Source organism: Capricornis sumatraensis, chromosome 10 (genome assembly GCF_032405125.1).
Source record: "Capricornis sumatraensis isolate serow.1 chromosome 10, serow.2, whole genome shotgun sequence".
NCBI classification, from domain to species: Eukaryota; Metazoa; Chordata; class Mammalia; order Artiodactyla; family Bovidae; genus Capricornis; species Capricornis sumatraensis.
In genome coordinates this window covers 89149399-89221487 of record NC_091078.1, presented here as the reverse complement: position 1 = coordinate 89221487, position 72089 = coordinate 89149399, and the positions used below count along the sequence as shown (strand labels likewise).

The window sequence follows — 72089 nt, the reverse complement described above, 5'->3', positions numbered from 1 at the left end:
TAAGATGACTCTGAATGGGGTCTTTCTTTGATTGGTTTGGGTCTTAGAGACCATAGCTTCAAAGTGCATTCCAAACGCTGGAAATTGTCCTACTTACCATAATGATAATAATCCCCACTGGTGCTCTGTATCCTCTCAATAGTTTTAATGTATATTTGCAGCTACTAACCTCCATGTGAAATATCTCCCTGAGACGATAACAGAAAAGAAGCAAAGACAGTAACCAATTTAAGGATTATGAAAAGTGAAAGTGAAGTCGCTCAGTTGTGCCTGACTCTTTGCGACCCCATGGACAGTAGCCTGCACCAAGCTCCTCCATCCATGGGATTTTCCAGGCAAGAGTACTGGAGTGGGTTGCCATTTCCTTCTCCAGGGAATCTTCCCGACCCAGGGATTGAACCCTGGTCTCTCACATTGTAGACAGATGCTTTATTGTCTTAGCCACCAGGGAAGTCCAAGGATTATGAACCATGACCTGTGAAATGTCACAGGGCTTAAGCAAAAATGTCATGACCCATGGATGCAGAGCAGTGGCTGAGAGATGCTGCACTAATGCCTTAATTTTTTTTTAATCACATCTCAGTTATTCTGAGAGTATGATCAAAAGGAGGTAGTTGTTAAAGAAGAAGCAAACGCAAAATGGAGTCATCTGCTTCCCCTTACCCACTACAGCAAACCAGGACTTAATTTTTGTTCCAACTTCTCCCAGGAATGACGTTTTGTTTAACAATAGTTAAACACATGAAGGGGCTTCCCACATGGCTGAGTGGGTAAAGAATCTGCCTGCAATGCGAGAGACACAGGAGATGCGAGTTTGATCCCTGATTCGGGAAGATCCCCTGGAGGAGGGCATGGCAACCCACTCCAGTATTCTTACCTGCAGAATCCCATGGACAGAGGAGCCTGGTGAGCTACAGTCCATAGGGTTGCAAAGAGCTGGAAACAACTGAAGCGACCAAGCACAGCACAGCACAAAGACATGAAAGCTTAATGTCTAAGACTGCTATGTACCATAATATCATGAAGATCATTTTTTATTTCACAAAACCTTCAGCTCCATCTATCCTGATTGTATAAATATTCCAAATGTCTTGCAATTACATGCTACAAAACAGAAATTAGTTTACTCAAAAAGATTTTTCTTCCAAATATTAGATTTACTGACTCGTGTAATTCTGTCTTCATGGTAAATGATGGTTGATAGTGAATTAATTATCTAACATTAAATTCAAATATATGCATGGTTCTTAAACGTTAACATGCATCAGGATTCACTGGAAGGACGGTTAAAACCAGACTCTTGGAACTCTCACTTGTAATCAAGATCAAGTAACAAGACAAGATTTACTCTCTCACCTAAAAAAAAAAAGACAACATTTATGAAACAAGGATTTTCAAGGTACAATGAAAGGAAAACAATTCCTGAAAGACAGAAAACAAAGTCTGAATCTGAGACTGCCCCAGTTTACTGCCTTGTTGAGTGTGTTTCCAGGCCACACATAGCAAGAAAGGGGAACAGAGGAGTAGGCTGGTAAACACCTGAAGCTAAAAGTCTGAGGAAAACAAACTTTAAGGCAGAGAGGAAAGAGCACAGAAAAAACCTTGTACACAAACAGATCTGCAGAGGGCTCCCCAAGAACTCATATGCATATGAGCCAAATACCCAAAGCCAAAGGGTGACTCATCAAATGATTAAAGAAAACACTGCCTATTCCCATCAGCCAGATTAAAAAAAACACACACAATTCATGGGATGATGAGTAGAGTACTCAAGGTCTCGCAGTAGTGAAGAAGAATTAGTTCTACACTAAACACTACTTCCGGAGAAGGCAATGGCACCCCACTCCAGTACTCTTGCCTGGAAAATCCCATGGACAGAGGAGCCTGATGGGCTGCAGTCCATGGGGTCGCTGAGAGTCGGGCACGACTAAGCGACTTCACTTTCACTTTTCACTTTCATTCATTGGAGAAGGAAATGGCAACCCACTCCAGTGTTCTTGCCTGGAGAATCTCAGGGACGGAGGAGCCTGGTGGGCTGCCATCTATGGGGTCGCACAGAGTCAGACATGACTGAAGCGACTTAGTAGCAGCAGTAGCAAATACTATTCAAACCTACCTAACAAGTCATAAAAGACCTGAAAGGACCAACTGTTTCCAAATAGCTTAACTGCATGTGTGCTCAGTTGAGTCTGACTCTGTGAGCCCATGGACCATAGCCCACCAGGCTCTGTCCCTGCGGTTTTCCAGGCAAGAATGCTGGGATGAATTGGTATTTCCTACTCGAGGATTTTCCCGACTTGGGGATCGAATCTGCGTCTCCTGCATCTCCTGCACTGACAGACGGATTTTTCACTACTGAGCCACCTGGGAAGCTTAACTGCATCATAGAGCAAAGCTCAAAAAATTCGTAAGAACACAAAAATATCCACATCCAGCAAAGTAAAATTCTGGCATCTAACCTAAGATTATTCAGCATACAAAAAAAGCAGAGACACATGACCCGTAATAATGAGGCAGTTCATCAGAATGAACTCAACTAACAGAGATGTTATCTTAAGTAAGTACAGAAACAGAAGACAAAAGAAAGATATAAATCAAGCTTCCAGAAATCAAAACTACAACGTCTGAGATGAAAAATATACTGATAGAGTTAACAGCAGGTTCAGTTCAGTCGCTCAGTCGTGTCCGACTCTTTGCAACCCCTTGAACTGCAGCACACCAGGCCTCCCTGTCCATCACCAACTCCCAGAGTCCACCGAAACCCATGTCCATTGAGTCGGTGATGCCATCCAACCATCTCATCCTCTGTTGTCCCATTCTCCTCCTGCCCTCAATCTTTCCCAGCATCAGGGCCTTTTCAAATGAGTCAGCTCTTTGCATCAGGTGGCCAAAGTATTGGAGTTTCAGCTTCAGCATCAGTCCTTCCAATGAACACCCAGGACTGATCTCCTTCAGAATGGACTGGTTGGATCTCCTTGCAGTCCAAGGGACTCTCAAGAGTCTTCTCCAATACCACAGTTCAAAAGCATCAATTCTTCAGCATTCAGCTTTCTTTATAGTCCAACTCCCACATCCATACATGACCACTGGAAAAACCGTAGCCTTGACTAGATGGACCTTTGTTGACAAAGTAATGTCTTTGCTTTTTAATATGCTGTCTAGGTTGGTCATAACTTTCGTTCCAAGGAGTAAGCGTCTTTTAATTTCATGGCTGCAGCCATCATCTGCAGTGATTTTGGACCCCAGAAAAATAAAGTCAGCCACTGTTTCCCCATCTATTTACCATGAAGTGATGGGCCCGGATGCCACACAATATAAAAGAGAAAACTAACTTAAAGGCATAGAAATACGAAAGTATCCAAAATGAAACACAGAGAAAGAAGAGTAAAACAAAAACATAAGTATCAGTGAACTATGATAACCTCAAAAAGACTAATATATGAATAACTTAAGTTCCAGAAAGATGGGAAGGGACAGAAAAAATACTTGAAAGAAATAGTGGCCACAAGTTTTCCACACTTGATTACAACTATAAAACCACATAAGCCATGCTATGTAGGGCCACCCAAGATGGACAGATCTTGGTGGAGAGTTCTGACAATATGTGGTCCACCGGAGAAGGAAATGGCAAACCACTTCAGTATTCTTGCCTTGAGAATCCCATGAACAATATGAAAAGGCAAAAAGATATGACACCATAAGATGAGCCTCCAGGGTTGGTAGGTGTCCAGTATACTACTAGGGAAGAGTGGAGAAATAGCTCCAGAAAGAAAGAAGAGGCTGGTCCAAAGTAGAAATGACTCTTGGTTGTGGATATGTCTACTGGTGAAAGTAAAGTCTGATGCTGTAAAGAATAATACTGCATATCATAGGAACCTGGAATGTTAGGTCCATGAATCAAGGTAAATTGGATGTGGTCAATCCGTCTAGTCAAGGCTATGGTTTTTCCAGTAGTCATGTATGGATGTGAGAGTTGGACTGTGAAGAAGGCTGAGCGCCGAAGAATTGATGCTTTTGAACTGTGGTGTTGGAGAAGACTCTTGAGAGTCCCTTGGACTGCAAGGAGATCCAACCAGTCCATTCTGAAGGAGATCAGCCCTGGGATTTCTTTGGAAGGAATGATGCTAAAGCTGAAACTCCAGTACTTTGGCCACCTCATGTGAAGAGTTGACTCACTGGAAAAGACTTTGATGCTGGGAGGGATTAGGGGCAGGAGGAGATGGGGATGACAGAGGATGAGATGGCTGGATGGCATCACCGACTCGATGGACGTGAGTCTGAGTGAACTCTGGGAGTTGGTGATGGATAGGGAGGCCTGGCGTGCTGCGATTCATAGGGTCACAAAGAGTCAGACATGACTGAGCGACTAAACTGAACTGAACGGAAGCAGGAGATGGCAAGAGTGAACATCAACATCTTAGTTCATAGCAATCAATGAACTAAAATGGACAGAAATGGGCAAATTTAATTCAGATGACCATTATATCTAGTACTGTGGGCAAGAGTCCCTTAGAAGAAATGGAGTAGCCCTCAGAGTCAACAAGAGTCCGAAATGCAGTACTTGGGTGCAATCTCAAAACAACAGAATGATCTCGGTTTGCTTCCAAGGCAAACCATTCAGCAAACAGATGGGGAAAAAATGGAAACAGTATAACAGTAACAGATTTTATTTTCTTGTGCTCCAAAATCACTGTGGATAGTGACTGCAGCCAAGAAATTAAAAGACACTTGCTCCTTGGAGGAAAAGCTATGACAAACCTAGACAGCATATTAAAAAGCAGAGACATCACTCTGCTGACAAAGGTCTATCTAGTCAAAGCTATGCTTTCTCCAGCAGTCATACACAGATATAACAGCTGGACAGCAGAGAAGACTGAGCACCAAGTAACTGATGTTTTTGAATTGTTGTGCTGGAGAAGACTTGAGAGTCCCTTGGACAGCAAGGAGATCCAACCAGTCAATGCTAAAGGAAATCAACCCTGAATATTCACTGGCAGGACTGATGCTGAAGCTGAAGCTCCAATGGTTTGGACACCTGATGTGAAGACCCAACTCTCTGGAAAAGACTCTGATGCTGGGAACGATTGAGGGCAAGAAAAGGGGACGACAGAGGATGAGATAGTTGAATGGCATCGCTGCTCAATGGACATGAATTTGAGCAAACTCTAGCAGACAGTGAAGGAAAAAGAAGCCTGACGTGCTACAGTTCATGGGATTGAAAATAGTCAGACACAGCTTAGTGACTGAACAACAACAAATAAAACTACATATTCACATATCCATTGACCCCGCACAAGAAATCTGAATAAAACTACATCAAAGCAAAAGCGGCCAAGGAAAAAAACTTATTAACTACATAGAAACAAAGATAAAGATGATATATTTCTCAGGACATCCTTGGCAGTCCACTGTTTAAGACTCTGAGCTTCCAGGACTTCTCTAGTGGTACAGTAGATAAGAAGCCGCCTGCCAATGCAGGGACATGGGTTCAATACCTGGTCTGGGAAGACTATATATGCTATGGAATAATTATGCTACTGAGCCTATGAGCTGCAACTACTGAAGCCTGAGTGCCTAGAGCCTGGGCTCCACAAGAAAAGCCAACACAATGGGAAGCCTGTGCACCGCAATAAAGAGTAGCCCACACTTATCACAACTAGAAAAAGCTCACACAAAGCAACGAAGACCCAATGCAGCCAAATAAATAAATAAATGAAAAAGACTCTGGGCTTCCAATGTGGAGAGTGGGGATTTGATTTCTGGTCAGGGAACTAAGATCCCACATTCTACATGGTGCAGCCAAAATTTTTAAATTAATTTTTAAAAAGATGACATATTTCTCACTGGAGATAAAGCAAGCAGGAAGACAGTAGAGAAACACTTTAAAATAATGGAAGGGAAAAAAGGACAACCTAGAAATCTGTATCAAGAAAAAAAAATCATTACAAAAGATGGTAAAATAAATATATTTTCAGATATAAATCTGCACTACAAGGAATGTTAAAGAAAGTTCTTCAAGCAAAAGGAAAATGATACCATAAATATCTACACAAAAAGGCCTACACAAATATATACCATAAATATCTACACAAGGCATAAAGAGCACCAGAAAAGGTTAAGTGTAACAGCATATACATAAGAATGTTTTGTCTTACTATTAACACTTAAAAAAAAAAGAACTACTTAAAAAAAATAACAATAAGGTATTGGGGTATTTGTAACATGTACAAAAATAAAATTCATGAAGAGTAATATCACAAAGGCTGGAAAGAGCCAAACAGAAGTATACTATTACAATATTCTTATCCTATATGTGACGTAGCGTAATATCACTTGAGGGGAGACTCATAAGTTACAAATGCATACTGTAAATTATTTTTTTGGCTTTGCAGGATCTTTGTTGCTGCACTCAGGGCTTCTCTAGTTGCTGCGAGTAGAGACTCCTCTTTGTTGTGTTGTGGGAGCGTTATTGTGGCGGCTTCTCTTGTCGCAGAGCATGGACTGTAGACTCACGGGCTTCAGTAGTTACAGCTTGCAGGCTCAGGAGTTGGGACTCGTGGACTCTAGAACACAGGCTCATTAGTCATGGCACATGGGGTTAGTTGCTTCAAGACAGGTGGGATCTTCCCTGACCACGGATTAAACCCATTGGCAGGTACATTCTTGACCACTGGACCACCAGGGAAGCCCCAATACCGTAAATCTTAAAGCAACTACACTGAAATAAAAATAAAAAGAGTTATATCTACTAATCCCATGAAAAAGATAAAATGAGGTAATAAGTAGTCCATTAATTCAAAAGAAGAAAAAAAGGAGAACAAGAACAGATAAGACAAACAGAAAACAAATAGCAAGATAATAGATTCAAATGTAACCATAGCAATAATTAATAATTGTAAATGCTATAATTATACCAACTAAAAAAATAACATTTGTGAAATTGGATGAAAGAGCAAGAACTGGGGAATTCTCTGGCAGTCCAGTGTTTAGGACCTGGTGCTTTCACTACAGTTGCCCCAGGTTTAATCCCTGGTCAGGTAACTAAGATTCCACAAGGTGTGCAACAGGGCCAGGAAAAAAAAAACCAGAGCTATATTTACCTACAAAAGTATTTTAAATATAAAAACACAGGTAGGTTAAAAGTATGGAAAAGATATATCATGCTAACATTAGTCATAAGAAACCTGGAATTCTATTAATATCAGCCTAGACATGTGAGCAGAGTATACACACATCTAACAATTATGATCAGGATCTTTCTATGGCCTTCTCTTACTGATTGACAGAACAAGAAGGCAGCACATCAACAATATGAACTACACTATCAACAAACTTGACCGAACTGACATTTGTATAACACTCCACCCAACAACAGCAACGTACACATTGTTCTCAAGTGTACCCGGAACATTTACAAAGATAAACTGTATTCCGGGCCATAAAACAACCCTTAAATTTTCAGATCATACGAAGTATATTCTCAGACCACACTGAATGACATTTGAAACCAAAAAGAAGGAGATTTTCAAAAGATCTATAAATATTTAAATAAAGGAAATAACACACATAGGACTTCCCTGATGGTCCAGTTGCTAAGACTCCATGCTCCGAATGCAGGGAGCCCAGGCTCCATCATCCCTGGTAATGGAACTAAATCCCACATGATGCATCTAAGAATTTACACATCACAACTAAAAAAGATTCTGTGTGCCAGAACTAAGACCTGGCACAGCCAAACAAATAGTTCTTTAAAAAAGGAAATATAATAATGCTTCTAAATAACCCATGGATCAAAGAAGTCCTAAAGGAAATTATAAGGTATTTTGAATGGAATGAACATAAATACCGAACATAACCAGAATTTATGGGATGCCCCTAAAGCAGTACTTAGGGGAAAATGTATAGCACTAAAAACCTATGTTAGAGAAAAGGTGTCAGATCAATGTCCTCAGCCTCTACTTTGAGAAACTGAAAAAAAGAAAAGCAAATTAAAACCAAAGAAAGAAGAAGAAAGACAAAAGTAAGAATCAATGAAATGGAAAACAGAAAAAGAGAGAAAATCAATATAACCAAAATCAACTTTTACAAAAGATGAATAAAATTAATAAGCCTCCAATATCAGGAATGAGAAAGTTTATATCATTACAGTTTTTACAGATATTAAAAGACTAATAAGGAAATACTATGAATAATTTTACACCCATAAACACCACCACTTAGATGAAAAGGACACAGCTCTTGAAAGACACAGAAAACCAGTGCATACTCAAAAAATAGATAACATTAATAGCTTTGTATCTATTTTTTAAAAATTGAAACTGTAAACATCTTCTCACAAACCATCCTTTAATGAAGAAATGATACCATCTTGACACAAACTCTTTCAACTCATTCTAAGGCATGATACCAAAATCAGACAGACATTACAAGAAGACTATAATCCAATACCCATCATGAACACAGATGCAAAAACTCTAAAGAAAAATTTAGCAAATCAAATCCAAAACTGTATTAAAAGGATAACATATCAAGGCCAACTGGGGCTGAATCCCAGAAATACAGTTGGTTTAACATTCAAAAGTCATTCTGTGTTAACGTATTCAAACTGAAGACAAAACCAAACAAAATGATATGATCACCTTGACAGTTCAGAAAAAGCATTTAACAAAATCCAAAGTCCATTCCCGATAAAAATTCAGCAAACTAGGAACAGAAGACTTCATCAACTTCATAAAGGACATCTACAAAAAACCTACAGCTAATATCACACCTAATAATAAAAGTCTGAATGCTTTCTTTTGAGATTAGGAATAAGAAAGATGTCTAGTCTCATATATATTACTCAACATTCTACTGGAGGTTCCAGTCAGTGCTGTCAGGCAAGAATACTAAACAGAAGCCATCCAGATGGGAAAGGTGAAGTAAAACATTCTTTATTCACAGACAGCATAATCTCATATGTTAAGAATATGATGGAGGGCTTCCATGGTGGTTCAATGGTAAAGAATCCACCTGCTAATGCTGGAGATACAGGTTTGATCCCTCATCTGGGAAGATACCACATGCCCCAGAGCAGCTAAGCCCATGTGCCACAACTATTGAGCCAGTGCTCTAAAGCCTGGCAGCCACAACTACTGAAGCCCGCATGCTGCAACTACCGAAGCCCGCATGCCCCAGAACCCATGCTCTGCAACAAGAAAAACCACTGCAGCAAGCCCACATACCACACCTAGAGAGCAGCTCCCACTCACAGCAAACCAGACAAAAGCCTGTGCAGCCAGCACAGCCAAAAATAATAAAAATTTGAAAAACGAATATGATGGACTATGCCAAAATAAAGCTACTAGAATTAATGAGTTCAGTAATGTTGTGAGATATAACATCAATATACAAGTGTATGCTAGAATTTTGAGCTGGACTTTTTAGGGAAAGGTTAAAAACTGAATTTTATAAAATGACATCATTTACAACAATATCAAAAATACAACAGGCTTATGGTTAAGTCTGACAGGAGATGTGAAAGATTTGTACCTCGAAAACAACAAAACATTGCTAAGAAATTAGAGTCGACACAAATAAATGAAGACATGTATTTTGTCCATAGATCAGAGGATATAAAGAATTTACCCAGAGATTTAATATAATCCCCACCAAAATTCCAGCAGGAATTTGTGTAGAAATTCATAAATTTCTGCTTCAAGACACTGTTGTGAATATGAAAAAAAAGTCAAAACCTGTAGAAAAATTTTGTAGGCCACATATATGAAAAGTAACTTCTATCAAGAATTTTGAGAGAACTCTCAAAATCCAATCACTAGAAATTAAACAGCTCAGTCTTCAAAAAGAGCAAAGACTCTTAACAGATACTTTATCAAAGAACAGATATAGATGACTAATGGAAAGCACATGGAAAGATGTTCAACAGCACAGGTCTTTAGGGAAATGAAACTTATAATCCCAATAAAACAACAGTATAAGTCATCAAAATTGCTAAATCTAAAAATGCTGGGCATACTAGGTGTTGAGTAGGATGTGCGAAAACTGGAACTCTCATATACAGTTGGTGGAAACAAATTAGTACAAGCACTCTGGAAAACAGTTTGGCAATTTCTTGAAAAGTTAAACATTCACCCACGATTGATTCAGCTTCCAAGGTATTTACCCAAGAGAAAAGGATATATATGTCCATACAAAGACTTGCCTATGAGTGTTCACAGGAGTTTAACTTGTCACAGACAAAAACTAGAAAGGACCCAAATGTCCATCAATAGCTGAGTGGATAAGAATTTTGTATTACAGTCATAAAATGGACTACTACTTAACAATAAAAACAAAACAATCACCTATTGAAACATGCAATATGAGCAAATCTCAATTATGATGAGGGCGGGCAGTGAGATCACTCTCCGCACTGGGAGCCACTTTTCCTGCCACAGCCCCTCACTCCCCTCCCTTGTCAGGAATGCCTGTGAGTGGATCACTGTCTGCAGTAGTGATGAAACAGCTGAAGATGCTGACAGGTCAGAGCCTAAGCAGCTTGGCAGCCTCGGGGCCCTTGACCTTACTTATCCCTAGGCATAACTTCCAAAGAAGTGCCATTTCAGGGACATTGACACAGCAGGCAAACTTCCTGGGGCTGGGGCTGCCACAGTTGGGGTGGCTGGGATTAGGACTTTGGGAGCCTCATCATTGGTTATGCCAGGAACTCTTCCCTGATGCAACAGCTCTTCTTCTATGCCGTTCTGGGAGGCCATGGGACTTCTTTCTCCTGGTGACAGTCTTTTCCATTTTCTTTGTTATGCTAAGGAGTCCTCTCTTTCTCCCGCGTCTAATCTGACCTGTATAATCCTTTTCCTACACATCCCCAGTGAGCCTGGGGAAAGGGGCTTGGTTCAGGGTTTAACAAAGGGGAGACAAATAAATACTATCTTAAGATACAGGGAAAAAAAAAAGCCAGATCAAAAAAAGAGGTATATACCATGTGTAAAACACTAGAAAACACAAACTAATCTACAGTGACAGAACACAGATCAGTGATTGTTTGGGAAGGGAGGCAGGATGGAGTGCAAAGAAGCATAAGGGAATTTGAGGTGGGGATGAACAGATATGTTCCCATCACGACTGTGCTGATGGTTCTATGGGTGTATTCAAATGTCAAAACATCAAATTGTACAGTGTTTAGTTTATTGTACATCAATTATATCTCAATAAAGCTGTTTAGAAAAAAATTTTTCTGGGTTCTATCACCAGAGCCTTTGGCTGTAAAATATTTACCCATTTCGTTCAATCAAAATCAATCATTTCATAGATAACTAATGAGAACCTACCATATAGCTCAGGAAACTCTACTTAATACTATGCCGTGACCTAAATGGGAAGGAAACCCAAAAAAGAGGATGTTTGTATATGTACAGCTGATTCACTATGCTGTACAGTAGAAACTAACGCAACATTGTAAAGCACCATACTCCAATAAAAACTAATACCAAAAAAATCAATTTCAATAGGTTCCTTCACTCACTTAATAGAAAGTATGGTAACTCCAGAATATAAATTTACTATTTTTCAAAAGCATCTCAATATAGAAGCAATTTATACTACAAAGTATTCATCCTGGTGGATATGGAAAAATATGAGAAACAATAAAAAAGATAAGGGACTCATGAAGTTTAGCTTTCTAATGGCTAAGCAGAAATGGTATGATGACTAAGACAAGAACATACAATGCAGAAAAGACAGTATTCTTCAGTAAGTGGTGCTGGGAAAACCAGACAGTTACATGCGAAAGAATGAAATTAGAACATTCTCTAACACCATACACAAAAATAAACTCATAATGGATTAAAGATATAAATATAAGACCAGATACTTTAAACTCTTAGAGGAAAATATCTGATGTAAAACACAGCAAGATTTTTTTTAATCCACCTCCTAGAGTAATGAAGATTAAAAAAATAAATGAGACTTGATTAAATTTAAGAGCTTTTGTACAGCAAAGGAAATCATAAACAAAATGAAAAGACAACCCACAGAATGGGAGAAAATATTTGCAAAGAAGCAACTGACAAGGGCTTAATCTCCAAAATACACAAACAGCTCACGCAGCTCACTATCAAAAAAGCAAAAAACCAAATCAAAAAATTGATAGACGACCTCCAAAGACATATAAAGCACATGAAAAGATGTTCAACATCACTAATTATTAGAGAAATGCAAATCAAAATTACAACGAGCTATCACTTCACACTGGTCAGAATGGCCATCATCAAAAATTCTACAAACAATAAATTCTGAAGAGGTGTGGAGAAAAGGGAACCCTCCTACACGGTTGGTAGAATGTAAATTTGTACAACCACTATGGAGAACAGTATGGAGTTTTCTTACACTAGAAATACAGCTACCATATGATCCTGCAATATAATCCCTGGGCATATACCCAGAGAAAACTATAATTCTGAAAGATACATGGACCCCAATAGTCACTACAGCACTATTTAAAATAGCCGGGATACGGAAGCAACTTAAATGTCCACTGATGGATGAATGCATAAAGAAGATGGGGTACACACCTTCTTTGAAAGATTACTGGAATAGTACTCAGCCATAAAAACGAATGATATAATGCCATTTGCAGCAACATGGATGGACCTAGCAATTGTCATACTGAGTGAAGTTAGACAGAGAAAGACAAATATCACATGATACCACTTACATGTGGAATCTAAAGAAAAAAAATGGTACAAATGAACTTATTTACAAAACAGAAATAGAGTCACAGATATAAGAAACAAACTTGTGGTTACTAAAGGAGAAAGGGGAGGGGAGGGATGAACTGGGAGACTGGGGTTGACATATACACAATACTATATGTAAAACAGATAACCAATAAGAACCTACTGTATAGGACAGGGAACGCTACTCAATATTCTGTAATGCCCTATATAGGAAAGCAATCTATAAGAGAGTGGATATGTATATATGTATAACTAACACACTTTGCTGTACAGTAGAAACTAACACAGTATTGTAAATCAACTACACTTCAATAAAAATTAATTAAAAAAAATAAACAAAAGAACCCAAGCCTAGTGATGACACTAGCAAAATGGAATGAGACCTAAGATAATTAGACAACATTAATCTTAATTTGAAGAAAGGCATAGCATGGTATTCAACTAATGGGTAAGAGAAAGGCTGGTGTTCAAAAGTCCAGAAATAATGCTAAAGACTAGGATATAGCAGAATTCTACTGCCATCTTTTTTTTTTTTTTCCCTCAACATTTGTGCCTCATGAGACAGGCAGTATTATAACTGCAAAATAAAAGTCATAAACTTATTTCATTTAATCAACCATTAACCTTAAGCTCATCTTACTAAAAACTAGTTAGATGCAGGATAAATTTTAGAAATCGTGATTCTGTATCTTGTGTCAAACTCTATCTATTTCAAACAAACAAAAAGAATAATTGGAAAAAAAAATTCTTGGAGCTCTATTAACAAATGCTAATTTCCATTGATACTATAATAAATACCATAATTTAACCAAGTTGTAGGTGGCATATGTGAAGAGAGAAATTATTTGTGATAATTTAGTCGTTACTATGAGTTAACATGGTTTTTCTTCTTGAACTGTTTTTAAATGACTAATATTACCATGTAAAATACAAAAAAAAATGACTAATATTAGAAAGTTAGTTAAATTTTTCCCCTAAAGTTATGCTTGAAGAAAGTAAAATTAAGGTGTATAAAAACAAGTGAGGTAAGTTATGAGCAAGTGAGAAAAAAAGGACACATTTCAGTGGGCATTTCTTTTAAATATACAAACATATTCTATAGTCTACTTTGAAGGATGTTACCTAGTAACTTCAAGAAGGAGGAACATCTAATATATTTTATTAAAAATAAAATCCAAAGAATAGTATTATATACTAGCTACTTGCAAAAAAGAGGGAGAAATGAAATTTGAGATTTAAGGTTAAAAAAGAAAAGGCAGGCAGCAAATGGAGAATCTAACAATACCTAGATTATTAAGCTAAAATTTTTTTCATCAGAACACTTCACAAAAATCAATACACTACTAGGAAAGATATGAAATCACTTAATTCTGTGATGTTAATAAAATGGAGCATTCACCTGTTCATAACAAAGTAAGCAGAAAAAGGTTTTCATTTGAATTCAGAAAAATAAGTTAGAAACTAAAAGGAATCCCATAATGCAAAAGTTCCATTGACCCTGCATTTTTTTCAAGCATTCCAATCTTACTCAGAAATAATACAAAATATCCAACGGCTTTAAAATCCAAGGCCTTTAATTAGGTTTTCAGTAATGACCATAAATGCCTTCTCAAAACCCCTTTCACTGAAAGCAGAAGGCAATAGGCGTTACACAACATCCTGAAAGCAGTGATTCCTTCTGATGCTGGTGAGGTGAAGATAAACATTAAATGGCAGGTTTTAGATCTTAACAAGGTCTCCTCAGGAAAAAAAAAAAAAAAAAAGACAACTTTAAAAATCACACAAAAATTAAGTTATCACTCAGTCTTTGTCAGATTCCCAATGCAGTTTTAAGTTATTTTTACAAGTACATAATTTGAAATTAATAGATAAACCAGGTAAGTAAGATATGGTTTCCAATATGTGTTAGGTTTTCTGTTAAGTATAGTAAGTATGTAGATACAATTATTATGCTAACTGGCATCCTTTGCTACTCTTTAGCTGTGCAAAATAAACTTGAAATGGATACATCCTGTAGTGGTATAATTTAAAAGATCCTTGATATGACACTAACAACTTTCAAACTCTGGTCACAAACTGCATATAAATTTTAAGATTATTAAAATACGCCTTTTTGAAAAATAATAAGATGACCATTTATATCTAAATAAGGTTTCCCAGGAAGATATTAAATACTTTAGCATATAAAAGTCGCTGCCCCTTTTCCATGAGGACAACTGTTGCTTCACAAAATAACTCATGTGATCCAAGGCAAATGACTTCTTTCAAATGCAGTATTCTTTCCATGACTTTTTGAGGTATGCTTTGAGAGACTTACATCCATGATAAAAGGGCACATTTGGATAGAAGACCACAGTTACATACACCAAGGACCCATTCTTAGGCTGGGAGTGCCCTTAAGAGTTATATTAATAAAGACTAAGAGATAGCTCCTGAAGCCATTTCTTCTACAACCTACAACCAAATTTGGATATGTAAAGGGTAATTCACATATGTGCTATGTCATGGATGCCTATTTTCAATAGTGGCTTCTTCAGGACACTCCTATTTAAACACCAATGGAAAGAACCTTATTCTACCAAACCACAATCTTCTATTTTTGGCAAGGTAGTATACTGTAAACAAAACAGAAGCAAACAAAAACAACAACAAAACTAGCTTAGATACAACAGTGATTCAGGCAAAAGTTCCCATGTCAACAGCAGGGAAAGTAATCTGAGAAATATTAATTTGGGGGGCGGGGAAACCCTACCAAACAAATAATGCTAAAAATCAATCTTAGAATCACTCAAATGACTATCACACAAAAGGTATAAAAATGCCTTTAAAAAAGGAACAGTTCAGTTTATAAAAATAGCTGATTATGAGGTTTATAATTAGAATGTCTTTGAAAGACATCCAAGCCAATTAACTCAGGCTCAATTAGTAAAGGGTAAGAGGAAATAAACTCTTCCATAATTACTACTAATTAATACCTTCTTCTCTTCGGTGAAACTAAGATTAAATTTGAAAATGGTATAGAAAATAATGAAATGAAACCTACATGACAGTTTAAAAAAACACCAATGGCACTAATAATAAACACAATAGGAGGCAAAAAATATATTTTTAAGCAATGATTACTCAAAAAATGCCTTATAAAAAACTACATATTATAATAAAGTTAAGAAAAAGCTTCAAGACTAGCAGCTGGGCTTCTGTGAAACATGTAGGACCACGGAAGGCACTACAAAAGCATTAATCACTTCTAACTACAGTCTGACAGTTCAGTCTTTTCCTTCTTCTTAAGAAGACAGCCAGTGTGAATGTTATTTTTATATCCCCCTGAGTTTTAACATGATTGGGCAAAGAAGCACCAATTTAAAAAAATACCTGCAATGCCAGCACTGCAGTTTGGAATCACTTAAACTAATGGCCCCACAGGTCTCTCATAAGAGCACTTTAGAACATGATTAAAAATATAGAAATGCCTTTCGGTGTTTCAGTATTAAAGTGGAACCACCACAGATATCTGTTTTTAAAAATAATGCACTAAAAATGTCTGTTTATACAGTATAGTCTTTCAACCCTGTAGCGAGCATTCACTGCTATTTTCCACTCCGAGACAGCTTGTGCATCTGGTTGAAATGTCAGTATGCTTCATGGAGTACAATCCTTTTGGCTGGAAAATCTTGGCAAATATCATGTCATGCTTGTTTTGAGCAATATGCCTTGCAGGTCCTCTGGTAATGCTAAGATAATTGCATCTATGTGTGTCCGTAACTTTTCCATAGTGTCAGGTTTCACAGGTAAATGCTCTCGATCAGCCTGTAACTATATAAGGAACATTTGGGAAGCATTTAAGTTACCTTTTGGGTCTGGATTAACACAATATATTCTCTAAATAAACAGTTTTAATGGTCAAAGATTTGAAAACTTCAGACTGAGACCAGAATTAACAGAATCTATTCTTAAAAAAAGCAAAGAACATGACACTTTTTAACAGTACAATTGTTGAGTTAAAAAAAAAAAAAAACTATGTAATACTAACATAGATAATACCAGCACAGACCATGTGGTATTAAGTATGTCAGAATGTTTTCTGTAAAGCTCATTAGACTCCATGTAAATAACTAAAGATATATATATATATGGCTTCATTATGATCTGCTTGAGTGACAAGTATTTTCAGTCCAGTGACCATCAACCAACCAATCATAGGTCCTCTCACTTAAAAATTTACTTCTGTGATACATCACAGATTACCACCTCAAATGAGAGCAAAATAACCTCACGGATCTTCGGCCGTTTTGGCTACATACCAGCTTATTTTTTAGCTTCAATACAAGGTCCACTGTTTCTACTTCTGTGTGTTTCTGGGTCCAGAGAAGTAAGTCCTAGAAGAATAAACAAATCCCAAATGAATAAATACTCAAAATAATATTGAAATCATGCTCTTTTAATAGGCAAAGCTACTGGGAAGGAAGGACAAGAACAGGGTTTTAACCCAGACACAGCGTTACAGTCTAAGAATAATTCTGTACATGAGACAGTGAGAATCAGATACTTTTTGATGTTAGCCAGAATGACTGTCTAATATTTGGAAGTAAAATATTATGTAAGAAATGTAAGAAATTCCTTTCTGAAGTGATCCTTTTAGATCAATCAAGAAAAACAAATTTGGAACTTAAGATACAATACTAACCCCTACCCGTAAGTAGTGAGTAATTGATAAGGAACATGAACTAACATCAAGATAATTGTGAATATGAATATATTCCTGGATATAAACTTTGTATCTTCGAATAATCTCTTCCTGAGCTTATCTGTGGTTATCTTCATGGTATTCTTTTTCTGAAAGTCACTGGAAGTTTATGATTAGAAAGTTAAAACTGAGGCTAGCCCACCTCAAGCTAAACACACTTTGAGACTATCCTTTTTATATTTAACAAAAATTTATTTGTCTGTAGGATCTTTTATTGCAGGGCACTTGTGGAGCACAGGGTCAGTTACTCTGCAGCACGTGGGATCTTAGTTCCATGACCAGGAATCAAACCCACGTCCCCTGCACTGCAAGGTGAATTTTTACCTACCAGACCATCTGGGAAGTCTCTATCCTTTATATTTTTAAAAGTAGCTTAACTTAAAATAGTCTGCTGACAATTTATTGAATGTGGAAAAGTCCAAATACAGGAAAAATGTATTAATAATAACTGGGAAAGGTGAATAAGGCATGGTGGAAAAGATATCAAGCTGGACTGCTTGGATTTGAACCCTAACTTCATCCAGTGGTATGCTCTTAACAATCGGTTCTCCAGCAAAAGTCTCTTAGGTTGTACTTTGCCAGTTTCTGTGGTGTAAGTGTTCCTCTGTAGCTGATTTCAAGCTACCATTCTGAGATCCCTGAATACAGAACTAGGAAGAGATCCACACAAGTAGCTCTTGTGAGCCGGTGCAAGTGGGCTTGAGCACACTGCTGGTTTCACTACTTAGCAGTGATGTGATCTGAAGCAAATCACTTAATTTGTAATCCTCAAATTAATGTAGATCATAACATACCAACTTCAGTGACCTGTGAAGAGTAAAAGACTTTATCCACTTAGAGCACCTGCACAGTCCTGGCACATCACACATGATCTAGAACAGTTAGCTATTATTATTTATAAAGTAGTGGATATAGATAGAACATTCCAGTCCCTATGGAGTTATCCTCAATAGCTGCTAATCATCATACAAACATGCTGTTTTCTAACCTCTTCACAAAGAGCTTCTAGATGGAGTGCCTCCAGTTTCTGGGTCATTTCCTTCCTTCGGGTCTTGAACCAACCATCAAAATTTGGAGATTTTAGAAAATGTCTATAAAAATAAATTAAAAAAACACAAAGTTTGAATGACTTAACTTCCTTTCCTCAATACCTTTTTGACCTATAGCTAGGAAAACCATATGAAACAATGAATTCTTTTTTAAAGAATATATTTAAGTCCAGTTTTTTGTTTCATTTTTAAATAAAGCTCTAGAGATGGATGAAATAGAAAAGAAAAAAAAAGGGACTAACCGGTAAAGTCCAATCCAGTCGCCTTTTATTCTAGAGGTCAGCTGAGGTCCTGTTTTCTCAAGTGTTTTCATAAATTCTTCTGGAAGAAACTGTCTTAATTGGGGTGGACTCTAGAAAACAGGACATACTGAATTTAAAAATTAAAAATGGATATAGTCACATAAGTTAATTGTAGTTAGAGAACTGATATAGGAATTTAATGGAATATAAGAATTTAATGGTATATAATATACTTATACCTTCCACGGAGAAATGCTTTTCTGCAAAGGCATCAAGCTTGCCACATATCTTTCCTAAGTCCAAGAAAAAAAAGTTAGTCAAGGTTAGCTTTTCTTGCCCAGAGATGTCTTCAAAACCGTTTAAACTGACTTACTTAAAAAAAGTGGGCATGGGACTTCCATGGTGGTCCAGGGGCTAAGCCTCCACACTCCCAAAGCAGGGGACCCAGGTTCAATCCCTAATCAGGGAACTAGATTCCACATGCTGCAACTAAAGATCCTGAATGCAACTAAGACCCTGCCAAATAAACAAATGGGTATTTTTAACATTTTATTTAATTTTGGCTTCGTTGCTTTCTCCAGCTGTAATGTGCAGGCTTTTCATTGCAGTGGTTTCTTCTGTTGGAGAGCACAAGCTCTAGAGCGCATGCGCTTCAGCAGTTGTGGTTCTCAGGCTTCAGAGCAGCCCTGCAGCATGTAGGATCTTCCCAGACCAGAAATCGAACCAGTGTCCTCTGCACTGCAAGGTAGATTTTAAACCACTGGGCCACCAGGGAAGACCCAAGAATAAATATTTTTTTAAAAAAGTGGACACTTCCTCATTTTTTATCATATGCTCTTTCAATGGAGATCAACAACACCGTCACTCCTCTCAACAGATACACTAACTTTAGACTCAATTGAGAAGTCAGACTTTTAATAAAAATTTAACTAAATCTAAGATAATCCAAGGAACTACTTATTATCTTTTTATTTTTTTTAAGTCTTAATTGAATTTGTTACAATATTGCTTCTATTTTATGTTTTAGCTTTTTGGCCAAGAGGCATGTGGGATATTAGCTACCTGATCAGGGATTGAACCTGTACTCCCTGCACTGGAAGGTGAAGTCCTATACTACAGTGGACCCCCAGGGAAGTCCCAGAAATATCTATTTTTAATGATAATAATTAACCTTATCAAGTAACTGTGTGCCAGAAAGTTTACTCAGCATTTTACATGCATGATCTCTTTTAATATTTGCAACCATCCCTTGTGGTAGGTATTACTGGGAAACTGAGGCATTGAAAGGCTAAATAACCTGCCCAAGTTCATACAACTTGAACTTGAATTCAGGTCTACTTGATTTTAGCCCATGCTCTTAATTAAGCATTACAGTCAAGTTCACTTGCCTAAATAAGCAGATTGAAATAGAACAATATAACCTGACATCTGTAGACCAAGAGAGAACATTTCTTCCCAAAGTATAATAGCAAAGATTTCCAGGTTTCCCGTCTACAATATCCTTAGATAGATTACATTAGCAACTAAATGAGTCTCTCTCTGATGCAGCCTCCAGACCAGGACCACATCATGTTATTACTTCATACTGTGAGGCATCTTTTAGTAATTTAACATGATGCTCCAGTGAATTTCACTGAATAACCATATCACCTAGTCATTTATTTCATAAATACTTATTTAATGAGTGCTACTATACGACACACTGAGGAAAAGACAATGAACAGGACACATAAGGAGCTACATCATAGAACTACATGCTAACAGATATATCAAATTATGCTCAAGAAAGCAATATCAGAGAAAGAAGTTCCAGTAGAACATTTTACGCTGCAAAATGCAATCTTTTAAGATTCACAACCCTGAAAGTATTTAGCAAAAGTGTAATTAGCCACATTTTACACATAAAGAAATTGAGAGTCACGGAGAGGAAGTGACTTACCAAAATTACACAATTAATTACCAGAACCAAGAGTCTGGGTGTCTTGCAAAGAACTCTATTTTAACCACTACACACATAAACAACCAAAACAACTTAAGATAAGGTTTTGGTGGATGGAAAAAACATCATGTGCTCTTCAACAAGTCATTAAATTAAGCAAATACATATGCTAACTTACTAATGGAATGATGAAGCTTTGTGTCAGTTCCAAAAAATAGCGTCGGAGGATAACACTTTGAGCTTCAGAAGGACGCTTCTGTTGTATACCCTTAAAAGAGGAAAAAATGAGAACCTAGACTCTAGTGTCAGAGAACAGAAAATAATGAATGATTATAGAAGCTTAGCTGATATAAAAATTTATGGATTTTTATTTGATATGAAAAAAATCTAGAGCTTCATCTTGAAGTAATTTAATGTGAAACTCACTATGCAATATCCTATTAAAAAATCCTTAGAACAAAATATAAGATATTCATCCCATCCTTTAAAATATTAGCTCACAATGACTATCTTTATTTCATACTTGCTGTATTAATACTATGTATTTTCCAAAAAAATACTAACTATCCCAATTGTCAGGTACTAAGCTACCTCAGTACAGTCCATAACTTTTTCACTATAATTCCTAAGTTTTCAGGAAGACTGGCAATAGTTGGTAGCTGAAGCCCCCATATTTCTGGCTCATAACTGCTGCTACATTAGTCTCCTGATTTTTATGAGGCATTCATTCAGAAGAGAGACCTCTTTTCACGTGATTGCACATAAAGCACATATTGCCTTACTGGATACTGCATACCTGAGTAAGAACATTTAAATTAATACATGAGCAAGTAATCACCTTCTGTAATTGTTTTATGATATCTTCGTCTCTATTTAGATATGGCTTATAAGAAGTATAAACTCCTAAGAAGTAAAGAAAAGAAAAGAAGGTAAGCAGTAGGACCCATTTACCCATATAGTATATATTTAAAAATTAGTAAAAGTCAATACCAGGTTTAGAATCCAGAGTCTTTAGGTTCTTCAGTTTTTTCACTTTAACCTGTTTAGGTATTTCACCTGAAGGAAACATCATAAAGATTCTTGTAGTTATTTGAATTTCACATATCACAAAACTGGAATGTTCTAAGACTGATAATCCACTGGCTGTTATTTAATACTTATTAATCACAGATGTTGCAGCTAAGGTATTCTTGTTAACATCGATTGATATTTAAGAGTTTATCCCTAGTACTTTAAAACTGGATAAAAGGAACACTGGGTTATAACAGCATTACAGAAACAATCTGTGTAAATTATATAAAATGGAGATTTGATTTCATTAATACTGATCATTACTTTAAAATTTCCCTTTTCATCACTCAACTTAAGCTTTAAAATCTTCTGTGCTAAGTATATGGGACATGACTAAAATAACATTTTGAATATGGTGTCAGATATAATACCATTTAAGAGTAGACAGAATTGAAAGCAACTCCTAAATTAATATGCAGCTGTAGTATTCAAAGTTTTTTTTTTCCCCTGGTACGGCCCCAGATTCCGCTTTTGCAGTGTAGAAACACTGCCACCAGGTGGCGACAGTGGAAGGCGCAACCACAAATCTGAGCCACAAGTGGACTCGACTCTGGATTACTGACCGGAATGCACAAAGGAGTATGACATAGACCCGAGTAAAGACAGAGGATAAAATGTGCATTGTTGAATATTTCTCCTGGGTAGAAACACAATCTGAAGATATGTGCAGCAAGGAAAGAGAAGAAAGTCAGCTATTGAAGCTGTCTGGAGGAGATAAAGACAGGAGACTTTGGGGACAGATTGAGAAAGAATACAAGAGTCCAGAAACATTCAGATTTCTGGAATGGTTTTGATTCTTTAGCTCAGTTTTTACTTTATCAACTTATTCTACACATTCCCACATACTAATTCTTACGAGAATGTCTCTCATCTTGAGTCTTATCTTGTGGTTTTGCTTTTGGGGATCAGAGGAGCTTTACAGAAATAAATATTTATATGCCTATCTTCTGTTTCCTTCTGCTCCAAATCACAAAGGACTTTGCGATTCTTGTATCCACTAATGCCATTTATTATATATCATTTCCTGAAACTACCCGTGCACAAGGAGCCAAATATCAGGGAGGAGAATAATCCGGCAGTAGGTTTTACATATTCTTTGCATTCAGTAAGTTCTAGGTAGTAATGAAAATAGAGTAATCCATATCAGCGTTGCTTTTATATTTAAGGGCAAAGACAAGAATATCACCTGTGCAGAATGTTCCACTAGCCACAATTCCCCTCTGATTCAAGGAACCTCATCAGATGCAAGATGTATACTGAACTCTAACCCTAGATACCATAATCCTTACACTGTAGTACACAACAGACATACAGAAAACTAGTCGTAAATATACACTGTCTATCGCCAAAAAAGGTTAAATGATATTTGTCAAATACGTCCGGAAAATAAAACAAGAATGCCAGAAAATGAACTAAAGTCTTACAATTATAGATGTTTATTTTAATTAAAAAATACTTATTCAATGTCTGTTATGTACAAGCACATAAAAGAGGGGCTTCACATTGTTAATAATACATTGCACCTCTGCACATCTGCCTAAGAATCTTCTACATTTAGGTGAAATGTTTTACCTTTCATGAGATCATCAAACCCAATTTCTAGTTAGAAGTTCAGTTTATAATTTGATCCAATATTCAGTAGTAGAATTACTTTCTCTTTGAGGAATACTTGTTAAGTGCCATTATCCTGGCATTACGTTTCTTCATTTAATAGGATTTGGGTGAAATTAAAACTAGGTACAATCCATAAGGAGTAATCCCTTTATAACAGGAGGAATGATTCTTCTGCAGGATTAAAACTAGACACACATACATACACACATACACACACACACATATATATACATGTTTCTGATAAAGCTACAAGCTTCTGGGCCCAGGAGAGCAAAATCTCAGTTTCGCTATGCCTTCCCAGCTAATTGGACAGAACATACTTTTTCTGCAGTTTTACTGATCCACTTAGATAGTCTTGAATTTTCAAAGTTGGGATTCCAAGCAGACCTGTTAAGTTTTACAACCTCTGGAGAAATTTACAGTGGTCCTGGTCTCAAGATCAATGGGCAGAAAGGAAAAATATCCTAAGAAATATACCCAATACTCATAAGTTAAAAGATAAATGGATTTTCATGAATGTGATATCAAAACCAAAGACAATGAAGGAAAATACTGAGAAGCTGAACTTCATCACAGTTTAAAAGGTTTTGTGCATCAAAGGATACTATCAAGAGAGTGAAAAGACAACCCACAGAACAAGAAAACGTATTTACTTTTCTTTGTATCAATAATAATAATAAAGGACTATATACCAAATGGGATTTATTTAAGGAATATAAGGTTAGTTTCACATTTAAAAAATCAATTCAATATACTTTATTATAAAGGACAAAAACCACATGATGATCTCCACAGATACAGAAAAAGCATTTAACATTTAACACCAATTCATTATACTCATTCTCAACAGAGTACGAACAGAAAGGCACTTCCTCAACCTGATGAAGGACATCTATGAAAAACCTACATCTAACATCATAATTACACCTGTATATTGAAAACGACAAAATGCTGCTGAGAAAAATTAGAGAATATCTAAACAACAGAGAGACATTCTAAGTTCCTGGACTGAAAAACTCAGTATCTTTAAGATGGCACTTCTCCCCCAAGTTGATTACATATTCCCTGTGTAACCAAATATATTCCTATCAAAACTCCAATTACCTTTTTGTTTTCTGCCCAGTGGACAGAAACTGACAAGGTTATCCTAAAATGTATATGGAAATGCAAATAGCCAAAATAGACCCAGAAGAGACAAAACTATTTTGAGAAAGAATAGTAAAGGTAGAAGATTTATATCTCCTGATGTCAAACCTTACTATAAAATTTCAGTAATCAAGACATACTAGTATAAAAATAAGATCAATGAAACAGAAACAAGAGCCCAGAAATAAACCTTATGTTTATGGCCAATCAATTTTCAAAAAAAGGTATCAATGCAATTCAATGGATAACGAACAGTCTTTCCAACAAATGATGCTAAGACAACTTGATATCAATGTGCAAAAAAAAGATGATGTTATACCCTGAACCCCACATCATACACAAAAATTAACTTGGAGTGGTTCCTAAATATAAGCGCTAACACAATAACATTTTTAGAAGAAACACAGAAGAAAATCTTTATGACTTTAGGCTAGGCACAAGTTCTGAGATAAACATCAAAGGTAAATTCATAAAAGAAATAAAGAAAACTGATAAACTAGACTTCATCAAGATTAAGTACTTTTGCACTTCCAAAGACATCACTGACAAAACAAAACAAGTCAAATTCTGTGAGAAAACATCTGCAAATCACGTATCTGAGAAAAACCTGTGTCCAAAATACATAAAGACCTCTTACAACTAAAGAAGACAAAGAATCTAATTTTAAAATGGACAGATTTAAACCAACATTTCACAAATAAGATACACAGATGACTAATAAGTAGATGGAAAGATACTCAACATCAGTAGTCACTAGGAAAAAGCAAATTAAAGCCAGCATTTCAAACCCACTAGAAAAAAAAACAGGAAGAAATAATATCAAATGCTGGCAGGGATGTGACATGAAGAGACAGGAACCCTCATACATTTAAGAATGTAAATTGGTGGGCCACCATGGAAAACAATTTGGCATTTTCTTAAAAAGTTAAGCAGGCTCATCAGTTCATGCCACTTTACCAATGATCTTTGCAAAAGCTTCTTACATATAATACTAATATATATATAATATACTAATATATATATAATATACTAATATATATAATAATACTTACATCCCCAACAGATAGCCTTTTCTCATTGAAAAAGGACAATAAACAGTAGTCTACTATGCTACAATTAATCAAATGGTCTAGATTAATAGGACTCAAATAAGAAAGTAAATATCAAGATTAAATTATGATAAAAACCAACTTTCCATATCTTCTCACAGATAAGACTCTGGCCACTGCTGTGCTCTGAACCATCAGGCAGAACACTAATGAAATGTCAAAAGATCAAGACACTGACATTTCCAGAGTGCCTTGAGTCAAGTACTGTGTTTAACTCTCCCAGCAGACAAAGAATCCAAGGCTTAAAGGGCTGTTCTGCCTAAGGTCACACAAATCTGACTGTCAAGGGAAAGTCCTTTGCCCTTTCCCCTATTTCTTAAGGCTTCTAAGGATTTCAGTCTAAGATAGAGTCTAATATTTGTAAAGAACAGGATTTAAAATGTTATTTCCTGACTCTAATACATTTATGAGATTTATTTATACTCCAGGAAGGATATTTTATAAAATAATCTAAATAATGTATTAAATATAATACCCACGAATACCAAAAGAAAAGTCTTTATAAGTAACATATCATAAAATCATTAAAAAGAACATTTTGGATAGCTCACATCTTAACTATTTGCATAGAAAATTCAAGAATGTCCAGTGAGAAAATGTCAGAGGTACCACTAAACTGTCATTTAGGTTAACAAAATTGCCAGTGGTTAGAATTTGTTTACTCATTTAATAAACATTCATTAAACATGAATGGAAAGGTACCATGGAAAGGTGGTGGTGGTTTAGCCGCTCAGTCGTGTCTGACCCTTGCTACCCCGTGGACTGTAATCTGCCAGGCTCCGCTGTCCATGGGATTCTCCAGGCAAGAATGCTAGAGTGGGTTGCCATTGCCTTCACCAGGGGATCTTCCCAACCCAGGAATCGAATCCCGGTCTCCTGCATTGCAGGCAGATTCTTTACTGACGCAGCTACAAGCGAAGCCCAGAGAGGTACTACGTCTTTTTTTTTTCAATGAAAGCACAACCTGTGGCCACTTCTTTAATCAGTATCAGTACCACAGAAATGTATAATTCTTGTTTTCAATTCCTAGTTGAGAATTTTGTGTTAAACTGAGTAACTTGAACTTTCTTTAAGGTTTTATTCAAGCAGTGTTGGGAAAATCTTATTTAATTGGGCCTATATTTTTATATATATATATAGATAGATAGATATAGAAGCTCAAATTTTTGAGGTTTCATTTTGTTATAATTAATTCATGTAACACTGTAGGTGCATTTTTGGTAGGAGGATATGATGGCTTACACATTTAAGAACCTGTATATTTTAATTGGAAGTCATGCTCTCCTCCAAAGGCTTTTATTCCAGTTGCCTCAAAGAAGTTTGCCATCAACATAACTAAAAAGTAACCAAGCAATGAAAACAAACAGGAAGAAATAAACCTGCTCATCCACGTTACACACTGAAACAAGAACACCAAGAACTTTACCTGCAGGTTTAAGGTCTCCTATTCGAATAATGTGTGGCCAGTGCTGGAGTGTTTTTGCAAAAAAAGGGTTGGTTACTCCTAATATGACTGAGGGCCTACATAAAAACAGAACAAAACCAGAGTCACCAAAAAACACATGTTCCATCAGTTTACAATTTATTTTGAGTGAACAATAGATTATCCTTTCCTTCACTGGTACTATGTATCAACTACATGCCAGGCACTATTTTTGGCATGAGGTATATAAAGATGAAAAGACACGGTCTTTCTTAAACCACACAGGAAAAAGGGTATACATACCCAATTGTAATACCAGAAATTAGAATACAGTGAAGGTGATATAAAATGTACAAGAATTACAAAGGAGAAACTATGTCTGCCAGGGGATTAAAGGACAGATTCACTAAAACAATGACATGTGTACAGAGATATGAAAGATGAATAGGAGTTTTGTTTTGAAGTATAGTTGACATATAATAGTATATAAGTTATGACAGGAATTTTTTGTCAAGGGTATAAAAGAAAAAAAAGTGATACATGAGAATGAATAGTATGTGCAAAGACATGAAGTGAGATCATGGTCTACCTGTAAAACTACATACAGTTCAGCATTCTTAAAGCAAAAAGCTGGAAGCATGAACAGTAGGAAATGAAAGCAGATGGGCAGATGCTAGCCAGATCACCAAGTACCAACTTTATATGCTAGGAAATTTAGATGTTATCTTGTAGGCAAACAGAAGCTACTAGAGAACCAAGTAGAGGAATGTTACATAAATAAAAATGTACTTACTAGAAAGATCACTTGGGTGGGGGATTTGGAAGATGCTCTACAAAAAGGGGAAGAAGTTTGGGGAAAAGAAACAGCAGATATGAAAAAGGCTAGAAATAGTAAGAGTAGGAAAAGAGCTTTGGAAAAAGATAACAAATTTATGAGAGATATTTTAGGATGTTGAACTGGCAGAATCTGGGTAAACTTTATGTGGAGCATATTAAAAAGGAGAAATTTACGACAATTCAGGTTTTTGATAACTAAGTAAAAAGAAGTACCATTCCTGAAAATAGGAAGAGGCATGGAACTACGGGAGAAAATGAGGAGACAAAAAAGAACTCAGTTTGAACATGTTTAGTTTTGGGTACATTAAGATATCCAGGTGGCAACACAGTAAAAAACAACAAAAACAAAAACTTGGATAGAGGTCGAGACCTTGCAAAGATTTGAACTAAGAAGATAAATTTCAGTCATCATTATGTAGGTGTTAACAGAGACTGTGGGTCCAGATAAGATGGTTCAGAAAGCATTATCGGTCTGAAATCAGAACCCAGAACACAGTACTGGAGAACACCAACATTTAAGGGGTTGGCAGAGGAAGAGAAGTCTGCAGAGAAGACTGAGCGCATCACAGACAGTCAGGTGAGATGGCATCAAAGATTAAAGGGTTTTCAAGGTCAATGGATTGAATGTCATGAGAAAAGGGAAGGCAGGAAAAAACAGGGCAATAATGTGTCCACAGGTTCGAGGCAGTGAGAAGGGTCTTCTTCAGCAAAACCAACTTCAGCAGAGACGAAGAAATCAACTTGCAATGAACTGAGAAGCAGCTAGGAAACCAAGAAGTGGAGACAGTAAATGGAAATTTTTATTGTTATTCTAGAAACTAGGCTATGAAAAAAAGGTGAGCAATAGAGCAAGAGCTAAGAGGGAAAGGCAAGATATTTTTTTTCCCCTTTTATAGACTGAGAAGAATTTTTATATGTTTGTATGGTGATTCAATGTGGACGGGGAAGGAAAAGGAAGTTACAGAGCAAGAAAAGATAACTGATACTGTAAGAGGTCATGAAGTAAACAACAAAGATAGAACTAAAAGTACAGTTGGGTAGCTAGCTATTAATAACAATTATGGCTTCCACCAGGAAAGCAGATCATTTACAGAAAATAAGACACTGACTCTTGAAATGTGATATTATCACCAGCTGCTCCTCAAAAGTACCTTTACAAAATCAATCTCACAATAAGTTCAAATTTTAAACTTTTAAATTATTACCAAAAATAATTCTAAATGCTTTGGGTATAAAGGTTAATATTTGGTCAATAAAAGTTATTTTGTTTACTCACGGGGCTTGAGTACGGGTAGTATATTCTTTGAATTCACTATCATGAATAGTGAAATAAGGTCGAAAATCACTGAAGTACTTTAATGGAGAAATACAGCTGTGGAGCAAGAAACACATGTAAACCAAAGGACAGAAATTAAAGGTGCTACACAATAACTATAAAACCTCTGTACAGAGTTTATCCGACTGCAATCACTTATCTGTTTCAATAAATGGTAAGCTTGTTTCAGGACAATGGCGATATGTAATTACCGAGTGGCTAAAATACAGAAAACACAATGGATTTAAGAGAACTTGGGGTGAAATTCCGACTCTGTCATTCACTAACTAGATGCCTTTTACTAGACACTGACTGTTCGCACTACTGATATCTATCAGGTGCCAACTTTATGAGAGAGTATGAGCATGCCTATTATTCAGAAACAAAACAAAACAAAACATGGTTCCAGTCCTAATGGAGCCTGAATTAATTTTCTCATCAATAAACAGCGCTATAATGAGTACTACCTTCTCACAGGGTTATTGTGTAGATCGATGCAATGAGTGTGCAAACAATTACAGACGGTGAAGTGTTGTAATTATCACCACCAGGAACCAAATATACTCACTTAACAAGTGCCAATACAGTCTCTGAAGACTCTGATGGTGACGGTGCCATGACCACGAGGGGCTCACCCAGCAGCACCAGCTCCCAAAGCATCTGACTATGAAGGAAAACTGGGCAGAAACACCTGGAAGATGTTTACACAGAAGAGACAGTCTTACTTCTCCATCCAGGGTTTAAGTTCCTATATAGTGATTCTAAAAACTTCATATTGATACAATTCTTATAGCTATGTATACCTTGAACTGATATACAAATCCATTTACACAGAATATGGTGATGCATAGAGATATAAGTTCCTTTTATCCACATAAAATATATAGTGATTTTATTCCAATTTTTACAAAATTAAATGTAATATACTGACACACAGAATGGCTAACAATAAAAGCATACAAGATAATTATTAAATTACTATACCATACGGTACATCTAGTTTATCAATATTGCTTTGTTACATTTGAATTTAAGTATGTTGAAGGAAACAAGAAAAAATTAATTTTCTAAAGGATGTTTACTAGATGTACTTAATTTCAATGTCAATGCTTTCATCATTAAAGGATGGATGAAAAGAAATCACAATGGAGTGGGGTTCTAATGCCAAACAACAGAATGATTTCCTAGGAAGATCCTCTCCCTACAGAATGCTGCACATTTTTACAGTAGCCCTGGAATTAGACAGAAGCATATAGGAACAGAACTCTGGTACATTACCTAGCCTAACTTACATCTAGTAACTTTTACTAATATAGCAGTTTCCTCCTAGCCGGGTTAAAATTTTTCCTAGTAGATTAGAGGAAAATTACTTATCTATTTATAAAAATCACAACTGATCTACCTAGTTGAAAACATATACACACAAGAAAGAAAAAAAAAAAAACACAAGTAACTTTTAAGTATAAAAATACAAAACAAATTTGTGGACTGGAAGTTAGGGAAAGTTAATTTTAACTACTCAAAGGCAAGAAAAGATATGTGAAGGAAGAGCAAAAAAAAAAAAAAAAAACCCACAAAAATAAAAACAATACAAAAGGGAAAAGAATAACTTATCGATGGAGAAGGCTGGGGAATGCCAAACTAATGAAATGATCAAAGTGAGCATTATCAGTAAGAAGGCAAGCGTTGGTTATCTCCTGACCAAAGACAGAGAGCCTGCATCTAATCACAGGTAAACCCCAGACAAGCCTAAGCGGAGGGATTTCCTGTAAAATAACTGTCCTGTAATCCACAGGAATGTCAGGGCATGAAAGGAAGACTGAGGAAATGCTCCAGACTAAGAGAGACTGAAAACACACAACTAAATGCAACAGACAACTCTGAACGAGATATTATTGTGACAACTGGCGACATTTGAATGTGATCTCAGTAGTAGATGTATTATTATTATTAATTTCCCAGTGTTTATGGCTGCACTGAGTCCTTATTTGTAGAAAATAGACAGTAAAGTATTAAGGGAAGATCAGGGCATCAGGTCTCCAACTGACTATAAATTGGTTCTAGGAAAAAAAGTTTTCTGTACTGTATTGACCACTTTCCTGTAAATTTGTGTTTCCAACTTATATATGGATGCATAAATTTTATATAAATAAATACATAAATTTTTGAAATAATCATGAGCTTACAGAAAAGTGGAATATATATAATTTATAATTTTTAAAATATATAATGTATATAATTATATATCACTTTTAAACAATAATTTATATATATAATTTTAAAATAAGCAAAGGAAAAATGGAAAAGACCTATATGAAAAACATCTGACCAACTAACTTTAATCGTGGGATGCCCTTAAGGCATCAAAGTTGCAAACTAGTTTTTCTCTGAAGTATAGTAATATGTTATTCAGTTCAGTCGCTCAGTCATGTCCGACTCTTTGTGACCCCATGAACCACAGCACGCCAGGCCTCCCTGTCCATCACCAACTCCCAGAGTCCACCCAAACCCATGTCCATTGAGTTGGTGATGCCATCCAATCATCTCATCCTCTGTCGTCCCCTTCTCCTCCTGCCCTCAATATGTTATTAGTAAGGGCACAAACAGATAGGGAGTATAGTTAACAAGATGAAGCACTCTCTGAAAGCTCTGTGTTGTACTAGTAGTATCTGTTATATAAAGTAGTTTTTATTGAAAGGGAGATAAGTATTAAATATTCAAGAGACGAAACCTTTAATAGACACCGGTGGTATTAAGTTAACTGCAGTGTTAATTACTACAATGAGGACTTTGTAGGGAAATGACAGAGCTAAATGTCTAAAATGCTAAAATCTTTCTTTAGCACCACTTTTATATTCCCATTCTGGAGAATCATGCTTTATGCTCCCAGTCTACCTGCAAGTCCCCCAAAAAGCCATCCCTGGGAAAAAAAATATTATTTACTGTTCTTACACCCAATCAAACAAAAAAAAATTTGTTTCTACCATGTAATACTGTGTCCATATACAAATTTCCTTAGGAGTCAAAGAAAATGATGTGCAGTCAGGAACGAATCATTGATTTACAACGTGTGAAACATAATGACTTTTTTTTCCAATTTTTCCCACATTTGATATAGGAACATTCATTTTCTAAAGAAATTAATAACAATATTATAGAGCAAATGAGACAAGAAATTTAACAAAATTTTTTATTCTTTACCTGAAAAGATCCACTTCATGAACAGTAGGTAAAATAACAGATATATGAGCATCTCCCTAGGAGATAAAAAAGACAGACAGACAAGATGTCGTTGAAATTTACAGAGACTGGTCTTTAAAATCTAACTCATAATCAGTAAGCCATGTTGCCCTCTCTGTCTTTTAGGATTCTCTCCCTCCAGAAGCAGCCACAAAGAGAATGGGTGTTATCAGTCTCCCCTAACACAGCAGAAGGTCAAGGATGACACAGATTCTACAGATAAAGCATTAATCCAGTAGTCAGATGTCAGATTAATTTTCAACCGTATGAAATACTTCCATAATACTAGTTGATATATACAACAGGCAAAATTAGTCTTCCTATTGTGCTCCATTTTCTTTTAATTCAAAGAACAAGGGAGTGCTAATACACCAGTTAAATAATTTCAAATGAAAAATTCATCCCCACCCACAAACAAATGTAACTGTGGGGAAAATGAAAGGCAATCATAACTACAGAATCCTTCTGATTAAGTTTCCCCAAAACAGAAGTCTGTTGACCATTCTTCTAAGATTAGAGGTTTTGTTAGAATCAAACCTTGTTTAATCTTTTTCAAAAGATAGCTTTTTCCTTTTCCTCCCAATTACAGTATAAATTCTGAGTTCTCCAGTGTCTACCAGAGAAAGAACAACAAAAAAAATCAGAGCAACATTAGGATGTTTATTATCAATTCATTAAAAATTATTTAATGGGATATTTCAGTGATATTCAGAAATGCAACATAAATCTAAGAAATTCTAAATTTGCTAGTTGAAAATTTCTGCTAAAGAGACTATATATGCTGGATTATTCTACCACAGTACCATACTACCTGCTGAGTTAACTGCACTATTTGAGTTGTCCCAGGCTTGTCGTGACATGTGGGAATCCGGACCTGAAAGAGAAGAAAATAACTCTGACTACAAAAGAATGACCTTTTTTTTTATACAGTAATTTGTGAGTGTCACTACAAGGAGGGATCAGAAGCACTCAGTCTATCCTGAAGCTGAAAGGTATACTCAGCAATGCCTAAAAAGCCATGAAAACAAAACATTTTTGTCAGATTCAAAATAAAAGCTGTATTTATTTTCAATCACAGCAGAAGGTAAGTGAACCAAGGTCTCCACATTCCCACACACACAGAAATCACTAACCCACTGAGAAGCAAATGTGCTGAAAAACAGAAAAGGACATCAGCTACATACCGCTTCCTGCTTATTGTTCCAGTCTTTGCTTCCTTAATACACACACACCCAAACACACCCTCTCAAGCTTGCCAAACTACAGGATATATCTCACAGGGAACCATGAGAACTCTCAACCCAGAGCAACTTTTGATTATTTAGGAGGGGGAAAAAACAGAACAGAAATGAGGACATCTGAAGAGAAAACATTGCCCAACTTGAAAATGAACGGCAAAAGCACTTAGAGCACATTCACGCAAACCCTGAGAACAAAATGTTAACTCATTATATTAAAAACAAAAACCACACAGCTTAATAGAGAACAATACCCAGACGGACATGTTAGCCTGAAATTACACATTAAAAAGATTTCATAAGACGACAATCAATGGCTTTCCTGATTTCTTTTAAATTTTACTAACTCATACTCAATTCTACACGTGCTCTGCAATACCATCCATTTCTGGAGGACCACGAAGCTGTACAATTCTAGGAGGTGGCATTCACATTCACAAGTATTATTTAAGAATAACACCACCATCCTCACACTCTACAGGATGAAAACAGGACTGGTGACCTGTGGAGCTGCGTGACAAATAGTTTTGTGCAGCAGGATAAATTGTGGTATCTCTGTAATTCCTTACATCAATGACAAAGAAGTGAAAGCAGCTACAGGACTGAATGTTATTAGGAAGGTAAAAACCAAAATGCATGTGTGAACTTCCTATAGTTCTTGAAAAAAAAGAGACAAATGAAATACAAGCTATCATTACCTTCATTACTATCCCCATAATAGGCAGGTATAATGTTTTCCCTGGCACTGGTGCAGGCCATCGATCAACATCGTTACAAGCTGAAAATAGAGTAAAATACTTCTTTAGTATAAGTGGAAATACTAAAATATAAAAAATGGAACATTAGAAATTAGCACTCCACTTTTTGCTTTCTACATGGCAAAAAAAAAAAAAAAAAACACTGGGAAGGATGGAAGATAAATGGCAAAAGGACTGAAATAACATATTTCACAAGATACACACCAATGTTCTAGGATACAAATTGGCTAACACATGCTTTGAAACGAATAGGTTTTAAAAGAAGTTTTCTTATTTATTACTACTAAAATCAGCTACAAAAGCACACAAGCTAGCAGAAGTCTTCTTTCTGTATCAAGTGACATAGGATTTCTGTTTAATAGTACTCTAAGTATCAGAACTGGCAACTCAATATTTGTTTATTATTATCCAAGAAATAAGCATCATCTGTATTTCAAAAGGAGATAATAAAAGATAGGGTCTGTGTTGTTTGTAGGTAAATATGCCAGAAGCATAGTTTGACATCTGTCCATCAGATAGCCCTCAAAATTCTTAACTGATCTTTTTTCACTCATTTCCAGTAAAAATTTTAAAACTACTTTATAGAGGAACATAACTCATACAATGTTTAACTTACCTGCTTCCAAATAAGGTTCATTCTTCTCAAAATACTCTGGTGCTATCTGCTTGAGCACAGTGTGAAAAAAATGAATATAAGGTAGCTTGCTGATTAAAACCAAGGACTGCAAGGGAAAAAAAACAACAGTGTTTAATTTCCTTATGACTATAATTTAAGTTTGTCATTTCTTATGTAATCAATTACTAACAAGCCAAATTCAGCAAAAAGTGTGGATTTTAAAATAAAAAGGCTTTGACAGTAGTTAAACGGAATATAAAACTAGAATGGCAGAACACTGAAGTTTAACCTCATTACTAAATTTTAAGAGCATAAAGACATAGTCACAGATTTTCCTGCTCTCCAGGAAAAAGAATTTCCCATAAACAAATCAGTACTGTGGATAATTTCAAAGCCTAGCTACTATTTTTGTCAGCAAAGCAATATTAGGAATTAGCCAGATAAACTCTTGCTAATAAAGAAAATGCAAATGATGATGCTTTTTCAAACTAAAACCTATGACTGTTATATTTTAGGGTTCAATGGCTTTAGCCACATTCTTAAAAATTGTCACTTTATAGTCTGTGATCACTTCAGATATAGATTATGCTGATTTTTAAAAAAATCTATTTTTCTTGAAAATTACTTTTCACCTTTCCACAAAGCATCAATACATGGCCAGGGCATGTTCTAGTTACAGTAGGTAACAGTGTGTCCCTCCCTGTTAGCTGGTATCAAACTGGAACTAACTGATATTTATATATATATATATATATTTAGAAACAAAAAAATTATACATTTAGAGTGGGAGCAGTAATGCCTAAGAGGCTGGTCAAGTATATTTAGTGGCTCTTTGAAAAAACATACTGCAGACTTTTATTCGTTGTAACTATATCACAATCTGTTCATTCTTTCCCTTACTCTAAAATGTGAAAATTAAACAGATTCTTCTGAGTTTTGAAAGTTTCATACAGTAACTGTAACTTACTGTCAAGAATCTAGCACATAGATAGCAGAAAGGCAAAATTCAATAGCAGTTAAAAATTTAAGGGCAGATGTCTACAATCTAAAAAAAAAATTAGATAAAATATAAATTCCAGTATGTTTAAAGATGAAATATGAAACTTTAAAGACTGTTCATTCTAATAATTTCTATTATTCTAACCAGGATGTAAAAATGTTTCCACTAATGTATATGAAAATTACCTTCTGAAAATAGCCTCTTTTTAGAGTTTTATCCCGAACTTGTCGAAAATACACATATCCATAAAAATAGGCAGGATCTTTCTATGAAAGAAGTGACAAATTAAAAACATACATATATATCAACTCTTCACTATTAATGGCAAGTTCCTTTATAAACTCAAACTGAGATACGAAGTATACACAAAAAGCTAGTTATACTTTTCCACCAATGTAAACAACAATCATAATAACTGCCAGATAGAAACCTGCTAACTTGCCCAAAGATGAAATAATTATAGCTTAATGTACAAAGCTAACATACAGATCTACCTTCTATAAGTTAACGTTTATATTCTTTATTTATATCTGTGGTAGTTAACACAAGTTGAAAATAATCAAATTCTGTTTTCCCCAATGGTACACTTCATGTTTTAAAAATCTGCCTACAATTTTTGAGGTATTCTAATACAAAATTTCAAGAGAGAAATTAAAAGGAGTTAAATGCTAATCTAAATCTTACATACACTGTTATATTTTTCACGCAATAATAATGAAACACTGGAAAGTTTATCAACATACAATTTGAAAGGCAATTACATTCCAAAAATACTTGCAAAGTTTTTACATCCTAATGGAATAAACTCTGGCCCAGTTCCTTGTTATTCTTTAAACAAATATTTATTGACCACCTACTTTGAATAACGCATTGTGTTAGAGAAGATAAAATGATGCGTAAGACACAGTTCCTTAAGAAGATCACAAACTAAGAGAGAGAAGAAAAGTACAAAAACGACTATTATGTAAAAGGAGGGCAGGTACCATGGAAAAAGCACAAAGTAGTTTTTTTTCCCCTCTGCCAAGGGGGAAGAGATTACCTGTCTATGGTGACCAGTAAAGATTTCACAGAGGCAGATTTTTTTTTAATAATTTTATTAATTTATGATTTGGCTGCACTGGGTTTTAGTTGTGGCACATGGGATCTAGTTTCCTGACCAGGGATTGAACCCTGGCCCCCTTCATTGGGAGCTTGGAGTCTCAGCCACTGGACCACCAAACAAGTCCCAGATGTTTTTGAATTAGGTATTGAAGAATAGATATGACTTAAACAAAGACATTTCAGGTTTAGAGGGTCAAGAGTTTGAGCAAAACCATGCAGAGATTAAAAAAATACAAGCTACCTCAGGGAAAAGCTATAGTTCAATTTAGCTAAAATATGACACATGTATAGAAAGAAGATTAAGCTAGAAATTCAAAAGGTAAAGTTTTATCTTGGAAGGCCTAAAAAGTGAGAACCAGGAAACAGTACTATCATTAGCTCTTTATTCATTAAGCAATAGGTAATCATTTTAGATTTATGTAATATAGTATGCACACTTAAGCTAGGAACACTATATAAAATATATTGCACTGACAAAGATAGGAGATGGGTGTCTTTGGGCAAATTTTGTAATCCTCAGTAGCCCTCAAGTCTGCAAAAGGAAGTCTCTCAGAACAATATAGGGAGGATTAATAAGATGTGTGTGCTTAGTTGCTTCTGACTCTGTGACCCCACGGACTGCAGTACCCCCTGCTCCTCGGTACATGGGATTGTCCCAGCAAAAATACTGGAGTGGGTTGCCATTTCCTTACCTAGGAGATGTTCCTGACCTGGGGATCAAACTTCCATCTCCTGCACTGGCAGGTGGATTCTTTACCTCTGAGCCACCTGGGAATCTCAGAGGTAAAGAATTAGTAAGATAATATATGCTTATTGATACAATGCCAAGAACACAAACAAGCTATCAGCAGCTGAAAGAATACGTTAGTAGTGATAGTCAAGGTTATGGAAAGGATGAGATGGCTATAAGAGACATTTTAAAGGATTTTAAAGACTTTTTTTTAAAGGTTTTGCTCACTGGAAGATTAGGGTCATTGGTAGAACACGGAAGGTAAGCTGTAAATACTTAGTTGAGGGAAAAGATGTCAAGTTCTTATTGGCTGTGCTAGTAGGACATTCAGATAGAATGATTCTTCATGCAGTTAAAGTGTGAACTACTGTACCAAACAGAAATTCTACACTCTGGAATCATCTGAATTATTAATATTGTTTTTAGCAGACAATAACTGTAAACCCAAGCTCATTTAAATATCAAAGAGACAACTGTAATTGTACCGTAAAGCCGGTAGGGATTATCACAGGGAATCTTTAACTCTGGGTGATATTCACCCTGCTTCCACATCCAAACAAAGAGCTATTAACAAATGAAAGAAAATTACCATTTCTTTCATTAACAAGTGAAAGAAAATTTCCTCAACATTCTAATTTCTATTATTCACAATGGCGTTGTAATATGTTTTAAGAACAATAACTTTTAAAAGTCTCTTTCACTCACGTACTAAATCCTAGTGAATCAGACTCACTTAGGAAATCCAGCAGTATAATACGGTAAGAAAACAAAAGCACAGTTTTTCTGAATACTGTTAAGAGGTAACTCGGTTCGAGAGTTTCCTCTCACATGGACATTATTCTATTACTACTTTTCCAACCTTTAAGTAAACTGGTAAATCTTTGTCAAATTGATCCAGGAGACAATGCAGTGACACCCTCCTCCCAGAAGACTGTCGAAATCTAAAACAAAACTGGGTATCTCCAAGACAACCTAATGAAAATAAAAATGAAAGAAATTAAGGACAGCACAGTATAACATTAGTTATCCAGTTTCACTATATTTTAGAGCTAAAGAGGTCCTATCAATTATTGAAACCCATTTTATCATGTTTTAGAGAAGAAAAAGGAGACCCTAATAGTTTCGGTGACTTGCTCAAAGCCATCTTTTCTAGTTAGAGGCAAAGTCATTGGTAAAACAAACATCTTATGTCCCTCTACTGTTTTTCCTATTTCGTTTTCTCCATGTAATTAAAACTTTTTGAAAACTGTGTGCGTGTAATGTTGATTCACAAACATAATAATGGGCAAAAGAAATTAAACACAAAAGAACACAAATTGTTCAAATCCATTTATATGTTTGTTTTTTTTTTAAAGCAGGCAAACTAGTGTTTAGGAATGTACGCTGGATGATAAAACTATAAGGAAAAGCAAGAAACTTAATACTGTAAGAATCAGTATGTGAAAGTGGAAGTTGCTCAGTCGTGTCCGACTCTTTGCGACCCCATGGACTGTCCAATTCATGGGATTCTCCAGGCCAGAATACTGGAGTGGGTGGCCTTTCCCTTCTCCAGGGGATCTTCCCAACCCGGGGATGGAACCCAGGTCTCCCGAATTGCAGGCGGATTCTTTACCAGCTGAGCCACCAGGGTGATCTGCAAAGCTACATGCATCCCAGTGTTCACAGCAACATTATTTACAACTGCCAAGGTATGGAAGCAATCTAAGTGACCATCAACAGATGAGCAGATAAAGATGATGTCACACAAACACACACACCAGAATATTAGCCGGAGAAAAAGAATGAACTTCTTCCATTTGCAGCAACATGGATGGACCTGGAGGGCTTTCTGATAAGTGAAATAAGTCAGATAGAGAAAGACATACACTGTATGATATCATTTCTATGTAGAAGGGAAAAAAATAAAACAAACTGTAACCAAAACTAACAAAATAAAGCAGACTTGCAGATACAGAGAACTAAAGGTTGGTTACCAGTGGGGGCTGGGGAGGAACAGAGGGACTGGGAAGGTGGGGGGTAAAAACTGCTGGATGTGAGAGAGGCTATAATGATTATTGTACATTAAAGAGAATACAGTCAATATTTTGCAATAACTGTAAATGGAGTATAAATTATTAAAATTACATTACAATGTTTTAATAAAAAGAAAAAAGAATCAAGGATAGTGGTTACCTTAGGAGGGGGGGAAGGAAATAGTGTTTGGGAAGGGACATGAGACAACTTCTGTGGTATTGGCAAAGTTCTATTTCTTGACCTTGTGTGAGTTTTATATTTCACAATGAGAATTTAAAAAAAAAAAAAAAGATATAGCAGACTCAGGAAGAGTGCAAGTAACAGACTTCCCATTTTAATCATTTCAATTATAAATAAAGCTTTAAAACTTTAATCACTTTAGCAAACCTCTTAAAACATTACCTTGTCAGGCAATAATTACAAAAAACTGTAAATGCTCTAAAAAGTAAAAGACACAAGAAGCAGTTTGTCACTCAGATTCTTCCTAATTACTGTATTTAGAACTAATAATTAAATACAGAATGTGCTCAAGAGTTTCTTACTATTATTACACACAGAAGTACTTCTATTATTAGTATATTAGTATTACACACAGAAGTACTTCTATTTCTTTAGCACATGAAGTTCTCAAAAAAGAAGGGAAAGTAAAAGCTGCTCAGTCATGTCCGACTCTTTTCAACCCCATGGACTTGGAATTCTCCAGGCCAGAATACTAGAGTGGATAGCCTTTCCTTCTCCAAGGGATCTTCCCAACCCAGGGATTGAACCCACGTCTACTGCATTGCAGGCAGATTCTTTACCAGCTGAGCTACAAGGAAAGCTCAAGAATACTGGAGTGGGTAGCCTATCCCTTCTCCAGCAGATCTTCCCAACCCAGGAATCGAACCAGGGTCTCTGCATTGCAGGCAGATTCTTTACCAACTGAGCTATCAGGGAAGCCCAACTTGATATTATCTTTAAGTTTTTTTAAAAACAACTCAATTTATATACCTACATCCAATTACAGAAACTAGTATTTCTTTGGTGGAGAAGGGAAGAAACAAAGAGGATTGGACAGTGAGTCAATTCAGTTTTTTTTTTTTACTTGTTACAGCTGACGGTTTAAAATAAGAAAAACACATGAGACCAGAAATAATGGAAAATACTCCTAGCATTGTTTTAGTCCAACCGATTTATACACAGATGGTTCAGTTTTTCTCTTTAGAAGACAGAAAGATCCCCTGAGAAGTACACACTAATTTCTCCGAGACACTTAGCAAGATGTAGCAGAGAAAATGCAGTAGATTTTAAGAAAGAGAAGTATAGGTTCTGAAGGGATGCTGAGCTTTTTGGAAAGAAAGTAATTAAGTTCCCACAGGCCTTCATCCCTACCCACCCAGCTCCATTCCAAATCATGGGCATGCTGTAAGCATTTTCCAGTGACCAGCTGTACCTGCAAGTTGTACAGAACTGGTCAAGAAGCTAGATCACCAGGTCACAAAGGCTTTAACCACAAAGGCTTTAGCCAATGTCTTTGTGAACTGAGGTAAATGGTTTCCATTTCATATTTCAGAAGTCTGTCCTTTCACACACAAAAGGTTACTAAAGGAATATCAACTCCTCACCTGGGCAGACCTTTGTTCTCTATCCTGACTTCACTATGAATGGGGCAGGAAAAGAGGCATTACGGATGGGCAACCAGGTTGTTTGTATTTGCCTTTCAGAAAACGATACCTGTAGAGGGTGGAGCAATCCTGATACCCTACAACCTCATCAAAAATAAATCTACCTTGTTAGTATGACCCATCCAGTTTGCCTATTTTTAATAATAGAGTGAACCCCTATGTAACCCCTATGTAAGAAATATGATTACACATGAATGATGGTCAAGTATGACTGTGAACATGAAGGAAAAGTTACAATCTGAGAAAAAAGGAGTCACGATCAATGGGAGCTAGTCCCAGGTCCATCGATAATTAGCCTTCTACAGGTTACTTAGCCTGAGTGACTTGTCAACAAAAGTAAGAGGTATCCTAACATGATCTCAAAAGTCACTTTCAGCAGTTATGTTCAAGAATTCTATAATAAAGCTCCACAACTAACCTATGATTCTACTGAATTCCAAGCATCTTACCCAATATACTCACTAAGAAAACGAAAGATCTATAAAGATACAAAAAGACCTAAAAGTCATGCAACGTGTGCCACAGCTTTCTGATTATTAACCAAAAAAAGGGAAAAACTAAATGGTAATTACTTTTTCTTTATTAAAATCAAGGAAGAAAGAATTTACACAAATTTTAAGATTAAATGGCAGCTCTCCAAAGAAAATATATCTTTACATGGCTTCTTGATTAAGAACAACAAAAACCCTTTCCTTGATAAAGTAGCAGGTAATAAGGAAATGGCAGATTTGCTCAGCAAACCCCCAAAGCCTGAGGAAAATTCTACTTTAATTAATCTAACATAATCTTTACTAGCCTCGAAAACAGAACGAATAATCCGACATTCTTTACACCAAGAAAGTTCCTGTAGCCTTCCTCCAAAATCCTTTTCCAAACAACTAAGTTGTTAGGAGCGAAATCAAACAGAATTCCAGGTCAAAACTTTGTCGTTATTGTGTCTGCTTCAGAAGTGGTTCCACCCACCCCCAGCTTTCAATACAGGAATCGAGCGCCAGTTTCAATGAGTGCTCCCTCTGTGGCAGGCACTGTCATGAACATTTTAGATACATTAACTCATCTGGTCTTCACGCTTCTCAGGTTAGTTCCCATTGTTAGTCCTGTGCGTGAGGAGGAATCCGAGGCACAGAAAAATTACGTCATCATCCGAAGAAATAAATCTGCTGAATGGTAGACTAAGAAGAACCTAAGAAGTCTGAATCTGGAGCTAAAACTCTTGAACATTATTATATCATACTGGTTCTTTCAAGTTAAAATGGACCTCAAAAACACCACTTCCACTAACATGAAATATCCAGAAGAGGTAAATCCATTGAGACAGAAAGCAGACAGGTAGGTTGCCTGGGGCTGGGTTGGGGAGGAGAAGAGGAGGACAATGCAGCATGAGGCAGGTGATAAATATTTTCTAAAACTGACTGAGGTAGTAACAGTTGCACAACTCTGTACTAAAAATCACTGAATTGTACATTTTACAAGAGTGAACTGTATCTCATAAGCCTTTTTTTTATGGTACTTCACTGCCAACTGGAGCACATCAAATGTTTCTCTTCTCTTCTCAAAAAACAAAAATCCTTCTAAAAAGTACCCCTCTGACTGAAGAGCTGCTGAACTCACTGGTTTCTGGGCCAGTCCTGTCAGTTTCAGCAACTCCCATACAAGCGCCATGTGGTACGCCACAAACAGCTCTCCTCCTATTTTAAAATTATCAAGGGCACAGATGATTTTATCTTCTACATCTGCCAATCAAACCAAGCCTGCAAAGCTGCAGGGAAACAGAAGACACTTTCCCATATCAAAAATATTACTTGAGATTTGAGGGAAAAAAAGTTACATATTTTTTTCTAAAGGGAAGTGACAACTTTAGAGTATTTTTATTTCAGCAGAAAACAGCTATAGAGCAGATCAGAGTAAGACTAATAAAAGAAAACATGAGACTTTAAGCATGAGCTCCATTCCTGGCCTTCAACTCTATGTGGTTACTCTCTCTGTGATGAGAGTTGGAAATGCTGAGAAACAGGAGTTTAGAGTAGAGCTTCTCAAAGTGTAGTCCACAGACTGACTCTTGTTACAATACATGACAAAATAAAAACTCAAACTGAGAGTACACATTTGGAAACCCTTACAAGCAATCTGATATTCCCATGACAAATCCGGACTTTCATCTGGTTTTTCCCCTTTTCATGGTTCTAAAAGTTCATGTATATAGCATTCTGTAAAAGCACTGGTCCACAACAGATTGGAAATTTTTTAAAAGTCCAAACTGTCCTTCAACACAGATGAGTGTGAGAATGTGAGGAGCACTGTTTTCACCATTGAGAAGTGTAAAATACACGACGATATCCCAGCTGTTTACAGAGGAAAAAAAAAATCTGTTGAGACAAATACTATCTGTACATCTAATCCATCCAGAATAAGGATTAATTTTTCCCTTGGATTCATCTTTACTTGAAACTCTCTGCTAATGCTGAGTTTTCCCTCTGGTCATGTTTAGAACATGGTGATTATAGTCCTTGGGTATCCATCACAGCCTAAGCATCAGGAATGCATATATCCAAATGATATTAATAGTAAATAATGAGAAAAATAGCTGACAAATATTTATCAGAGAGAAAACATCCTTTAAACATAGGTTCCTAAAGATAAAAGCCGTTCAAATGGAACAAAAGACTGAAATCTAAAAACAAACCAAACAAAACTTTTTTCTAAAGTCACAGTATCTAAGGTGTGTGTGTTGGTAGTGGGGGAAGGAAGTGGACTGCCAAATCCTCCCGTTGAGAATCCCCAATTCTTCTTTATCTGTATAACTTAACACAGAGTCTAAATGCTGTTTTGCTTTTTTTTTAAGTATGCGCCATGGAAACTAAAGCTAGATTATGATTCTCTCCTAGAGACGGCTCTACTCCACCTTCTGCAACAATACAGCTATCTTGGGAAAAATCAAATCCATTCCAAAGTTGGCATGGTACTGATTTCAATTTCCCTTTAATGAACGCATAAGTGAAACAAACTATTTGGACAATCGCAATTGAGAATAGTGATCTCAAATATATACAAAATGCAGAGTGTCCTGTTGTCTAGATTAATATTCATCTGTTACGATGGCAAGGGGTCGATTTTTAAGATCTTTGGTCGATTTTACTTCTAAGCACCAACCATACTTTGAATAAAAAGAAGCACACTTCATTTTATGTGCAGCCTATAAAAAAGGCATTACAAAACATACGTGGGTCATTCAAATGCCTAAAATACTGAACACATTCTTCTTTTTGGCCCCATGGAGTCCTAACCACTGGACCGCCAGAGAATTCCCTGAACAAATTCTCATTTTCACAGATTTTCACTTGAGTTTACGTTCCAATAAGAAAATGACTCATAGAGACTAACTACAAAACTAGAAAAGACTATCCAATTAACGTCTTAGTTTTGATGCACATGTAGCAAGGTGAAAGAGAGCCATGAAAACCAGCTATGATCTGAAAGAGAAGAGTGTGCAGTGTAATCCACTGGGATTCCAATCACATCAAGGACTGTTTATCCTGTAATCCATACAACTCAGCTGACCTTGAGTCATGGAAGTCCAATCCAACATTCACTAAATCAGAACTACATGTGTGTGCTTTGTAAGGAAAATGTTATCTGAAATAAGGAGAGAAACTATAAGGCCTCTAACAGCCTTTCATTAACAGGCAAAACATGCAAAAAAAGTCTGTTAATCCAGGTCACAACAAAAGTCCTCCTGGGATTTCTCAAAGCCATCTTTTTTTTACTAGATTATTTTTTCCTTACATTATTTCATGAAAGCTGAGTTCCAAATATATAGGGAAAAACTCTAGAAGCATTTATAAGGAAAAGAGAAAATGCTTTAAAAAACTAAAATGTCAAGTCTCCCAAATCAGATTATCTAAACTAAATTAATAGGATATTAGAAGTAACCACAAAAGGAAAAGGAATCTGAAGTGCCTTTGAATCACAGTATTCTAACTGTGTGGTCTAAGAAGTTGTGTTCTGGTCACTCTAAGCCTGAAAAACTATTTTGAAAGTGAAACACAAAAGGCAACCTGAAAGATTTCAATAATTAGGGTCACACAAAGAGAGTCTGAAAGAGACCAGAAAAACCAAGTTTAATAATAGCAAACACTTATAGAATACTTTCTATAGTCAAGCACTATTCCAAATGCTTTATGTATACTAACTCATATAAACTTTTGCAAATAACTGATGACCAGGCTTTATAACCATGTTCACCCTGCTATTTTTTTAAATCCCTACTTTTACAGAGTTCTTGGAACTAAAAGAAAACTACTTACTATAAATCCTCAAACATACCAATGTTGCTGATTTTCAGGCTTATTATTTCAACAGTTTATTGCTCCATGCTATTTTACCTCATTGTAGGCAGACGCTTTACCGTCTGAGCCACCAGGGAAGTCCCCTTACAGGACAACAGTTACTTTAAAAGTTGAACAACTAACACCAACATAAGTAAGATGTGACTAGACATCATAAACTAGGTATCAAAATCACTAATCCATTAGGCTGAAAATGACTTTGCATTCTACTATGCTATTTTAATTAATTTTCACATATTAAGAACAAAATCAGTATTCTCAATATAAAATTCAACAGAAACACCACATGAAAAATAGTTACCTGAATTTGAATCTGGAAAAGACAAATAGCAAATATTGGTTTTCTGAAAAAGAAAACAAAAACTATATATGCTGACACATATACACCAATAAAAACAGAAATACAACAGTAAACAGCCTAGAGCAACGTATTTACTTACTTCTTTATCAGTAAGTTTGGAATGCTGAGGATAGATTACCTGCAAGAAAAAAAGAGTAGATTCTGTTAGATAAATACATGAAGTATATATTACAAACATTAGTAGGGACTTCTAAAATACTAGTCAGCTATTATCAAATCGTTTTATGAAACAGTTCACAGTGAAAACAATGAAACACGGGAGAAGCTGGGAGAATTGAGTAGGGTTTACATTTGGTAAAAAAAAAAAAAAATTGTTTTAAACCAAAGTTATCTCTAAAACTTGGGTGAAATTTTGAGTTATCAAGAATAATTTGCCTGTGGAGAAAAGGGAACCCTTCTACACTGATGATGAGAATGTAAATTGGTACAGCCACTATGGAGAACAGCATGAAGGTTCATTAAAAAATTAAAAAAAGAAATACCGTATGACCCAGCAATCCCACTCCTGGGCATAAATTCAGAGAAAACCATAATTTGAAAAGATACATGCATCCCAATGCACTATTTAAAATAGCCAGGACACGGAAACAACGTAACTGTCCATCAGCAGAGCAATGGATAAAGAAGTGGTATGTATGTGCAAAGGCATATTACTCAGCTGTTAAAAAAATGCCCTTTGCAGCAAAACAGATGGATCTAGAGATTGTCATACTAAATAAGTCAGACTCAGAAGGCAGATATCAAATGACATTGCTTATATGTGGAATCTAAAAAAGAAAGGTACAAATGAACTTAATTACAAAACAGAAGTAGAGCCATAGATAAAGAACACAAACATAGGTTTACCAGGAATGGCAGGGGGCAGGGATGAACTGGGAGATTGGGACTGATATATACACACTACTACATGTAAAACAGATTAACTAATAAGGACTATGGGCTTCCCTGGCGGCTCAGATGGTAAAGAATCTGCCTGCAGTGCAAGAGACCTGGGTTCAATACCTGGATTGGCAAGATCCCCTGGGGAAGGGAACAGGTACCCACTCCAGCATTTTTGATAAATATATATATAAAATTGTTCCATCCTTTTCATATCTACCTGATCATTACCCTGATAGCTTAGTTGGTAAAGAATCCACCTGCAACGCAGGAGACCTTGGTTTGACTCCTGGGTTGGGAAGATCCTCTAGAGAAGTGATAGGCTATCTACTCCAGTATTCTTGGGCTTCCCTTGTGGCTTAGCTGGTAAAGAATCCTCTTGCAATGAAGGAGACCTGGGTTTGATCCCTGGGTTGGGAAGATGCCCTGGAGAAGGGAAATGCTACCCACTCCAGTATTCTGGCCTGGAGAATTCCATGGATTGTATAGTCCATGGGGTCACAAAGAATCGGACACAACTGAGCAACTTTCATTTTACTTTCACTTCCAATAAGGAACAGCATAGGAAACTCTACTCAGTTCTCTGTAATGGCCTATATGAGAAAAAAATGTAAAAAAGAGTGGATATATATACATATAACTGATTCACTTTACTGTATACCTTAAACTAGCATAGCATTATAAGTCAGCTAAACTCCAATAAAAAGTTTAAAAAAATTTACCGATTGAATTGCCAGCAACTCAAAGTTTATGAAGTTTCTGTAGCCTAAAATCTAAAGAGATCTTGATCTATCAGCTGGTAGCTACTTCCAAGAAATAATTTTCAATTGATTCCAAGAAATAAAAATCATTACTTACTAAAAGTAAAATGAAAAGGAAAAAATAATTACCTGCAGTTTAAGAAATCTGAGAGGCCATCTTCCTGCCATAAAGCCTATCCCAATTTCTCCAATCCCTTTAAGTCATCAGAACACTTTCCTAGACAGCTCCGTTTAATGCCTGCAGTGACCACAGCCATCTTCTGAGGCAAACTCCTGCCTCCGAACCCCCACAAAGGAAGCAAGATGAGGCTCCAACAAGGCACTAGCAAACCCCAGACCCAAGGGCACCCACTCTATACATCAATCAATCAACTGCCCAGATGTGGCTGGCCGTGAAAATTCTGCCCAAATGCCAGTGTCCAAGGTGGGCCAGTACAGATTCTCTGGAATGTGAAGAAGAGAGGGGTACTCTGAGGAGCAGGTTAGCTAGCGGCTGATAACCAGAAGGTGAAAAAAAAGCACAGAAAATGTAGCTGAACTGTTTTAATACTGGCTTGCTAATGTGGGGATCCATGGCTTCTCAGTTCTGGAAGAACCCATGTGTTCCTCTATTCCCCAGTTGTCCAAGAGTCTGAAAATCTTACATTTCCAGAAATAACACATAGTAATAGCACATAATGGGGCTTCCCTCATAGCTCAGCTGGTAAAGAATCTGCCTGCAATACAGGAGACCCAGGTTTGATTCCTGGGTCGGGAAGATCCCCTGGAGAAGGAAATGGCAACCCACTCCAGTATTCTTGCCTGAAGAATCCCATGGACAGAGGAGCCCGACAGGATACAGTCCAAGGGGTTGCAAAAGTCGGACACAACTTAGTGAATACAGACAGAGAGAGAGAGAGAGATAGCACATGATAAACTGTATTAAAGTGGTTTTACTTATTTATTTCATTTATTTAGTTCTCACAATAATAGACAAGGCTAGCAAAATGGTATCACCATTTTACATATAAGAAAACTAAGGTAAAATAAAAAGATGAGAATTAACATTTTCTGAGCATCTTTTAGAGTTTCTAGTTTTCATAACAACTCTGTCAATTCTTCTCATCTTTACAGAACAGGGGACAAGTACACATTAGTTACATAATGCTCCTAAAATTTATTCATTTTGTAGGTGCCAGAGCCAGGGCTTGAACTTAGGTCTGTCTGATATCAAAGTACACAAGCCACCACTCCTCATCCCACCCACAGTGGCACTTATTAACATGCAATCGCAACCCTCTTCCCACACAGCCAGGAGGTGACATACTCCTTCTCAATTCAGGGGAATGGGGTGGATCTACAGCGCTGATATGTCACGTTAAAACACCCAGCTGGTATGTTACATGAAAACACCCATTCTATTCCTGGAATAGAGAATGACACCAATTGAATATTTGCTCTGTTTTGCTTTGTATCCCATGTTGTGACCAAGCTGACTTAACCTCTGTCTCCACAACTCATGAAGGTAAGAAACTGGTCTGTTTTGTTCAACTCTCTTCACACCTAGAACTGTTTCTGGTGCATAGTAGACACTAAAGAAATATTTCTCCAATCAATGGATATACTCTCACATCAGTTCTATTCGACAACTCAGTATTTAGTAAAATGTTGTCTTCTTTAAGTGTACATAGATCTCCCTTGCTTCACCTTGAGATCATTTTCTTTGTTACCTTTAAAGGAGAAATGGCAGGCAAACTTATAATCTATTTAGCCATATTTATGAAAATCTCATTACATGTAAATTACACTAGAGTTTGTTCGTCTAAAACATATTGACAAGTTTAGTGGTCTGTAACAGCTTAATCTTAGGCTCTAAAATCACTTTTATGTGAATGCCCTTCAAATTTTTATTTCCTCAAATTAAAACATCAATTGAAAAGCAAATATATAAAATTAAATTTTTTGGTGTTACATGAAGACATCAACCATGGTTCCTTTGGATTTTGGTTTCTTAAGTTTCAAAATATTAGCATGATAATGTAAAAAACAATATTGGTGTGTTTTACCCACATATAGCAGTACCTTAAATATATATATATATATATATGTAACATGTATATATGTGTATGTACATATATATTTAAGGGGCTTATATATGCTATATATATTAATAAGTAACTTTTTAAAAAGATATGAAAACTGCATAATCTATCAAAGTCTGCTTTTTATGGAATTCCCTGGTGGCCCAGTGCTTACTTAGAACTCCACCCTTCCACTTCAGGGGACCTGGGTTCAACCCCTGATCAGGGAAGTAGGATCCCAGAAGCCGCACAGCAAGGGCAAAATATAAATAAATAAATAAAAAGTCCACCTTTTAAAAACTCTGATTGTACTAGAGTATCAAATAGTATCTAGAATTTTAATGTATTCTGTTAGAACTACTCAGTGTCTTATTTTGGAACAAATATGATATTATAAAAGAAACAATGCATATTTATATGCTACTGAAATGGCCACATTGTACTTAAGATCAGAAAAATTCATACTTAACTTTAAAAACCTCAACCCCCTATTTAAAAAACAAAAGAAAGAAAAGCAACCACCACCAAGTATTTAGAAGTGCACGAATTGCCACTGTTACTAGAATTGTTTTCTACATACATACTTTGCTTTTTAAAAAACGCTTAAATATAAGTTTGTGCTTAGTCGCTCAGTTGTGTCTGACTCTTTTGTGACCCCATGGACTGTAGCCCACCAGGTTCCTCTGTCCATGGGGGTTCTCCAGGCAAGAATACTGGAGTGGGTTGCCATGCCCTCCCCCAGAAAATTATAAGTTTGGGCAATGACTATTAGTTTGGTCAGTTAGCTCCTAATACCTACATGGGAATTAACCAACTGCAGATTGGCTCCAGTACCTGGAGATGCCTCTCACTTTAAGTTTTCTCACTCCATAGCTCAAGTAAAGGCATCTCTGTTCCCCCAGCCACTGGCATGCCTAGGAGGCATCAAAGGGAGACAGAGAGAATCAACTAATGTTAGTCTGATTTTGTTACCTATGTTAAGATCTCCCATGTTAAACAAAAAGGGGAGAGAGAGGTGGTCAGTTAATAACCCAAGAGAAAATTAAGTTTTATTTTATATAATTATTAAGGCCTAAATATGATAACAGGCTGGATGAAGCTCAAGCTGCAATCAGGTTGCTAGGAGAAATACCAATAACCTCATATATGCAGATGACACCACCTTTATGGCAGAAAGCAAAGAGGAACTGAGGAGCCTCTTGATGAAGGTGAAAGAGGAGAGTGAAAAAGCTGGCCTAAAACTCAACATTCAGAAAACTAAGATCACGGCATCTAGTCCCATCACTCCATGGCAAATAGATGGGGAAACAATGGAAACAGTGACAGACTTTATTTTCTTGGGCTAAAAAATCACTGCGGACAGTGACTGCGGCCATGAAATTAAAAGATGCTTGCTTCTTGGAAGAAAAGTTATGGCAAATCTAGACAGCATATTAAAAAGCAGAGACATCACTTTGCTGACAAAGGTCCATCTCGTCAAAGCTATGATTTTTTCAGTAGTCATGTATGGATTTGAGAATTGGACCATGAAGAAGGCTGAGCAGCAAAGAACTGATGCTTTTGAACTGTGGTGTTGTAGAAGACTCTTGACAGCCCTTGGACTGCAAGGAGATCAAACCAGTCAATCCTAAAGGAAATCAACCCTGAGAATTCATTGGAAAGACTGATGCTGAAGTTGAAGTTCAATACTTGGATCACCTGATGCAAAGAGCCAACTCATTGGAAAAGACTCTGATGCTGGGAAAGGTTGAGGGCAGGAAGAGAAGGGGGTGACAGAGGATGAGATGGTTGGATGGCGTCACTGACTCAATGGACATGATTTGAGCAAACTCTGGGAGACAGTGAGGGACAGAGAAGCCTGGCATGCTGCAGTCCATGGGGTCACAAAGAGTTGGACATGACTGAGCAACTGAACAGCAACAAAACATGATCACATATTTCACATCATGATATGACATAGAAAAATATGCCTAAGAAAAATATTAATATATCTGCTGGAAAAGAGTATTACAAAATGTTTTAAATGGGTGTATTCAAAGGTACGTCTCTCTGCTACTTGCCCTTACATACCTACCATTCCCACCTCAGTATGAAAATAATCATGGTCCCAGGAGGAGGAAAATTAGGAATACCAGCTAACTTACCGCCAGTATCACTTGGACATGGAAAAAATTCATTCCTGCCATGCACCCAAGTTGTTTGCAAATGGGTGTCAACCTGACGTATGTGACTATGTGTTTGTCTCTACTGCATGACCCTGACTGGTATTCCTGACCTGAAAGAGACTGCCTTTCCCCAGAAAGACTTGTCTTGATCTCCTACAGAAACATCAACTTGTATATAAACATCATCATGACCTTAAGGAGAGCATGAATTCGAAACACAATGAGAATTATGTCTTCAATGAACAAACAATAAAGTGTATTGCAAATGGAAATTGTTTATAAGCAAAAAAACAAGTCTACATTTTTCAACTGGTATTATCTTATGTAATTAACTGGCTGAAAAATATTTTAGGATACAGTAAATACAACATGATATCTCTTTTAAGAGACTTTTAAATATGAAAAACGAAGCAATGACATCCAGTAGCAATAAGTACACCTAAAAACCAAATGTCGATTGCTAAGTATCATTCCTCAGTAAAAAGAATCAGGGCTCCTTGGAGAGGTAGCTGATAACAGAGCTGGGGCAGGAAAAATATAACATGAGCCTAGAGCATCTCGTGGTGCCAGAAAGAAAACAAGTGTTTAAAAAGGGGGAGGCATGATTTTCTGGACACAGAAACCAATCTGAAATTTAATTTAAAAAGGTACCAATGCTCAAAACTGGAAAAATTTGACCAAAACATAAACAACAGTAGTAACCCAAATAATAAAATAAGTAACCCAAATAATAAAATATTGATAGAGAAGATGGAGAGACAGAGGGATGGGTGGATGGACACAAATCATAAATCAAGGGCCTAGACTACAGGACAAGGGCCTAGACTAAAGGATCCATAAAGAGTTCTTACACTTCAACAATAAAAAGTCAAATAACCCAATTTTTAAATGGGCAAAGGATTTCATTTGACATTTCTCCAAAAAAGATATACAAAAGGCCAATAAATGCATGAAAAGACACTCGATGTCATTACTCATTAGGGAAGCACAGATAACATTACAGTAAGACACCACCTCATACTTCTACAATGGCTGTAATCGAAAGGACAGACGAAGTGGTAGCAAGGATATGGAGAAATTAGAACCCTCACACATTATTGATGAAAACAGAAAAAATGAAGTCATATTGGGAAACCATTTAATAGTTTCTCATAAAATTAAACATGGAATTACCATATGGCTCAGCAATTTTATTTGTAGGTGTATAGATTCAAGAGAAGTGAAAACATACATTCACACAAAAACCTGTATATGAATGCTTATAGCAGCATTTTCATTATAGCCAAAAAGTGGAAACAATATAAATTTTTATTAAATGATGAATTAAAAAAATGCGATATATCCAAATAATGGTATAAAACTCAACCATATAAAGGAACAAAGTACCAATACATTCTACAACAAGGATGAACCTTGAATACATACTAAGTGAAAGAAGCCAGACACAAAGGGCCACATGTTCTATGATTCCATTCATATGAAATATACAGAAAAAGAGAATCCACAGAGGCAAAGCAGATAGTGGTTGCCAGGGGCAGACGGGAAAGGGAAATGGGTCATGACTGAAAGTGGACCTAAGGGAAATTTGAGGACAGTAATAATATTGCTTCTTGATCTCTACTGTAGTGATATGGCACACTCACTTTATGAAAATTCACCAAAATATAGACTTAGGATTTGTACACTTTTTTATATGTATGTTACACTTCATTGAAAATGTTTACTGATTCTAAAAAGTGGAAAAAATGGCCAGAAATCATAGTATCCTCAAATCTAAAATTTCTGCTTGCTGAAGATCTAATGTAAATTATGCTACTAGAAAACCAGATCAGTTACAACATGGAATGGACAGTAAAGCACTTCTCTCAAAAAAAATGAGTAAAATTTATCGTGTGTAAAATAGGTAGTTAGTGGGAAGCTGTTATGGGAGGAGGGAAGGGAGGCCCAAGAGGGAAGGAACATATATAGATATATATATTATAATATATATAATACATATATTATAACATATGTATATAATTATGACTGATTTTTGTTGTTGTATTGTTGTATGGCAGAAACCAACACAACAGTATAAAGCAATTTTCTTCCAATTTTAAAAAAGGTTTCTTAAAGAGTAAAGTTTAGATACAGTTTTCCATATTTCACATCAATCATCATAGCAAGTATAAAACATAAAGTACTGGTGAAAGAACTAACTTGACAGTAGAATGTCCCAGATTATGTCCAGATTATATAATTTAATAACTGAATCGGAGACTGAAAAATGAAAGTGAAAGTGAAAATGTTAGTCACTTAGTCATGTCCGACTGTAGGCCACCAGTCTCCTTTGTCCATGGACTTTTCCAGACAGGAATCCTGGAGTGGATTGCCATTTCCTTCTCCAGGGGATCTTCCTGACCCAGGAATCAAACCCGGGTCTCCCGCATTGCAGGCAGACTCTTTACCATCTGAGCTACCAGGTTAGGAATTGGAGATTACTACCACCAAACAAGCCTTTGTAGAATCTGGGAGCCTAAGAAGCTCAACAGGTCACTAAGGTTTTAAATCTCAAATAACAGAGCTACATCAAGTTACCATGAACTGCTACTATTTCACAACGAAATTTAAAGGCCAATATTGGTCGTGGTGGTTTAGTCGTGTTTGACTCTGGCAACTCTATGGTCTACAGCTTACGTCCATGGGATTTCCTAGGCAAGAAGGCAATATCCTTCTCCAGGGCATCTTTCTGACCCAGAGATGGAATCCAGATCTGCATGCATATTCTTTATTGACTGAGCCACCAGGGAAGGCAAAGGCCATTATTAATACTCTGCAAATCCTATCCTAACTTTCACTGTGGCATGGCCTACCTTCCACGCTAGACTGTAATCTCAGTGAAGGAAGAGATGATCAAGGCTTTATCTTCAGAACATACCAATGTTTGGATATGGCAGGTGTCCAATAAATATCTGAATAGATGGCTCAATGAGACAGTATAACATGCAATTACACACACCCATTTCAATTAAAACAGTGAATATGCTGAGGATCAAACACTGAGGCTGTAAGTCACCGGAAGAGAGAAAGAAACAAAGAAAACCTTTCATATAACTGCCTTTATCCTTCTCAGAAAATTAACAGAAACTTTGCTAAGATACAGAAAACTGTGATGACTACTTTAGGTTCTACTTTGTTAGGGGATAAGGAGGAATACATAAGCAGTGACTCAAAAAAAAAAAAAAAAAAAAACAGAAGGGAAAGAAAGGAGAGTCAGTTCTGCTAAATGCTCTTTTAAAATCGGCCTAAGTTTACCCAAGAGCAGAGCTTTATCTTCAATTGTTAGGGGATAAAAAAAGGTTGGGGGAGGATCAATAATCAAATGATTATAAACTATCCTGCTTTTTATAGTTTAACTGACCTGAAATTCTCTTCATCAAAGAGCTGAAATACAAACTATATGTACATAGAAATAGGTTACGTCATAGATAATCAGCAAAGTGAAACCTACAAAACTTGATTCCCAGAAACTGCTTTAAATACTTGTGACTTACACAAGGTTAGCTTGGATGATTCACATCCAAAGCTGTGTATTTTTTAAATAAATTTAAGGCAAAACAATAGGAGTGACAGAATAGCCAAGATAGTCCCACACTGGTTATTGAATGTATGAGGACGCTAATTATAAAAAGCAGCTAACATACTGGGCATGCATTAAATGACAGACATTAATTTTTACATGCTTTTATCTCACTTAGTACCTCCAATAACATTTGCAGGATATTATTTTCCCATTTTATAGTTGAGGAAAATGAGACTCAGAGAACTGAAGAAACTAGCCAAAAATCTGTTAGCATATGTTCAACACCCCAAGCTTGTGTTCTTTGCACTAGGCTGAAATTCTGTCCAACGAGTTGATAAGTCATGGCCTTCAAGAGGGGGAAAGCCACCAATGATTCCTCAACTCTTATAAAATCGCAGGCTGGAGAGGTTCAAGAGCTGACCTCAAATTACAGAAACATTACCTCCTATGATATTCTACATGTTCTGTGAGTTCACATGATTTGCATGTGAGCGTGTATGTGTGCCCAGCTGCTCAGTCATGTCCAACTCTTTGTGACCCCATGGACTACAGCCCACCAGGCTCCTGTGTCCATGGGATTTTCCAGACAAGAACACTGGAGTGGGTTGCCGTTTCCTTCTCAAGAGGATCTTCCTAACCCAGGGATATAAAGGCTCTCAAAAATGAAGACCACCTCTAAGGAAGACTGTACAGGTGGCAAACAACTCTTCACAATGTGAAGAAAAAAAGAAATTACTAAATATCTAAATTAGGGAAAATGGTTAAGTAAGTGGTAGTCCATAAAATTATATTTATGAAGAATCTTTAATGCTATGGCAAATTGTTTATGAGAATTCTTATCAATAAAGGCAGACTCTCAAAGCAGACCTGTTTGGGAGATTGCGGCCCAGACCATGCTTTCAAGGGTCCCTTCCCTTTGCTGGGGTGAACCTAAGTGGCCACTACTGAAACCCTGTCTCCTTACCACAGCTGATTAAACAAAAGGGAGCATCTGATCCATGCTGAACCAATCAGATACTCTAGTATTTGAATTGAGCTTCTGCCTGGTACCAAAATACAAAAGTAGAAGCTTGGCTAAAATCAGTACGATGGTAACCCAAAGTCAGGTGAAATGGGGGAGCAGAAATTGAGACCCTTGCAAAGGAAACCAGCTTCAGCGCAAAGAATGGAAGAGACAGGCAAAGAGAAGCAGAGACAAAAGACCACACAGCTCCACAGAGACAAAGGCAAAAGCCTGAGGCTTTCCAAATCCCAGGAGGTTCAACCCTGCTTCCTGCAACTGGGTTCCCAAAGACTCCTTACAATCAATTTCTCTTTACTTAAATTTGAGAGGATTGCTGCTCTTAATATTCAAATTTGTCCTTGACAGATACAAAATCATGTAAAAAAAAAAAAAAAGCACTAACAAAAATGCCAAATATCAATCTCTTAGTATCATTATGAGTGATGCTTTCTATATTTATAATTTCCTTTCTTGCCAGATTTTCAACAATGAGCATATTATTACTCAATCAGGAAAAAAAAAAAAAAAAACCATGGAATAAATGAGGCAATTCTAAACTCAGATAATGAAGGCTTTACTATATAATCAGGTAATTTCACAGAGCTGGGAGTGACATAGAGCATATAAAATCCAGAAGATTTCAAACCTTGTTTCACAGGACCCATGGAGTCACAGTGGTGCTGCTAGGGCCATCTCAGGGGAAGAGAAAGAAGCTGAGCATACCTCCTGTAGTCAGCATCTATTGTAGTCTCTTCCCAGCTCAAAAGAGCCCCTTCACTGTTCCGTTCTAGGTCAGGGTTGCCAGGGGACATTTTATGCAACACAGACCACTACTCCAACCACTTAGGTCTTCAGCTGATTGTAGCACAGTGAGAATCTGCCCCAAACCAGGCCTGAGTATCTTCCTCTGGTGTTTGGAATGGCAATGACATTTACTCTCTTCATTAAAGTTGAAATGACATTTACTCTCTTCATTAAAGCTGAAAAGGGCAAGTTAGCCATAAAGATCACAGAACCAGAGAAGTCAGTTTGCAATGGAGCATAAAGCAGGAACAAAATCCATAAAACACGAGCATAAAGAGGAGGCTTTCCTGGTTTTGGATTCTAGCCATTTTCTCTAAGTCCCTTTAGGTTTGTACCTTGGACATCTTGAAGTACCTCTGTGGCTTGAGCAAGTGCACCTTTTTTCCTTAAGCTATAGCTTAGTTTCTGTTGTTCAAAACCGAATATGTGCACACAGGCCCCATTTCAACCAGATTAGCCACTGAGGTACATCTGACATTTTTCTTTTACACAGAGAAAGCTCCCCAATTTAAACAAAACAAAACCGATTCTAGTATTTCATTTTTCTCGTGAGAAAACTAAGGTTTAAAGGCCTCATCTCACAAAGCTAAACTTAGGGGGTTCTCTTCATTGAAAAAGAGATTTTCAGTGCTTCCCAAACACAGACTTACATAGATCTTACTGAATCCAAGGCACTGTTCCAAATGCTTCATCAACATTGTTATTTAACCCTCACAACGCCATGATGAAGGCACTGTTAACCTGTCACAGAAGAGCGTAAGGCTCAGGAAAGCTAAGCAACACGGCCTGAGTCACACAGATTCAAGCCTACGCAGTCTAACTTTAGAATCTAAGTTCTTGATCAATACTCTACTTAAGCAGGGATTTAAGCTTAAGTAAGTGGCATTGTTTAGGCATTTGTTTAAAATTTGCAAATGGTACTTTCTGTCATGGCAGAACAGACTTGTTAAGTCACTCTCAAACTTAACACTCAGCAACTGCATTTCTGATAACAGGACTGAGGTGGAGGATATACTGTCCAAACTTAGTTTTTAAGTTATTTTTCAATTAACTTCGCTTCTGAATCCCTATAGTTGTGCGTTATAGGAAGTAGGGCTGAGGCTATTAATCCATTTACCCAACACAATTCTATACTTACCTTTTTTGCCCCATTACAGCCACCCCTCCTGTCCATTTCTGGCCTTAATATGGTGGTAATGGGGCTTCCCAGGTGACGCTAGTGGTAAAGAACCCACCTGCCAACGCAGGAGGCATTAAGAGACACAGGTTCGATCCCTGGGTCGGGAAGATCCCCTGGAGGATGGCACATTCACTATTCTTGCCTGGAGAATCCCAGACAGATGAGCCTGGCAAGCTACAGTCCATAGGGCTGCAAAGAGTCAGACACCGACTGAAGCAATTTAGCACACATGCATGGCCATAATGCAAAAGGGAAACATATACTTCAACTATCTTGTTATATTGTTAATTTATACTTTTTTTCATTTTAAAAGTGGCAATATTCTACACTTCTCAGGAAAAGAAAACAAAATTAAATTGTGTTACCTCTTAATGTATTTTTCTTGGAATCCTTTATTAGGAAACCTTCCCCACCCTCACCCTACACTTTCTAAAATCAGTGATTCTTAACCTGAGAACAAAGGATCAGGAGGTCCATAAATGCTCACTAGACAATCAGTAGAAATTTTGTATCACTATTTTCCTAATGGCAAGAGCTCATGAAGTTTGTAACTTATTTGCATCTTGGACTTTCAAAAAAAAAAAACAAACCCACAGACCTAAAGAAATAGGAAATGAAATTCAAAATAGTCTAAATAGTCTCAGGGATTCACATTTTTTGAGTACTTCAATACTTGCTGCTGCTGCTAAGTCGCTTCAGTCATGGCCGATTCTGTGCGACCCCATAGACGGCAGCCCACCAGGCTCCTCTGTCCCTGGGACTCTCCAGGCAAGAATACTGGAGCGGGTTGCTATTTCTTTCTCCAGTGCATGAAAGTGAAAGTGAAGTCGCTCAGTCCTGTCTGACTCTTAGCGACCCCATGGACTGGCAGCCTACCAGGCTCCTCTGTCCATGGGATTTTTCAGCAAGAGTACTGGCTGCTAAGTTGCTTCAGTCGTGTCCGATTCTGTGTGACCCCATAGACAGCAGCCCACCAGGCTCCCCCGTCCCTGGGATTCTCCAGGCAAGAACACTGGACCGGGTTGCCATTTCCTTCTCCAATGCATGAAAGTGAAAAGTGAAAGTGAAGTCGCTCAGTCGTGTCCGACCCTCAGCGACCCCATGGACTGGCAGCCTTCCAGGCTCCTCCGTCCATGGGATTTTCCAGGCAAGAGTACTGGAGTGGGGTGCCATTGGAGTGGGTCGCTATTGCCTTCTTCCAATACTTGCTAAGTATTGTCTATTTGGTCAGAAAAAACACATAAGTGTTATAAAGAATGCCCAAATGGTGAGTCTAAATGGATCTCTCTTAACTATTTAAAAATGTAATCTACTACAGCATGTTTTCTGATTAAATTGTATTCTACTATATATATAGCTTCAGGTTAATACGTCAATGTAAATGATAGATGATTTACAAATCTCTTCTTTATAGTCCGGGAACTGTTGTTTTCATCTTAAAGTGCTGTTTATGTACTATCAGTTTTTTGTTGAACAGTGTAATGCACCAAGCACTACATTTAGCCCTATCCTCTAGTGTGATTGATTCTCTTCTAAATTGTAGTGTTAATCTACAAATATATTATAGTATATTCTTCATATACGTATGCCCAGAAACCAGGATAATACCTAGATCTTACAATGGCTGAGCGGGTAAAGAATCTGCCTCCGACACAGGAGACATAGGAGACGTGGGTTCGATCCCTGAGTCAGGAAATTCCCCTGCAGAAGGAAATGGCAACCACTCCAGAATTCTTCCGTAAAAAATCCTATGGCCAGAGGAGCCTGGCGAGCTACAGTCTAAAGGTTGGCAGAGTCAGACACAGATGAGCAACTAAGCACAAGCACGCAATGTGTATCGAGCTGCATAAAATAACAGACAAGACAGGCTGACTACACACTCCACATTAAGAAATACGTCCCTGGACAATTTTCATAGACAACACATGCCACTGAAGTCAGAATGAGATGATTCATTAAAATCTGTCATTGCCACCAAAACAAAGATATCTTCTAAGCATCGGTCGTTCTTTTCTTGGATGCACAAAGACTAGCATCCCTTATGTTACAAAAGGGGCCCTAAATAATGTCAAGAGTAGTTAAGATTACAATGCCTTTTAAACAAGGCGCTATAAAGATTGAAAACTCGACAAATTCACAAGCGAACGATTTTCCTTCTGTTCGTCTTGGTAGTAGCTTTCACGCCGTTTCAGAAGCAACATCAAGAAGTAACAGAAATGAGGAACAAAGGCAGGAAAGGGCGAAAACCTCTGCTGAGATAAGCATTATGGCTCAGGCTGAGTGGAATGCTCTAAGGGTCGCTGCAAATGACCAAAACAATCTGAGTCTAAAAAAAAAAAAAAAAAAAGTTGGTTGTGTGAGGTTTGGCTACTATACTATAGTTCACCTTATGTCAGGGACATTGTTCGCTTCTTGAAAAAGTCCCAAACATCCTGCCTGCGGTCTTCTCCGGGTGCCGCTAGCCATTCTACTTATTCCTGTGACACCAGGATAAAAGAAAATGAAAATACGACCTTCAGCAAGTATTTAGGAGGGGCCTAAAGAGAACTTTTCACCCCTAGCCACAGCCCATGATCCTCCCACGGGAACTGCCTCTGGACCGCAGCCCGGCTGACAGCGGAGGGGCTGCCGGCCACGCCCGGATGCGCGGCGGCCGGGGTCCAGGCCGGCCGGCCGGCGGGTCACCCGCTGCGCCGGGGCCGCCCCGGCGCGGGGACGAGGTGCGGCCGGGCCTCACCTCCACGGCTTGGCCCAGCTCCAGGTCGAAGCCCACCACACACACGCAGTGCAGCCAGGCTGAGAAGCCGTCCCAGCGCAGCAGGCCCCGGCTGCGGCCCTCATCCTCTTCATCGTCCTCTGGCGTGGCTCCCGCCACTACCACTGCCGCCGCCTCGCGCTCCTTGTCCGCCGCCACCGCCTCGTCCAACGGCCCTCGGGAGCCGGGCCCCGAGCCTGCCAGGCCCCGCAGAGCCATCCGCCGCCCCCTGGCCGTTCGCGCCGCCTCCACGGAGGACCGCGCCGCAGAGCGCGCTGGGCTCCGCGCAGGCGCAGCCGCAGCAGTCGCAGCCGCGGGGGCCGGGCCGGGCCGGGGAGGGGCCGCAGCGCACGTGACCCTGGGAGTGCGGCTCTGCGCGCGTAGTCTGGTCCCGCCCCCCGAGCTTGGCGAAGTCGCGCAAGCACTTGACTGAAACTGTCAAGCCCGCTCTAGCCTCCTTGCTTTAAAGCTCGTCAAGCCTGAAGCAGTGTATCCTGAAACCCTTCTTCGCAGTCCAACGACTAGGAAAACAATTATTCTTGGAATGACACTGTTCGTATATTATCAGTTCAGTTCAGTTCATTTCAGTCCGACTCTGGGACCCCATGAATCGCAGCACGCCAGGCCTCCATGTCTATCACCAATTTCCGGAGTTCACTCAGATTCACGTCCATCGAGTCAGTGATGCCATCCAGCCATCTCATCCTCGGTCGTCCCCTTCTTCTCCTGCCCCCAATCCCTCCCAGCATCAGAGTCTTTTCCAGTGAGTCAACTCTTCGCATGAGGTGGCCAAAGTACTGGAGTTTCAGCTTTAGCGTCATTCCTTCCAAAGAAATCCCAGGGCTGATCTCCTTCAGAATGGACTGGTTGGATCTCCTTGCAGTCCAAGGGACCCTCAAGAGTCTTCTCCAACACCACAGTTCAAAAGCATCCATTCTTCGGCGCTCAGCCTTCTTCACAGTCCAACTCTCACATCCATACATGACTACTGGAAAAACCATAGCCTTGACTAGATGGACCTTAGTCGGCAAAGTAATGTCTCTGCTTTTGAATATGCTATCTAGGTTGGTCATAACTTTTCTTCCAAGGAGTAAGCGTCTTTTAATTTCATGGCTGCAGTCACCATCTGCAGTGATTTTGGAGCCCCAAAAAATAAAGTCTGACACTGCTTCCACTGTTTCCTCATCTATTTCCCATGAAGTGATGGGACCAGATGCCATATCTTCGTTTTCTGAATGTTGAGCTTTAAGCCAACTTTTTTCACTCTCCTCTTTCACTTTCATCAAGAGACTTTTTAGTTCCTCTTCACTTTCTGCCATAAGGGTGGTGTCATCTGCATATCTGAGGTTATTGATATTTCTCCCGGCAATCTTAATTCCAGCTTGTGCTTCTTCCAGTCCACTGTTTCTCATGATGTACTCTGCATATAAGTTAAATAAGCAGGGTGACAATATACAGCCTTGACGTACTCCTTTTCCTATTTGGAACCAGTCTGTTGTTCCATGTCCAGTTCTAATTGTTGTTTCCTGACCTGCATACAGATTTCTCAAGAGGCAGGTCGTATATTATAAGGTATTACAAAACTGTTAGAACGTAGTGGCTAACATTTATTGAACACTTACTCTGTGACAGATGAAGTGCCAAGGAAGTAGTTACAATTATTACTTCGTTGAATCTAGTGGGTAGACATATACTAGATATTTATACATCTTTTTAGATAAACTGAGGTTCTGAGAGGTTACCTGACTAGTCAAGCAAGTATTAAAACTCTGATGCAGGCTTGCAGTGCACACAAGCAATTTGCTGTGCGTTCATTCAGCAGTGTCCTCTCCACAAAGTCCCCTCCCATCTTTCTTGGCCTGGTTTCCTGTGACTCACTCAACACTCACACATCTCCACACCTTTCTGGAGCACCTCTACAACAACCTATGGATTACTGTCTCTCAGCAAGAGTCTAGTCTCCTGAAGCTTAGTATTCTTGGAGATCGGCTTTGGACTGGGTAAGCAGGAGGCACTTGGTCTATTGACTGATTATGGATCCACCCTGGTACCCCTGACTAGGATTCATGCAGCACCTACTATGCTGAGCATAAACTGAAGAATGGAAGTAAATAAGAAACACACAGTAATGCTCCAATAGGAAAGTGAGTAAAAGACAATGGATAATAACTCACAATAAACGTGTTTTTCAAAAACAGCACAGTATTCATGCTTTTACACACTTTACCTTTAAAAAAAAAATTTATGTGGCTATATTGATCTTAGTTGTGGTACTTGGGCTCTTGCTGTGGTGCAGGGCCTCCAGAACACTTTGCCCTGGGCATGTAGCATGTGAGATCTTAATTCCAGTGTCCCCTGGTTTATAAGATAGATTCTTCTTCTTTATTTGTGACCATTTCTGCATTTTTCCATTGTGTTTAAATTTTAAAACAAGAGTTATTTTTTTGGCTGCATTGAGTCTTCTTTGAGGTGCGTGGGGGTTCTCATTACGGTGGCTTCTCTTGTGGAGCATGGACGGTAGGTGCCGGCTTCAGTAGTTGCGGTGTGGGCTCTAGAGCTTGGGCTCAGTAGTTGTGGCACAGGATCTTAGTTGTCCAGAGGCATGCGGGATCTTCCTGGACCAGGAATTGAGCTCGTGTCCCCTGCATTGGCAGGTGGATTCCCAACCACTGGACCACCAGGGAAGTCTCTACACAGATTATTTTATCTGATTCTCCTAACAGCCAAAAAGATGCGTGTGTGCTAAGTTGCTTCCGTCATGTCCAACTCTTTGCGAACCTATGGACTGCAGACCACCAGGCTTCTGTGTCTGTGGGATTCTCCAGGCAAGGATACCGGAGTGGGTTTCCATTTCCATTTCCTCCTCCAGGGGTCTTCCCGACCCAGAGATCAAATCCACATCTCCTGCATGGGCAGACAGGTTGTTTACCATTAGCACCACCTGGGAGGCCAAAAAGATAGGTCCTATTATTATTCCATTTTACAGGTAAGGACTGATGCTCCTCAAGATGTCAGTAATGTCACAGCCAATAGGTGGCAGAACAAAGACTTAAAACCCATTTCTCCCACTGAACCTCAGTTCCTAAGCATTTTGCTGTACTACCCAGTCAAATTTACTCTGTTTGATAAGAACTATTTTGTCCATACCCATAGGATTTTTAGTTGAAATAAGTGTTAGCATCTGTCTTTTCAAGGAAAATTTCTAATATCCTCAGACATCAATAGAGATGTTTGCTGGAGCCTTTCTTTAGGATAGAAAATGATCATTTTCCAGCATCAGGGTATTTTCCAAGGAGTCAGTTCTTTGCATCAGGTAGCCAAAGTATTGGAGTTTCAGATTTAGCATCAGTCCTTCCAATGAATATTCAGGACTGATTTCCTTTAGGATAGACTGGTTTGATCTCCTTGCAGTCCAAGGGACTCTCAAGAGTCTTCTCCAATACCACAGTTTAAAAGCGTCAATTATTTGGCGCTTAGCTTGCTTTATAGTCCAACTCTCATATCCATACACGACTACTGGAAAAACCATATCCTTGACTAGACGGACCTTTGTTGGCAAAGTAATATCTCTTCTTTTTAATATGCTGTCTAGGTTGGTCATAACTTTCCTCCAAGGAGTAAGTGTCTTTTAATTTCATGGCTGCAGTCACCATTTGCAGTGATTTTGGAGCCCAAGAAAATAAAGTCTGTCACTGTTTCCATTGTTTCCCCATCTGTTTGCTATGAAGTGATGGGACCGGATGCCATGATCTTAGTTTTTTGACACTGAGTTTTAAGCCAACTTTTTAACTCTCTTCTTTCATCAAGAGGGTCTTTAGTTCTTCACTTTCTGTCATAAGTGTGGTGTCATCTGCATATCTGAGGTTACTGATATTTCTCCCAGCAACCTTGATTCCAGCTTGTGCTTCATCCAGTCCAGCATTTCTCATGATATACTCTCCATATAAGTTAAACAAGCAGGGTGACAATATACAGTCTTGACATAGTCCTTTCCTGATTTGGAACCAGTCTGTTGTTCCATGTCCAGTTCTAACTGTTGCTTCTTGATCTGTATACAGATTTCTCAGGAGGCAAGTCAGGTGGTCTGGTATTCCCATCTCTTTAAGAATTTTCCACAGTTTGTTGTTTAGAGTCAATTTAACATAGTTTCTATGTTTAATATTTGTATGGGATCTAAGGGGAGAAGGTTACAAGCACTTCCTTCCTTATTGAGGTTCTCTCATTAGAACCTTTGAATCTTAGATCAGGCTCTTATATCAGATTGTCTCTCCAAATCTTTCATCCTATTCATGAATTTTCTGTTTTTTTTGGTCAGCCAGTTGCCGTTCTAATACCCCTTATTAAGGTAAAATTCTCCAAGCCAGGCTTCAGCAATATGTGAACTGTGAACTTGCAGATGTTCAAGCTGGTTTTAGAAAAGGCAGAGGAACCAGAGATCAAATTCCAACATCCGCTGGATCATCAAAAAAGCAAGAAAGTTCCAGAAAAGCATCTATTTCTGCTTTACTGACTATGCCAAAGCCTTTGACTGTGTGGATTACAATAAACTGTGGAAAATTCTGAAAAAGATGGGAATACCAGACCACCTGACCTGCCTCTTGAAAAATCTGTATGCGGGTCAGGAAGCAACAGTTAGAACTGGACATGAAACAAAGAACTGGTTCCAAATAGGAAAAGGAGTCTGTCAAGGCTGTATATTGTCACTCTGCTTATTTAACTTCTATGCAGAGTATATCATGAGAAACAGTGGGCTGGAAGAAGCACAAGCTGGAATCAAGAGTGCCAGGAGAAATGTCAGTAACCTCAGATATGCAGATGACACCACCCTTATGGCATAAAGTGAAGAAGAACTAAAGAGACTCTTAATGAAAGTGAAAGAGGATAGTGAAAAAGTTGGCTTAAAGCTCAACATTCAGAAAACTAAGATCATGGCATCCAGTCCCATCACTTCATGGCAAATAAATGGGGACACAGTGGCTGACTTTATTTTTTTTGGACTCCAAAATCAGTGCAGATGGTGACTGTAGCCATGAAATTAAAAGACGCTTGCTCCTTGGAAGGCAAGTTATGAACAACCAAGATAGCATATTCAAAAGCAGAGACATTACTTTGCCAACAAAGTCTGTCTAGTCAAGGCTGTGGTTTTTCCAGTAGTCATGTATGGATGTGAGAGTTGGACTATAAAGAAAACTGAGCACGGAAGAATCGGTGCTTTAGAAGTGTGGTGTTGGAGAAGACTCTTGAGAGTCCCTTAGACTGCAAGGAGATCCAACCAGACCATCCTAAAGAAGATCAGTCCGGAGTGTTCATTGGAAGGACTGATGTTGAAGCTGAAACTCCAATACGTTGGCCACGTGATGGGAAGAAGTGTCTCATTTGAAAAGACCCTGATGTTGGAAAAGATTGAGGCAAGGGGAGAAGGGGATGACAGAGGATGAGATGGTTAGATGGCATCACTGACTCAATGGAGATGAGTTTGAGTAGACTCTGGGAGTTGGTGATGGACAGGAAGGCCTGGTGTGCTTCGGTTTATGGGGTCACAAAGAGTCAGACACGACTGAGAGATTGAACTGAATTGAACTGAAGGTAAAGTCACTGCCTTTCAAGGCTACTATTTTCTGGGTGTTCATGAGGGCTAGAAAGTGCTTCCTTTTATAGAGACAAGATCAACTGCATTGTAATGTACACTCATTGGTCTAAGTTGTGCTTGCTGAGATTATACAGAAGAGACCAACTCTTCTACATGATAGCCCTCTAGATACTTGAAGGTGGTTATCCCACATCCTTAGGCCTGTAGTTTCCTGGGTAAACTACCCCAGTTCCTCTAACTATTCCTCAAAGGGTGTAGTTTCTAGGCCATTCATCATCCTATTGCCCAACTTGGACATACTCCAGCTTGTCAACATCACTCTTAAAATGCAGTGCCCAGGATGAAACGCTATCCTCCAGGTGTGATCCGACCACTGCAGGGTGTACTCTGGGACTATTACCTTACTTGTCCCAGCCACCAGCCTTCTATTAATGCTGGTTCAGATCACATTTGCTAGTTTTGGCAGCCAGGTCACATCACTGGCTCAGGTTGCATTTACTGTCAACTAAAGCCCTGGGTCTTTTTTCATGTGAGGAGCACTTAAGTCAGGGTAGTCTGCTGTGGCCAAGAGCATGACTGGATTCATGGCTCTGTTGCTCTTCTAATATTACCAACAATACTGAGAGCAGGATTAAAAACATTCCAGACTCCCCTATTCGCCCGTAACCAAACTCCTGGCATTTCAGCAATTTTCATAGTTGCAGAAGAAGAAAAAAAAAGAAAGGGTGAACTTTAGACAATGGTGTGAATTGCAGTGCCAAGGTCTCTAGACTTAGTTTTGCCAAAAGGACCTATAGGGGATCCAAGTGCCTTAGATATCCACCTATTTGGGCAGCCAGAGGAGTTCTCTCCTGATCCTGAGCTAAATGCTGTTGTAGCTGCTAGGGTATAACTACGCTTGTAGTGGAAAGAAAATAGAGAGAAATACAGAAACTCAGGTGCCAACATGTTATCAATAGAGAGTTGAGTTTACTGCCACACGTCTCAGAGACAGAATGCTCAAATGCACATTTTGAAGAGAGGATCCAGGCAAAGAAGACAAAATATACTGTTAGGTGCTTCCTAAACGGTGCTTTTGAAAGCTTTAAAAAAAAGATGAAGAGCTTTGGTTTTTCATCTTGATGTTCTTAATATCTGTACATGTGACAGGTACTCAGTAAATATTTACTTTTTAAAAATTTTGTTGAAGTATACTTGATTTACACAAACTTATAACTTTTTAATGGAGAAGGCAGTGGCACCCCACTCCAGTACTCTTGCCTGGAAAATCCCATGGTCGGAGGAGCCTGGAAGGCTGCAGTCCATGGGGTCGCTGAGGGTCAGACACGACTGAGCGACTTCATTTTCACGCGTTGGAGAAGGAAATGGCAATCCACTCCAGTGTTCTTGCCTGGAGAATCCCAGGGAGAAAGCCATTCTTTTTTTCTTTTTTTGGCTATGTTGTATCTTCTTTGTGGCACAGACTTAGTAGCTGTGGCCTGCAGGCTTAGTTTTCCCAAGGCATGTGGGATCTTAGTTCCTCAACCAGGAATCAAACCTGGATCCTCTGCATTGAAAGGCAGATTCTTAACCACTGGACCACGGGGTGAAGGTGAAGTGGCTCAGTCGTGTCTGACTGTTTGCAACCCCATGGACTGTAGCCTACCAGGCTTCTCTTTCCATGGGATTCTCCAGGCAAGAATACTGGAGTGGGTTACCATTTCCTTCTCCAGGGGATCTTCCTGACCCAGGGATTGAACTCGGGTCTCCCACATCGGAGGCAGATGCTTTAACGTCTGAGCCACCAGGGAAGCCCGGACCACGAGGGAAGTCCCTAAATATTTATTGAATGAATGAAAACACTAAAAAAAAAAAAGAACTTTAAGTATTCTTATTTTACAAAATTTTCCTTTTATGATCAGTTCTATGAACACATGAAAAGTTAATATAAAAATATTTCTTAAATGTAGTTCACTCTTAGCTTATGAAAAGTAAACACACACCTCACTGTATTTGAAGGTTATTTTACACTTGTTTGACCCAGTTAGTGCCAGGAGGCAGGTTTAAAAGGCCCATTACAAAATGCCAAACAGAAAGAGCAACCAGTGAAGTTCATGCTCTTTAGTCAGAGAGATGTGAGGCCATCACTCATAAAATATTTTGACAAAGTCTAAATAATTCTAGTAGATGTGCTAGTCTGATTTTTCAGGGCGTACTAAGTTGCTTCAGTCATGTCTGCCTCTTTGGCACCCTATGGACTGTAGCCCACCAGACTCCTCTGTCCGTGGGATTCTCCAGGAAAGAATACTGGAGTGGGTTGCCATGCCCTTCTCCAGGGGATCTTCCCAACCCAGTGATCGAACCCACATCTCTTCCATCTCCTTGCACTGGCAGGTGAGGCGACTAACACACACACACAGTGTCACCTGGGAAACCCTGAATTTCCAGACAAAGCAACAAAAAAGTGTGAAGAGGCTGCTCAAAGCTGAGCATGAGAAGAGCAGAAAACAGAAGTCTACAGGTTAACAGAATGGAAGAAAAAGGGGAAAAGAAGTCAGAAAACAAAAAATATCAGAAAGACACACAACGAATTATTTAATCATTGGTTGCCCCATTGGGAATAGAAATGCTGGGGGAAAAAGAGCTGGTGAATAGAAATAAGGAGATTTGCTTCTATCTTGCACAATTCTGTATTGTTATTTAGAGAAGGCACGTATTGCTTTCATTAACTAAACGTTAAGAGGTAACAAGAGTGTAACAGAGTTGCTTATGATAGTGAAGAATTGGACACTACCTAAATGTCCAACAAGAGGAGACTGACTGAAAAATGTCATATACCCATTCAATAGACTATTATGCAGTCATTTAAAATGTCATAGAAGAATATTTTGTGCAGAGAAACGTTCAAATTATATATTTTTAAGTAGAAAAAGGTAGGTCACAAAATATAATGAACGATCCTGTTCATATAGACTATATGCACAATGAAAAAAGACATTGGAGTTAGAGAAATTTTTTGCTTGGAATTAAATATTTGTTTTATTTTATCTGTGTAATATCTATTTAACTATATCCTTTCTTTATGTATATATAATAAGAAAACAACTGAAACAGAAAGAAAAAGAAGTGAATTACAATGTTTTCACTAATGTCTTTCTGGCAGAAATTGCTATGCCACTGTGGTGATTAATTTTATGTGTCAACTTGACTGGGTCATGGAGTGCCCAGATATTTGGTTAAATATTATTCTGGGTGTGTTTATGAAGGTGATTGTAAGTGAGATTAACATTTGAATTGGTAGACTTGGGTCAGGCAGATTGTCCTGCCCAGTGGAGGTGGGCCTCATTCAATCCATTGGAGGGCTGGAGAGAACAAGAAAGGCTGAATAAAGGAGAATTCATTCTCTGCCTGTCTTTGAACTAAGACAACAGTCTTCTCTTACTTTAGGTAGGACTCACACTCAAACGGGGACTTAAACCTTCAGCTCTCCTCATTCTCAGACCTTTGCACTCACACAGGAACTATGCCTGTGTTCTATACCTACTGTACCTACCTAACATTGCCTCACCTGGCTCTCCAGCTTGCCTCTGCAGACCATGGGATTTCTCAGCCTAAACAACCACATGAGCCAATTCCATACAATAAGTCTCTCCCTCTCCCTCTCTCGCTGTAGTCACGTCTGACTCTTTGTGACCCCACGGACTGTAACACACCTAGCTTCTCTGTCCTCCTCTCTTTCCCAGAATTTGCTCAAAATCATGCCCATTGAGTTGGTGACGCTATCCAACCGTCTCATCCTCCATACATACGTTTCCATCCTATTGGATCTTTTTCTCTGGAGACTAATGAATACAGATTTCAGAACTGAGAGTCGGGTGCTACTGTAACAAATACCAAACAACATTGAAGTGGCTTTGAATTGTACAAAGGGTTGAGGCTGGAGAAGTTGTGACGTGCATGCTAGAAATATGGCCATTAAAGGCAGTGATTCTGGTGAGGATTCACAAAGAAAAGGAGTGAGTTGGAGGGAAAGCTTCCCTCTTTTTATAGAATATGTAAATCATCCATGCTGCTGCTGCTGCTGCTAAGTCACTTCAGTAGTATCCAACTCTGTGCGACCCCATAAACGGCAGCCCACCAGGCTCCCCCGTCTCAGGGATTCTCCAGGCAAGAACACTGGAGTGGGTTGCCATTTCCTTCTCCAATGTATGAAAGTGAAAAGTGAAAGTGAAGCTGCTTAGTCATGTCTGACTCTTAGCGACCCCATGGACTGCAGCCTACCAAGCTCCTCCCATGGGATTTTCCAGGCAAGAGTACATAGAACGTTAGTAAATATATGGGTGGCAAAGGCTATTCTGGTGAGATCTCGGATGGAAATGAGGAACACGTTACTGAACAGAGGAGAAAAGGTGATCCTTGTTATAAACTGGCAAAAAAACTTGGCTGAAGTATATAATGTTTTATGGAAGGTAAATCTTGCAAGTTGTGAAACTGGATAGTTAACTGAGAAGATTACTAAGTGAAATGATGAAAGAGCAAGTTTGGTTCCTTCTGACTGCTTAGCATTAAAGGCAAAAGAGAGAAATGAGTCAAAGCAGTGAATTCTTAAGCAAAAATTGACTAGAACTTTAAAAGTTGGAAAATTCTTACCCTGTTTATACTAAGGGTGTGGCCCACAGTTTGATTAGGAGATTAGTATGAGTGTGAACCACAGACCTGATCAGCCACCCCAGCACAGAAGGAAGGAAGGCTGTCAGACTTCTTAGACCCTATACAGAACTGGACTGTGGAGCTAGTTAGCTGCACACATGTGCTGTTCTTCAAGGGAAAGGAAGAAGGATGCCCACAAAGGTGATTCAGAGATCACTGGGGCTGCCTCCTCAGTTTCAAGGGTGGGAGGTTTGTTGCTTCTGATTCAGTAGGCTAGACAGCAGCCATCTGGAGCTTGGAGGGTGGAACCCCTCATAATTTTGGGACTGTGACCCCCTCCCACCTGTCATAGCGGCAGAGGTGAGACCGCCCCATTGGGTCTGGAAAGCAAAGGATCGAACCCAAAAGGAT

General features: G+C 37.9%; 1 protein-coding gene across 1 annotated transcript; it reads right to left on the bottom strand.

The window, feature by feature from the left end:
• Positions 1-14367: 14367 nt before the first annotated feature.
• DENND6A (DENN domain containing 6A) lies at positions 14368-61678 on the bottom strand. Its single transcript, XM_068981926.1, has 20 exons — positions 61442-61678; positions 46370-46408; positions 46231-46273; positions 38766-38878; positions 36261-36341; positions 35076-35181; positions 34400-34479; positions 33275-33337; positions 32425-32480; positions 29792-29914; positions 29185-29280; positions 27075-27169; positions 21699-21764; positions 21547-21611; positions 20887-20976; positions 19009-19062; positions 18770-18879; positions 18467-18569; positions 17036-17110; positions 14368-16547 (listed from the first exon to the last, which is right to left on the bottom strand). The coding sequence occupies exons 1-20, from the start codon at positions 61676-61678 to the stop codon at positions 16416-16418; spliced, it is 1827 nt and encodes a 608-aa protein (XP_068838027.1). The 3' UTR covers positions 14368-16415.
• Between the last annotated feature and the right edge of the window lie 10411 nt (positions 61679-72089).

Bases quoted from the DNA above. Each gene is read 5' to 3' on its own strand.
- DENND6A (XM_068981926.1), bottom strand. From the start codon at position 61,678: ATGGCTCTGCGGGGCCTGGCAGGCTCGGGGCCCGGCTCCCGAGGGCCG. The intron at 46,409-61,441 runs GTGAGGCCCGGC...TTTTTCTTGCAG, and splicing joins AGCTGGGCCAAGCCGTGGAG to GTAATCTATCCTCAGCATTC. The intron at 18,570-18,769 runs GTTAGTCCCTTT...TTATTTTTATAG, and splicing joins GACTGGATTGGACTTTACCG to ACATTTTCTAAAATCTCCAA.